Source organism: Felis catus, chromosome A1 (genome assembly GCF_018350175.1).
Source record: "Felis catus isolate Fca126 chromosome A1, F.catus_Fca126_mat1.0, whole genome shotgun sequence".
Classification (NCBI taxonomy): domain Eukaryota; kingdom Metazoa; phylum Chordata; class Mammalia; order Carnivora; family Felidae; genus Felis; species Felis catus.
The window spans coordinates 52669958-52726176 of NC_058368.1; the positions used below are offsets into that span (position 1 = coordinate 52669958).

General features: G+C 38.7%; 1 protein-coding gene and 1 long non-coding RNA gene across 5 annotated transcripts; one reads left to right on the forward strand and one right to left on the reverse strand.

Moving 5' to 3' along the window:
• Positions 1-2734: 2734 nt before the first annotated feature.
• On the reverse strand, positions 2735-44184 carry OBI1 (ORC ubiquitin ligase 1). Of its 2 annotated transcripts, none has more exons than XM_003980460.5 (6): positions 44039-44184; positions 31551-31686; positions 30368-30459; positions 27587-27835; positions 24163-24251; positions 2735-5481 (listed from the first exon to the last, which is right to left on the reverse strand). In XM_003980460.5, exons 1-6 carry the CDS (start codon positions 44108-44110, stop codon positions 3966-3968), a joined length of 2154 nt encoding a protein of 717 aa, XP_003980509.1. In that variant the 5' UTR covers positions 44111-44184; the 3' UTR covers positions 2735-3965. The 2 variants fall into 2 exon arrangements, with proteins under 2 accessions (XP_003980509.1, XP_044910679.1); XM_045054744.1 differs by lacking the exon at positions 44039-44184 and adding an exon at positions 43075-43502.
• On the forward strand, positions 43530-53435 carry LOC109498727. 3 transcript variants are annotated; one of them, XR_006595862.1, is made up of 5 exons: positions 43530-43924; positions 44780-44948; positions 50948-51048; positions 51454-51563; positions 53252-53435. It is a non-coding gene; the product is annotated as an uncharacterized LOC109498727 (long non-coding RNA). The 3 variants fall into 3 exon arrangements; XR_006595861.1 differs by lacking the exon at positions 43530-43924 and adding an exon at positions 44167-44525; XR_002155605.3 differs by lacking the exon at positions 43530-43924 and having other exon boundaries at positions 44167-44948.
• Positions 53436-56219: the final 2784 nt, after the last annotated feature.

Genomic DNA, 56219 nt, shown 5'->3' on the forward strand with positions numbered 1-56219 from the left:
AATTACAAGTGTCACACAAGGCACACACTTCTTTCTCCACAGTTGGTTGATCCAAGGACCATTTCTTAGAGGGGGGTCTGCTCCCTGATAAGACACAGCAAGCCTAAAAATCTACCGTTTCATGAAGTGGAACTTCAAGGTATTTCTAGGCTGCATCTGTCACATAAAACTGAAGATCACCCTAGCTTGAGCTCCAGAAGGGTTCTTCTTAAAAGAAATCTGCATCTTAATAGATGTTTCCTCGCTCAGAGTGGGGTTCCGAGAATTAGGCAATAAATGTTCACTATGCACTCTGAGATCATTGCTTAAAAGGTTTTCTCTCTGCCAAGTATTATTAAAAGGGTAGGGTTACATCATTACAGGCAAAGACAGTGTTGTAGGACTCGCACAAATAGGAATGAAAGACCTTATGAGGCTTTGGGAAATACTTTTAATCTAATAAGCCACATTCCATAAAAGTTAAACTGTTATCTCAGTTTGATGTTCTACAAGTGTCATTCACAGGTACAAAATCTAGTGTATGTATTACACTTTGAATAACTGAAAACCATTCAAGTATTAGAAACAAGTTTCTGAAACAGCTTAGGGTGTAAGACCAAAGTTCTTCCCTTGTTCAGTGGTACCTTTAGTTTTGAACCAAATGTAGATACGAAAGAGATTATAGAAATACAAAGTATATTTGAAATTTAAGGGACTATAAATCTTAAAGTCTCCCATTTTCAGTTTTAGTCTCAAAGGATCCATTAAAACAGGAAAAAGACATGTCATTATGGACAGAATTAAGATTTTGAAAATTAAAAGATGAACACTAAAGGTCATGTGAGAACAAAATCTAGCATCACGTCACATTTCCTTAGCCATTACATTTTAGATGAGCAATCAAAAGATGCTGTTTTTATAGACATGAACTGTTAGTGTCTGCTTCTCTTATCAAGAGTGCATCTTTTTCTAACACAGCCTCTCAGTAGGGAGAGGCTACATGTCAGAGTTAATGTGAATCTTTCTACAGTTAAAAGTGGCACACAACTCCCATCCTTGAGTTTCTACCTTAGTAGTGGAGTTAGACCCTGGAACACTGGCAGGAATTAAATGCTACTTGAAAAGAAACATGCTAATACTTCTAAAGTAGTACTTTAAAAAGAATCCTTGGAAATTTCAATTCCATTCATCCTTTGGCCTACAAATGCGAACTCTCATGCGTGGGGGAGGAAGAGTACAAGGTCTGGAGTCAGAGGCCCAGCTCTAAGACATGGTTCTGTCCCATTCCAGCCACGTAATCACTAATCTTCAATTCACTTATTTGTAAGGTGGGGATAAGAGTTCTTGACTCACAGAGTTTGAAAAGAGGATTATTAGGAAATAAAATTTAGCAAAGTACTTGGTTTCAATAGAAGTTTTTGTTTTGTGTTTACAGTGTGCATATAATAGATGTACTTGAAAATACGAAACCACTGTACTTATTATGATATATCAGATTATGGTAAAAGAGTACAAATGAGAATATGTGATTAAAATAAAATCCTGCAGGGGTGGCTGAGTGGCCCAGTTGGTTAAGTTTCTGACTTCAGCTCAGGTCATGATCTTGTGGTTTGTGAGTCTGAGCCCCACATTGGGCTCTGTGCTGACAGAGCTCAAAGCCTGCTTCAGATCCTCTGTCTCCCTCTCTCTCCACCCTCCCCTCTCCCCTCATTCTATCTCCCTCTCTCTCTCAAAAATAAACATTAAAAAAATAAAATCCTGGAGGTTATTACCTTCAACTGAAAAAGTCACAGGTTTAATTTAATACATGAAATATTGTTTTAGGAAGGATGGAGCAAGGTTTCTGAAGCAGCTGGGAAATACTCTGGTCCAATATAGACACTAACCCTGATGAGGCATTAGTAAATCAGGTTACACATTCTGGATTGCCATGGCACACTGTCAGTTTACACTGGATTAATGAATTTAAAACTGACACATTCATAGTGAAGAAGAGTTACAGACAGAATTAGAGTCAGGCTTACCCCCAAGTTTACTCTGTGATTACTGAGAAAAATTGTAGGTTTTTATATTTAGTGAAATTTCAAATATATTTACCACATTGTCAAAGACACCTAAACTATTAATATCTCTAAGAGTATCCATTAACATATCAAAAGAAAAAATACCACACAAATACTTATTGGAAAACATACATGATAAAATAAAAATGATGCTTTACATTAGCTTTTCTTTTGGGCCCTTATTATTTCCAAAAGTGGAGGGCATGATTCTTCAAATCATAAAACTGATTTGTTATACTTTTATGGTTTTATTGAATCCTTAGAATCTATTATAACAGGGGTCAGCAAATTTTTCTGTAAAAGGCCAAACAGTAAATATTTTAGGCTTTGTGGGCCATACGGTCTCAGTGGCAACTATTCAACTCTGCCACTGCAACGCAAAAGCAGTTACAGATATTACGTAAACAAATGAGTGTAGCTATGTTCTAATAAAGACTTTATTTAGAAACACTGAAATTTGAATTTTATATCATTTTTCTGTATTAGGAAGTATTTTGGATTTTCAAAGACCATCAAAAAGCGCAAAAACCATTTTTATAGTTCACAGAACTTCCTTCCACAAAAAAGAGGTATAGGCCAGATTTGGTCCATGCTCCATAGTTTGTCAACCCCTATATTATCATGACCAATTAAAAATTACAAGTTTTACTGGTCTTTATAGGCTAATTCAATATCTGAGACACCATCAAGGATTACAGTGCTTATGACATCCTTTATTCAATTCACATAGAAAAGCATGCAGTATTAATGTAAAACAGTACAGTATTAATGTAAAATGTTCAGTGCACATTAGATAAACAAGTCATTAGCATACAAACCATTTTGAAAGGCCTATGTAGGCATACCAAACATGTTTAGAATATACTTTTTCAGAGCCCAAATTAAAAATTGTGCTTAGCTCACCTATTCTCATCTCCTTAACATTCTTCATGAAAAAAATTTTTATCCTACATAAAAGATATTCTATTAGCCAACTAAAACTTTTTCTTCTTAAGTAAGGAAAACAGTGCAAGCAAGAACGCTACCATGCATACAGTTTCCACAAAGAATAGTAACATGCAAACAAGAACTTGATCACTCCAAAAAAAGCCCCACCAGGATAAAAGTGGATCAAGAACTTGGCAAAGGGCAGTTCTGCACCTGTGCATCTGGAACAATAAAGCTACCATGTTTAGGATCCTCCAAACCCAACCGTTCTGTGCCTTCTTTCCAAAGTAGGCTCAATTTCTGATTTTCGACGCACACAAAAAGATGAGCAAATGAAAGCTACCCGATATAAAACAAATATTTTCATATACAAAACGTATTCTTTCATACTAGCAAAATGTTTTCACAAAAACCGGACAAAACACAATGTTAAAAACGCAAACATACATAAAACCTAAAAAAAAAAAAAAGCGAATGAATACTGGACTAAGCTTAGAGTGCTATTTTTCCACCACGGCCTTGCCTAAAAGTTGGGCCATCACTAAACATAAATAAAAAGGGGCAGGCAAAATAACTTCCACCCAAGGAAAGCTTTAAAGAAACTCAAGTGTCTTATAAGCAGTGTGTAGACAATATGAAAAGTTTTATTGAAGAAATCCACGTTCTGAAGACAACTGAGGCTCATTTACAGGCCACTGTATCTAACAGCTAAATCAAGACTCAAGAAAACAAAATACACCCAAACCAGATACATATAATATTCATTAAAAGAAACCCTCTCCCTACCTTTTCTGATTAAAAAGATCCCCAAATGAAAATGAAAAAGGACAAATTCTTTAAAAGTATTCTGGGTACAGGCTAATTCACCATTCTGACTTGACACTTGACTACAGATTATCAATTCAAAATTGTACAGAACTTTTATGAGGGAAAAAGTAACTTTAAAAACTTATATTCCTCTCAGGACGAAAACACAAATGACACCTTTCTAATGAGTCAACTTTTCGTTGCTTTTGATGGGCTGGCATTGGAAAGACTGCTCTGGATTTTTCTTTTCGTTGACTGAGTGATATTTTTATTCCTCTTTTCAGGCACAAAAGAAGTAGACCAAGGAGACTGAAGGTGGTTATGAAGACCATGCATCTCTGAGGTCATCTTAAACAAAGATGATCCAAACCTCTGATCTTCAAATAGCCGGTGTGAACTGCTTAACAAAACACCCTGGGAAAACTCAGTCTGAAACAAACAGCTCGGTGGTTTGATTTCATTAGTTCCTGGGTTAGAACTGGTATGAAGTGAAAAATCTTCATTCATTTCTTGGTCAGATGGAGAGAGGAGAAAAAATGAAGTGGGTTTCCATTCATTTCCATTTTCTAACTGATCAGTAGTTAGAGAACCTTTGGATAGGTTTGGCTTAGTTCTTTCATCCAACTTATCTGGTTCCTCAAGAAATTCACTGCCTTGAGAGGACTTTGATAACCCATCCAAATCTACTGACTTAAAACCGTTATTACAAGGGCTCTTGCTGTTGTCTGACTCCGACATCATTGAATCCAACTCAGATATTTTGTCAAGGTAAGCTGCGTCCATTGATGCTTCACTGGATGTTCTTGTCCGATTCATTTCAAAACAGCGAATAGAATTCAACCTCTTGGATATGCATGAGCCTGATTTCTCACTTAATTTTAAAGAAATTTCTCCAACAGAATTTGCTATTGTGTTTCCCTCTGAGCTTTCAAAATCCAAGCTCTGGGCATAGCTCGTGGAACAACAATCCCAAAACCCTGTCTTTGAGGAAGTAAAACATTCTGATTTCTTTTCATTTTCACTTCTATCATCTTCTGATGAATCTTTAGTACAAACATTCGAAGAATCACAAAAATCATCAAACACCAATTTTCTGAGATGGTTTGAGTGCTTTTTGGAACCCACTGCTTTGACCACAGAGCTCTCTCTATTTTCTGGAGTACTGAGCTGAAGGCAACTAAGGGACAAAGGAGTACAAGGAGCTGGAAGATCATAAAGTTCTTCATCTTTGTAGGGTATACAATCACTTGGCTTATTACCCCATTCTCTTTCCAAGTAAGTATCCATACTTGTATCTGTCACATCTAACATTATTTCCACCCGTTTCTGATACAGGTCTTTGTTCTTAGAACAATTTGGTTCTGTTTTGCTGGTGCTTTCCTGCCTGGCAGAACTGCTGGAAGGCTTTGGCAGGTGAGAACTTGAGGTGGATGAGCCAAGCTGCTTTCTGGCACCATCACCTTGATTCTTTGATGCCATATCCTCCTCACCGCCTAGGCTCCCCTTGCCATCTGTAGAAAGTGCTCTCTGGCAAATGGAATTTATAGCTTCCTTCTCTTCGCTTGAATTTTTTAGCTGTGCAATCTGAGATTCTAGCTCCTCTATATATTTATCACTTCGTTCCAGGGCTTTCTTGAGGCGATTGGTTTCACGTTCATGCTGTTCTACTTTGGACTGAAGAGCAGCTACTGTAAACCTTCCAAACCTGCAAGGAACGGAAGGACAGTTAACTTTACAGTTCAAGCTTTTTTCTTTCTTTTTCAAAGTTAAGGGTGCAAACTATGTCAGCCCATTCTAATCTCACATACCAGTGACCTTTCAGACCAGTCGATGGAACAGTTCAAAAGCAATACCAGACAGATGTAGTATCTTCAAAAAAGAGTTTCTGCACTGTATGTAATAATATGCATATGATAATACTGGCAAAGATCTCGTAGGATACTTTTGTGGTCAAATAAGACTAGTAATGGCAGAGAGGCAGAAACTCACTGCTGACTTCCCTTCCAAGAGCTAGCTCTATCAATTCAGCTCATATATGCATGCAGGGTTATCCCCTAAAACAATGGCAAAGATTTATGATAACATTTGAACAGTGGTCCACATCTTGAAATATTTACATTCAATCATTTTCCTATCGTACAGCAGTGTTTTACAATACATTTCTTGTACAATGTCACCTTGTCAAACATAAAATGCCAATTTGAAATTCAGAAATCTTAGCAGTCCCAGCAGGGGTGGTTTTAAATACTTATTTGGACCCTTTCAATTATAGCCACCCTTGATCTGAAGCTTTTACTTGGCCTTCTGAACACTGGGCTTTAATTCATTTCATTTCTACTTATTTTTGGCATTTTACAACTGTGTGGGACATCAATCTCATTTCTTCCAACTTTGAAATACAAAGTCAGTACCTGTGGTTCCAATATATTACGCATAAAAACATTTTTACATTTCCTGGAAAGGAACATTTTGGAGAGTAAATGAAAAAGAACACATCAAAAATTCACTTCTTTTACTCAGCATTATCTTGTTTTCATTATTCCCTTAAGAATGGGTACTGGGTTCAGCTCAGAAAACGCTTCTGAGCACCTAGTATAGGCTCATGGTATTATCCAGAGTGGGGGATACAAAGATCAATAAGACTGTCCCAGCTCCAATGGATATAAAATGTCTACCTTAAATTCCATCTGAGCACCAAAGAAAATTCCATCTTTCAAGAAAACTGCTTCTTACAAGCCAATAAACGTAAGCCTTACATTCTAACCCCGTGAAAAATATTTCTTGCAGAAGTTCTTTTAAAAAGCCTCCTTTTAATCATCTTTTTGATGACTTAAATATTGATCCATCTTGAAGAATTCACGGATTGTCTGGAGGGAAGTATTTGAGAAGGTAACTACTTCTTCTTCTTCTTCTTCTTCTTCTTCTTCTTCTTCTTCTTCTTCTTTTCAGTTTACTTACTTATTTTGAGTGAGCGACAGAGAGTGCATCTGCATGCGAGCAAGTTAGGGAAGGCCAGAGAGAGAGGGAGAGAGAATCCCAAGTAGGCTCCAGGCTGTTAGCACAGAGCCCTATGTGGGGGCTTGAATCCACGAACTGTGAGATCATAACCTGAGCCAAAATCGAGTCAGACACTTAACCAACTGAGCCACCCAGGTGCCCCAACAAGGTAACTTCTAAAAATTGTTTCTACCTATGGGTTTATCTTTTTCTCCCTTTTCCCCCTAATTATAAAAGTATTACAAGTAAGAAAATGTACTAGGCATTAAAAAAAAAAAAAACATAAAGGAGAGGAAATCCACAGCAACTACCTTTTACAGTCAACCACTACATGTTGTATGCCTCTCACTCAATGCCCAACACCTTCTCCTACATACAGCCCAATTCATGCTGTAGTTCACTCTGACACAATCCCTGCTCTGGCTGGTCACTAAAAGTAAAAAGTGGGGCAAAGGTAAATATAGATTCATAAAATCTCAGAGTTAGAAAGGGCCTTAAAAGACACGGTACTGAATATTGATCTACTCATTGCAACTAACTGAACTCCCGGAAAGAGCACACTCCCTTCTAAAAAACAAAGCAAAAACCACAGGTATAACAAAAACAAAACCAAATACAATAATAAGCCTCCCTATTTTAAAGACAAAGTTTACTACTATGAATATCTGGTTAAATGAATGCTAGTTTTTCTTTCTTTGTTAGAGACAAATGTTTGGTTTGTAAATGCTATAGTTGAAACAGCTGTAGTTTCTGTGAGAGAATTTTAAAGAGTGAACAAAGATCTTAAGGACATCAGCAAAAATGTTAGTGAGTTCTTGACTGTAACCACTGTGGCATAATCAAATAACCCACATATTTTTAAATGGAAAAATTGTGTATCATGTTTTTTTAATGCGAACGGCAAAAGTGACAGCCTTAAAATTAGCTTATCAAAAATTTTTTTCTTAAGTGCAATTTTTACAATAAAGGTAAACTCAAATGAAAAAAATCAAACGACTTAAAATCGAATAATGTTACTAGATAGTAAGTCAATTATTACCAAAGGATGTCCTTGGGAACTCAGAGGCTTACATAGGGAAAGACAAGTGACAAATAAGAAATGTTTCCCAAAATATTTATAGTTTCTTATTCTAGGTTTCAGCCTGGAATTTCAAATATAATGTCACTTTAAGATGCTACATTTGCCCCTATGTTTATTTTTAAATTATGTTTTGAAAAGAAGCAAGTTAATAAATGGTTCTGAGTTGAAGTCAAAAGGACAGCCCTAACCATGTGTTACTTCAGAGAGAAAGCTGAAGTGCCATGAGAACTAACAACAAAGGCCAGCAATGGAGCACATGTGACAGGGACAAGCAAGCAGAAGTCACTGATGGAGCTGGCGGTTTTCTAAAAGGTCACTGCCCTCAATTCCCCAAAGTTCCATTTCAATACTTTACAAGTCTATAATACTCTGAGTGATCAGACCTTTTTACCATGCTAATAAGAGGCTTGTACTGGTGGGCAAACTAACAGAAATGTACAGTGAAAGCCATGGAACTGATCAATTAATTAATCAATCAATGTAATCTGTTTTTGTCTCTCTCTCTCTCCAATTAAAGTATAAGCTCCAGGAAAGCAGGGAGTTTGGCCATCTTATGTTTACTGCTAGCCCCCTAGAACAACTCCTGGTATACGGTAGTCCTCATTAAATACTTCTTGAATAAATGTTATTTTCTTTTTTTTTTTTTTTTTTAATTTTTTTTTTCAACGTTTATTTATTTTGGGGACAGAGAGAGACAGAGCATGAACGGGGGAGGGGCAGAGAGAGAGGGAGACACAGAATCGGAAACAGGCTCCAGGCTCTGAGCCATCAGCCCAGAGCCCGACACGGGGCTCGAACTCCCGGACCGCAAGATCGTGACCTGGCTGAAGTCGGACGCTTAACCGACTGCGCCACCCAGGCGCCCCTAAATGTTATTTTCTTACTTTAAGATGCATCAATGCCTGACACAGCAAGACAGAGCCAACACCGCAGGACAGGATGGGCCGAAGGTCCATGGGCCTCTATTACATGTAAGTATTATGAGTTGTTATATTACTAAATTGAATGTTTCATACTTTGGACTGTTTTTCTTTCTTTTTTTTTTTTCACTGACAGCAAAGAAAGCAACAGAGGACAACATATACACAGTACAGTTTTGTGGGTTTTTTGTTTTGTTTTTTACTACAGGTTTGCCATCTTATACTGCTCCTTCCAAAACAAAAAACAAAAAAACAAACAAAAACAAAAAACAAAAAAAACTTGCACTTCAACCTTAGCAAAAGAATGGAAACATATAAGACTTTGACATAGTTATTGGGAATTTTTAGCTTACAAAGGTATCTATATTAAATTTGGCAAAGAGAAATTAATCAAGTCATATAGAAATAACAATTAGGACTGCATATCTGATGCGATACTTCCATAAAAGAAGACAATGAAGATAATGGCTTATTTAACTTTGGGTTTTAATACTCTGATTCACACTAATTCCAGATATTTCCAGAGTACATAACATTAAATGAATCAATGCCAAGGCAAGCCGGAGGGAATTCTAACATCATTTACCATACTTCCTTTTCCTGAGCAAATTTCAAAATGGAGTATTTTTATAAACATTCCATTAGAGACCAAAAGGCTTTGATTTTCAAAGTAGCAGTGATGGCCAAAGGCTTCATTATGTCAGAGAAAACCTCGTAAAGCAGTGTGGGAGCTGCAACTGATATACCAGAAGTATGTTCTGCTAGAATCTAGGAGAAGCTTAAAGGATTTTTCAGCTTGCAATGCTAACTGATATATACATTCTGGATTAGAGCTCCTTGTCCAAAAAGCTACAGAGGTGCAAGATTGTTCCTGTCCCTATTAGCAGTAAGAGAGATGAAAGTCCTATTGGTTTGACCTCTGAGGTATTATAGAGTAGAGCGTCTTTAACAATGAAAAGTTCCTCAGTCCGCATTTTCTCATAGCCCATCACACAGGAGTAGTAAGATGTGCTCAAAGTACCAAAAGACCTAACCTCTAGTGCTATGCTGCCATTAACTATTTGTGAAAACTTGAGCAATTAACTTTGCGTCTCTAGTTCTCAATGGCATCCCCAGAAAAGGGATAAATGCATCAAGCCCAATGGGTTGCTGAGACCACTAAACTTCAGAAACATCTTCAGGACACAGGGCGACACCAGGGAGGTGAATCTACCTGCCTCCCATGTATCTTTGATTTCACATCTTTCCCTTACTTGCTCGCTGAGGTAGTAACTGTAAAAGAAAGTGAAAGCAATCTTTGGATCTGGATCAGCTTTTATAATCTGGCCTACATGACAGTTTTCCAGCATAGATATCCTTGCTGTACATGGTTCTTATATGCGTAAATTTCAGTTGCCACAGTTCAGTTAAGTAACCCCAGTCACTTAACAATGTCGTTCACACTTACCACATTATATTAGCTGTGATTAACTGCATGAAACTGCATAAAATAAAAATCTCACTACTCGCTTTTCAGTTCACAAAACACTACATAAATAACAGATGTGCATCAGTGACCAATCAGGTCACTTCTTTCAAAGTCTGAAAGTGACTGGTCAGTCTGCATCTGTTATTCAGTTCACATACAGACAGTAAAACATGTAGTGCTGCCACATACATTTTACAAGGATGAATAATCAAAAGACAGAACTGGCCAACAAAAACGGTGGACCAAAGAAATGTAAAGTGATCAATGCTAGAAGTAAAACTGGATCCATTTGTAAATGTAGTTACTGAAGATCTGACCACAGAAATGTTGAAACTGTCACTATTTGAGAGACCCTAGCAATGCCAGAGGAACTTGGGAGCAGCAAACTTATTGACATAAATAAGAAAAGTAGTTGTGATGAAAAGAATAAAGATGTCTAGAGGAAGTGACAGGCTGGTAAAAAACTTCACATTAAGGCAATATGGAGATATTTCACGACATTGAAAGCATTAAGGATAAAATGTTGGGAGCTGATGCAAACTTAGGAGTATGGCAATTCGTCAAGGCATCAGAAAAGATACTGGCTTCATATCGTAAGTTATGATACAAAGACCAGCACTATTCAGATTATTCTCCACGGGTTTTTTTTACAAAGAAATACCTTAATTTGCAATGTTTCTAATGTTTTAAATTGTACTGTGTAAATATTAACACACTAATTAGTTTTACTATTTATTTCCATATACATTTATAACTGATAATAAGAGATTTAATGTTTTGACAAAAATTATCAAAGTTTATAAAGCAACTTGGTTTACTCATTGATGATTAAGATTGCTTTTCATGGTTTTAACCTGAATAGCCTTTTTGTGGTCATACACAACTGTGCAAAGTGAGGATCACCTATACTAAAGGAACAGTTGATATGTAAGAAAACCAAGTAAACTTATGAGTCTTGAAATTTTTTTTTGATTTATTTATTTTTGATAGAGAGAGACAGAGCACAAGTGAGGGAGGGGCAGAGACAGAAGGAGACACAGAAACTGAAGCAGGCTCCAGGCTCCGAGCTGTCAGCACAGAGCCCGATGTGGGGCTCGAACTCACAAACTGTGAGATCATGACCTGAGCTGAAGTCGAACACTCAACCGACTGAGCCACCCAGGCGCCCCAGTCTCGAAATTTTTTTAAAATACCACTTACTTACCCTAAAAAAGAATAACCCATTCACAGGGGGAATTTTATTGTAGAGTTGCCTGTCTATATAACTGCCAATTGCATATCTTCTCATTCTGAGTTTTAGATATTAGAAAAATATCTTATTTTAAACAGAGGAGAGGTAGGGTTTGGAAGGGAAGAACATCCCATTATTTCTTTCCCATTCCTAAGTATTTTCTTCTAAAGCAAAATTCACCAGTGAGAGATTCCTTAAATTTGCAAACTCCTGTCTTTGATTACACATAACTTAAGTGAGTAGCTTGTAACATGAGCTCTTCAGGAACATGAGTTTTGACAGGAGTGGGAAGAACAGGGAGAGGCCCAAGTACTGTGTTCTGCCTTGTGCTTATGTGTGCAGGGTGGGTAAAGGGGCATATTTCAAGGAAAGAGGGCAGAGAGGACCAGGACTGTAAGAAGCTCAAAACTGTATATGGTGGTAGGGGCCTTTCTCTCACCTGCTTCCAAAGGGTCATCTCTGTGTTCACCCATATCTATCTAACTCTTGTGTATGTGTCAGGAGGACGGTGGGGAGCATTCTGTCTTTAAACTACTAGGGATGGTGGGGGGCGCCTGGGTGGCTCAGTTGGTTAAATGTCCGACTTCGGCTCAGGTCATGATCTTGCAGTTTGTGAGTTCAAGCCCCGTGTCAGGCTCTGTACTGACAGCAAGCTCAGAGCCTGGAGGCTGCTCTGGATTCTGTCTCCCTTTCTCTCTGCCCCTCCCATGCTCACACTCTGTCTCTGTCTCTCTCAATAATAAATAAACATTAAAAAAAAAATTTAAACTACTAGGGAAGGGGCGCCTGGGTGGCTCTGTTGGTTAAGTGTCTGACTTCAGCTCAGATCATGATTTCATGGTTTGTGGTTCGAGCCCTGTGCCGGGCTCTGTGCTAACAGCTCAGAGCCTGGAGCCTGCTTTGGATTCTGTGTCTCCCTCTCTCTCTGTCCCTCCCCCACTCGTACTCTGTCTCTGTCTCTCAAAAATAAATAAACATTAAAAAAATTTTTTTAAATACAATAAACTACTAGGGAAGCTCTAGGAAGTGGCCTATGCATTTTTATCTGCTGCTGAGCTGTGTGACTTGCCAGTATTTCTTCAAGAGTTTTCTTTTTAAAGTTAAATACTCCGTTATGAAAATGCTATATTCTTAGAGAATTTATTCATCATAAAAGTATGGTCTATGGCCAATCCTAGACACACAAGTTGGTCCCACAAAAATACATTAAAAATATGAGGCAGACTGAGAGAACAGGAAGCATTCTTCCCTCCAGAAGACTCAAGACAACATTTCTGTTTTCTGGACCATCATCAAATAAAGAAAGAAAGAAACAGCCCATCATCAAATAAATAAATAAATGAAGTGAACTTTTATGATGGAATTTACCATGAGTAAATGTAATTATAGTAATTCTTTAACAGTAGCCTGATGACTACTGACAATGATGGTGACAAAAATAACAGCAGCAGCCACTATTTATTAAATGTTTACTTGGATCAAGCACATTGCTATATGCTTGTTATAGAAGATCTTTTTTTTTTAATGTTTATTTATTTATTTTGAGAAAAAAAGAGAGGTAGAGAGAACATGAAGTAGAGGGGCAGAGAGAAAGAGAAAGGGGGGGGGGGAGAGAGAATCCCAAGCAGGTTCTCTGCTCTCAGTGCAGAGCCTGATGTGGGGCTTGATCTCATGAATTGTGAGATCATGACCTGAGTCAAAAATCAAGAGTCTGGCACTTAACCAACTGAGCCACCCAGAAGCCCCTATCTTTTGAATTGAATTGTTATGTCAACCTTGTGAAAAATGATGTTATTTTGATTTTAAAGATAAGAAATGAGAAGCTTAAAAAGACTGTCTCTTGTTCAAGGATAGGATTTGAATTCAAGTCTGAGTCCAAATACCATGTCTGAAATCACATGAAGTGCTTGAACATGAGATTCCTTCTTAAGTAATATAAGCACCTGTTTATGTTATAAAGTAATGTAAAACACAAGCTAGGTTTGCTGAGCACACAGTTTGTACGTACAGTTAAGAACACTGCTGTAATATTTATTAATACATGCATTTTCTAATAAAACATGGTGAGGAAATACAGAAAGATACAGGAAGTCATGCAGATATGTATGCACAAAATTTATAAATATTTATCAAACACCGACTATGTTCTAGATACAAGCTCAAGAATATTTTGTAACTTCCAAAGATCATTCGTTAAAGTGGCCTTTCAGGAAACTATAGCACAGACATCACCCTGGCAAATGCCAACCCAAAGACAGTGGCTATTTTTTTTTTTAAGTTTATTTATTTATTTTGAGAGACAAAAAGAGAGACAGAGACAAAGAACCCCAAACAGGCTCTGCGCTGACAGCACAGAGCCCAATGCAGGGCTCAATTTCACGAACCTTGAGATCATGATCTGAGGCGAAACCAAGAGTCAGACACTTAACCGACTGAGCTACTCAGGTTCCCAAAAGAGGGTGGCTATTTTAACCTGAGATATGAAGACTAAGTCTGAACCAGAACCACAAATTTGAAAGCTCCATCTTTAAGTGTGCTAACTACAGAAAGTATACATGATCATCTTTCTACCTCATGCATAATCAGCAGGCATCTTCAACTGTAAGGAAACAGTGCTACTTATGTGAAATGAGCAAAATTTTAAATGCAAAAATTTAGGGCCCAAACATCACATAGGTACTGGTCTCAGGGTCTAATATCAAGGCATTAAAAAAAAAAAAAAAAAGTACAAACTATATTATGCTGCATCTTAGTTATAGCACAGAATAGAAAGTGCTTCAACATTTGCAAGAATAAAGAAGTCACAATTTCCCCCTTAAAGAGGTGACATGGAAAGTGGAACCAGATAAAGAAATAAGGCCTGTGCAGCCATCCTTCTTCCCTTTACCTCCCAAAAGTACTGTTTAAAGATTAAGGCACAGTCTGCTTTGTAAGCTTTCAAACAGAGAGCAGAGTTTTGAAATAACAGCTCATATTATTAACACAATTTTAAAGGAAGTTTCGTGTGTGCATGTTTATTAAACTAACCATGCATTTGTAGTTAGAAATCGTGATGCTGAAAATTCTTGCTGAGATACCTAGAAATTCTTAACACAAATAATCCTAGTGTTGGGCTGCATATGTAAATTGAAGAGGAACAGAGTCCCTTTTGTAGTCTTTAGAAAGGGCTGACCCATATATATTTAACTGCCTGTGTTGGATAAAACTACTCTTTTTACTGTGGAGTAAATTCCATTTTATTTAGCAAATATATTTCATTTCAATTCCACACAGAAATGCCCCAATTTTCTGCCCCAAAGGAAAAGATCAGCCTTGAAGTTTACGGGACATCAGTGGGGATCCCAATCTTTTGTGGAAGGAAACAACCTACGACATGCTATTTCCTAGCTTGTTACACAGTTCCGAAAGGAATAAAGGACTTGTATCTTTTCTTAAAATATAATAACCTAAACAACAGCAAAATTTCAATAGTATAAGAGAACAACTATTGTTACATGAAAAAAGCATAATTAAAAATCTCTGGACTAGTAACTACCTATACATTTTTCACTACAGTTAAATAGTTAAATCATTCTCTCACCAGGAGGAACAATCTAAAACAAAACAAAACAACACAAAAAACTGTGATCCAGCCGCCTTGTAATTATTATTCATTCTGACGACAGTTACTGAGGACTAAAGTATGCTGAAGGGCCATGAGAAAGGAAAACAAAAGGAGCAGAAGACGTTCTCCTTGTTCTCAAGCATTTCACAATCTTCCTGACAACTGTACTGCTTAGTCATTAGCATGCATTGCAGGCTCCTAAAATATCTTATCAATACAATAAAGACAAGTTGACAGAAAACTGCAGTAACTGTCCATCCCCAATTAGCTGAGTACCCAGAGAAGGGCCCCTCAGGCGGCTGAGGGGCCTGAGCACACCTGGCTGTCACAGTCTGGCCCCAGGGTATCATCAGGCTCCCATGACAGTCTACAAGCTCCCCTTCCGGGAAAACCAAAGGGCATAGCAGAATCAGTCATCAGATCAGGCTAGGGTCAAATACCAGGAATCATGGTGTTTGTCAGAGCAGAATCATGAGAAGCAAAAAAGGCCAGAATAGGTCAAGAAGGGACAACAGCCAAGGCCAATAAGACCAGAGGTGTTGCTGAGGAAGCCGAAAGGCAGGAGAAATCTGAGTGGTACTGGCATGTCTGGAGACAGTTTAGGAAGAGCAGAACTGTGAACCAAAAAGGAGCCTCAGCTCAGACTCAGCATGGAGACAGGTTGGATATGCTCAGTTCGAGTACAGAGACTCAAACAAATCTTGTCCAGGAGCCCAGCAACATGGCCTCCTCCTTTCCCCTTTCTTACTCCCAATCTCTAGTACAACTTTGGAGAACTTCAGGAAATCCTTCTGCTCTCCTCATTTGGAGAAAATGCCAAGAATCTTGGATTTCCTATCCTTATAAACTCTTTGTACTTTAAGCTTCAAGAAAGCTCAAAATCTTAATTCCCTGGTTAGTTCCCTCCAAGATGCTGATGGAATATTACAGTATAAGGACTCCTTCCATCTGCCAGGCTCCACAGAAGGACATACACACACACATATACACACACACACAGACACATCTTCACATACATGTATTTTACACAGATACATATATGCGTGCATTTTTAAAAATATGTTTTAGCTTTAAGAAGCTAGGCGGTAGAGGGGCGCCTGGGTGACTCAGTCGGTTGAGTGTCCGACTTTGGCCCAGGTCATGATTCCGCACTTCGTGGGCTCTACCCCTACGTCGGGCTCTGTGCCTACAGCTCAGAGCCTGGAGTCTGCTTCAGATTCTGTGTCTCCCTCTTTCTCTGTCCCTCTCCCACTCTATCTATCTGTCTCCCCAAAGTAAACAAACATTAAAAAAAAAAAAAAAAAAGAAGCTAGGTGGTAGATTAACAGCATGCCAGTCATGGAACTGCTCACTATACCATGTGATCCCTAATAATATAAGAAGAATGGAAATAAGAGGAAAGTATTCCCCCTATGTTAGGAAATCATGGAGGGCTTCAGAGACAGAGTGACAACTGGGGAGGAATTAACCAGGCAGAATGAAAAAGGAGAGACTAAAGGGGAGGACCAGTGAAGGTAAAGGAAAAGGCATGAGCAAAGCTGCAAGGCTATGTCACACCATGGTGAATGTGGGCCCCGTGAGTAATTCGGCATGGACAAAGGCTAGAGAGGACAGAAAAAGGCCAAAGCTCAAGTCATATTGTAAAGAGCCTCACATACTTACTAAGAAATTTGAGGACAATGGGGAATCATCAAAGGTTATTACGCAAGGGAGTGAGGTGATCAAATTTATATTCTCGAATTCTGGCAACAAAAAGGCAGATGATTGAGAGTTGAGAGTGGAAAGAAGAGCAATCAGTTGGAATGCTGTTTAAAACAGGCTAAGCAAGAAATCAGGTGGATCTAAACTAGCAGGATGAGGAGATGGATTACATAGACATTTAAGAGGTAGGCTAGAAAGAATATACTGAACAATTAGGCGTAGGATGAGGAGACAGGGTAGAGAAACATAGAGGGCTGAAGTTTTTATCTTAGGCTACCAGATAAGTAGTAAAGCCGTTAAGGAGGATAGGAAGAAAGTAAGAGGATAAACAATCTTTTGAGTGAATGGATAATGGATACAATTATCTAGACACATACCTCTATTAGTTCTTGGTGCTACATATTGTTTCAAGGCCATAAAATTATTTCTGTTAATCCTCCCAAGAACACATCACCCACATTTTACATAAAGAAAATGATGGCTCCAAGGGATTAAGTAATTTATTGAACGTTATTTATCTATTCATTTAATTATTCAACAAATATTTATCGGGCACCTTTTAGGTGCTGGCGCTTGCAAGTGAAGGAAATAGGCAGCAGAGCTTAGAGTTTAGAATGGAGGAGACAGACAACAAACAGACCAAGCAAGTAAACAAACAAGATAAATTCAGACTGATAAGGGCTAGGAAGACAAAAATTCTATAACCTTGGTTCAGCATTAGCTGTGGGCTCTGTTACAAGGGCATTTCAAGTTTTAATTCATTTAACCCTTACTACAACCTATAAGATCAGTACTACTATTGGCCTCATTTCACAGAAGACAAAAAACGGAACTACAAAAAGGTTAACTATCTTCCCCCAAATCACAAAGCTAGTAAGTAGACAAAACCAGAGTTCAATCCTAGGGAGTCTGGTTCTGGAGCCTGTGCTCATAATCACATGCTATCCTGCTTCACCATGCCATGACTGTATTACTATGGTATCCCAATAAGACAGGGTAAGGAAGTAGGAGGTACGAAAGCAGAATGCTTCTTTAGAATGAATGATCAGGAAAGGCCTCTCTGAATCCGATGACAGAATGAGTCAGCCATATAAAGATCTGAAAACAGAACATTCTAAGCAGAGAGAAAAAGTCCAGCATGTTTCAGAAACACAAAAAGGCCAAAATGGCTGGAGCAGGATGAGCTGGGGGAATGGGAATGAGAATGAGAAGCGGAACAGGCAAACATTGACTAGTTTGTGAAGAAACGGATTGTATTTCAGGAAAAAACTGGACAGTTTTAGGTAGGAGACTTATATAATTTGATTTATGTTTTATAAAAAGACAATTTCAAGTATGGTGAAAATGAATTGGGTAGGGAAAGGACGGGCAGAGTGGAAACAGGGAAATCTGAAGCCACGTAATCTGTCTCCAGAACTAAGCATTTATTTAAACACTATGCTTTCTGGTGAATTTAAGGTATAGGATCTTGGGTGAAGGTACAAAATAGACAGATGGGAATACGAATGTACAGCTAAGGAAAAAAGTTGAGGCCAAACAAAGATTAGATTTTATTTTATAATCTCTGACATACAGGTAGATGATTATTAAAGCCACGGGTGTAAATGAGATGACTCAAGGAACACAAATACAGCAAAATGGGAAGAAAGCCGAGGTCATCATCTGTGAAATCTATTCTTTCCTCTTCAGAGCATTTTTTTTCTTATACTAATAACAGGAAATACTGCTCACTATCCAGAGAGTGTCTGGAGCCTTTATCTTCCCTCAGGAGGAGCAGGGGCATGGGGGAAGATTGGTCCATAATGACAAGCCTTGGGGTTGCTATGCAGTAAAAGAGCTGCATGCAGGGAAACTTTATCAAATCCATAGATCTCACTAAAGACACAATGACAAGAACACATAACATTCCTGAATACATATTTATAGAAAGGAAAGCCATTAATCCAATTATAACCAAGTTTTATATTAATGACCTATGGAGTTTTAAAGTAAGTTAGGAGCTGAGGGCAAGAACTGGTGCTCCACTAAAGCCTCATACTAGTGGGCACAACCTCTGCCTAGTGTACCTAGAGGGGGGGAAAAAAAGGCACAACAGAACAGAGAGATCTCAGAGAGAGGGCATGAAACTTTCAAATGCTTTACAAGTCAATTTTTCATATCTCTTCAAGCTAAAAAACAAAAACAAAAAACACTAAGGAACTCCTAACTCTATCAAGGACAACTCTCCATTTCTGGGCACGGTTTAGGGACAGTAACTGAAGCCAAGGAATTTAGGAACATGAGAAATGTAATACTAAGGTTTTCCCTTCAGCTTCTTCTCATTCTTGTTATTTCTTACCACATAGAGGTGTGACACTCTTGGTGTTCCCCACTAATTAGGAGACTAAGAACAGGCCTTTCTGTTTAAAGCACAGAGGTGATGGATATTGTGGAGTCATGCTAACCAGCTATTTAAGTGGGGGTGATGACAGTCACAATGACAAGATGTGCAAATTACATACCTCTACACCTTCTGCTCTGGTAAGTTTGAGAACGAAGCCACCATGCTTCTTGAGCGTAATTGCAGCCACTACTGGAGACAAGGGACTGGAGCTAAAGGGACTACTTAATATTCCTAACAGCTCAAGCTGTTTCCTCTAGCTCAGAATGCCTTCCTCCTCACGGAACTCTCCATCCTTCAAAGCTAGGCTCAAGTCCTGTCTCTCTGATAAAGACTCACCCACTGCTGTCTCATATTTTTTGAACTCATATTGCTGTCTTTGCTATTTGGTTTAGTATGTTCAGTCTTTATTCATTTCACGTATTTTTGTTTCTTGCCTTTATTAGATTATGAGCTTCCTAGAGGCAGGGACCAGGTTTCATTGGTTTTATTTACTTATTTTTTTTATTGTAACGATGTTCAGGCATTCACAGAAGTAGACAGAATAATATAACCAATCCCCACATACTCATCACTTACATTCAACAGTTATCAAGATTTTGCCTCACTCCCCTTATTTGTACATCCCTTTTTTCTGCTATTAAAATATTCTATGGTCCGTATTTTAGTGTGCTTTTCTTCCTTTTTTTTTTTTTAATTTAAGAAAGCTCCATGCCCAGCATGGAGCCCAACACGGGGCTTGAAGTCACGACCCCTAAGTTCAAGACCTGAGCTGAGATCAAGTGTAGGCTGCTTAACCGACTGAGCCACCAAGGCACTCCTAGTATGCTTTTCTAAAAGAAAATACGGACATTTTCTTAAGTAACCACAATACCTAAACAAAATTAACAGCAACCCCTTGGTATTACTGAATATCTAGTTCATACTCAAATTTACCCAACTGCCTCAAAAATGTCTTGTTATTAATCAATATCCAAACAAGATCCATATACTGCATCTAATTATTATTATTATTTTTTTTAAAATTTTTTTTTTCAACGTTTATTTACTTTTTTGGGACAGAGAGAGACAGAGCATGAACGGGGGAGAGGCAGAGAGAGAGGGAGACACAGAATTGGAAACAGGCTCCAGGCTCGGAGCCATCAGCCCAGAGCCTGACGCGGGGCTCGAACTCACGGACCGCGAGATCGTGACCTGGCTGAAGTCGGATGCTTAACCGACTGCGCCACCCAGGCGCCCCTACTGCATCTAATTATTATGTGAGGCAGACCTCCCCTTCTTATTTTGCCAATGATTTTTTTTTAAGTTTATTTGTTTTTGAGAGAGAAAGAGAGAACGTGTGAGTGGGAGAGGGGCACTGAGACAGGGGGACAGAAGATCTGAAGCAGACTCCGTGCTGAGAGCAGAGAGACCGACACAGGGCTAGAACTCATAAACTATGACACCATGACCTAAGCCGAAGTAGGACGCTTAACCAACTGAGTCCCCCAAGCACCACCCCCATATTGCCAATGATTTAATGAAGAAACCTAACCGTTTTTCCTCCTGAATGTACCACATTCTGGATTCATCGTTTCCTTATAGTCTTAAGAGTTATGTTTTTCATCTACTGACTCAACAAATATGTATTAGGAGCAGAATATGAGTAAGAACTCTATAAAATGTAGTGGCTACAATAGCGAACACATCTACAGTCCTGCCTCAAACAAAAGAAAGCCATGAAACAAATAGTTATACAAAATATTAATTATTAGCAGTTATGATATGTGCTACAAAGGGAAAGTATGAAGTCTTAAGAGAAATTACGACAAGGGAGCCTAACCTAATTTAGGGTCAGGAAAAGTATTTATTTTGTGTAGTTAAAGCACCTTGTACAGTGTTAAGTACATAAACACTCAGTACTTGTGGGTTGGCTGGGAGAGCAAGTTTTCTTCAGATTATCAGCCTTGTAAACTAAAGGGACACATCACCACCTCTGGAGTTCTGAACATCAAATCTGATTCTCTTAGAAGTCCATGTTAAAGAAAGCTGAAAGGGAAAATAAAAGGTTTTCCCCAGGTGAATTCTCCAAACTATTTCGGAAGATAAGAAAAAATTTAGGAAGTGGCCGTATAAAGTCAAAGAAAAAGATCACATTTTTCTGGACCATCAGTTTAGATATTAAGGCAATGAATTTTTGACAAGTAACAGCATGGGTATTATTGAAACCTGGAAGATCACGCTTAGTAGAATATCTACCATACTGCTCAAAAAGGCTTGGAGGTTAAAGAAAATAAAAATATCCAGGTACACTTTAAGAGTGGATACACTGGATGGTAACAGACAGAACAGAAAAACAGTAACACAGGAGATAAACTATAATCCAGATTTTCATTTTAGAAGGCTATATAGCACTTTAAAGTATTATAAAATGCATCACTTTTATATGGTACTATCTACTTGAGACCAATGTAAATGTTTAAGTCCCCCTTGTTCACACCAGATGTCAGTCTAATTTGGGGGCAATAACATGATTTGAGTGTCTTAAAAAGAAATACTTTCTGCCATGGATTGAACTGTATTCTCTACCCACAGTCAAATAAATTCATATACTGAAGCCCTAACCCTCAATGTGGTGATATATAGGGATAGAGTCTTTAGGAGGAAATTAAGGTTAAATGAGATCATAAGGATGAGGCCTTAGTCTGACAAGGTATCAGACTAAGGATACCTTATTAGATTTGGTGTCCTTACAAGAAGAGGAAGAGAGACCAAAACTCTCTTTCTTTCAGATATGTGAAGACATAGAAAGTGGTTGTCTGCAAGTTAAGAAGAGAGCTCTTGCCAGAAATTAAAACTGGGGTTGATTAAAACCCCTTGATCTGGGGTTTCTAGCCTCCAAAACTGTGAGAAAATATTCAATGTTTAAGCCACCCAATCTATAGTATTTTGATATGACCACCCAAGCTGACAAATTCACTTTCCTAAATTCTTTCCTCTCTAGGGTCTAAATTTTAAAGCTCTCTCTTCTGCATGATTTGTAGAATATGTCTGTGCAACTTGAAGGATACACCAGAAACTAAAGCTATGTGTTTAAAAAGCATACCTTGACACCTAACCAAGTAGACCAAAGAAAAATAATTGGTCAAAGCACTTCTAGTCAAGGGAACAAAATGGAACAGATGGTTTTATTTGTTTGCACTTACTTTTAAACTCTTGAAATTTCATATTTTTTCAATACAAATAGGAGCTCTCCTCAGGTGAACCAGATCTGGGTATTTTCAGCTGTGGTCAGCTTCTCTCTGAATCCCACTAGGGTTTGGTGATGCAGAGTAAACAAGGCTATAAATCAAGTGCAATGCATTTAATACCTCAATGCATTGCAAATTGATCTAGAATAGGGGTCAGTTCAAATTGTTTTTTAAGTGAAACTGTTCCCTTCCCCTGAAGGGAAAGAGTGGAAGTTAGAGCAAATCCTGAAGTTATATGGGGTTTAGAAGTGTGGTTGCTTGTTAGCACAGACAGAGGCCAGGTTTCGTCAGGCGAGATTCTTCCGTGGTTTATCAGGCTGGAGCCATGGATATTTAAAAACACATCCTGGTGGCTGGCATTAAATCTGAAATCTGGTGGGCAACCTTTCAAGAAATAAAAGCTACAAACAAAACAGCTTTAGTTCCATTCAGCATGCTGTGGGAAATACAGCTAATGGACAAGCATTACTATGACTGGCAAGGCGAGGTGCCAACAAATGAGAGGAGCAGAGTTTCAAACCACCACATAACAGCAACATTTCCTAAGCTTATTTCACTAATTTGTCAAAGCAGAACATTATCTGAAGTGAAAGAAAAATGAGGTTGGAATGCACAGGGGAAGGAACTATTTAAAAGTAAAAGCTATGCTTCTTTCTCTATCAGTTAGTTATCTCTGCTTTGAGTAATCATCGTTTAGTTCTACCATTTTCTGATACCACACTTGGTTTGACTAAAGGCAATGTTTTCTCCTTTTCATATGATAAGCAGACAGCAACTTCTAGTAGGATAAATTTCCACTGCCGGCTTATGTCTGCCTTGCCTTTTCCACTGGGAAGAAATGAAGTCTAGTGGTTAAAACAGAAAAGTGTGGAGTTCTGATATGCCACTCCTCAGGGAAGGATGGAGGGCCATATTCCCTGCTTACTGTGTTTTTTTTTTCCCCTGAAGAAGAAAAACTTCAAGTGCTACCTTCCATCCTTTCTCCATCTTTAATTCTCAACTCTCAATTGTATCTTATAATTTTAAACAAACTGTTAAGCAGGTCACTATTTGTACTCTCTTACTCGGAATAGAATGAATACTATCCCATCATAAAGAAAGAATAAATTTACTTAACTTTATAATTAAAATTAGTCTAAAATTCAACAAATGATGCCTTAAATTCTATTTCAGGTAGGCTTTTCACTATAATGGTTAATATAATAGTGTAATGGTTCTCAGTGTAATGTAATAGAGGATGTACTCCAGGGCTGGACTACCTGGGTTCAAATCCTATTTCCACCACTTACTAGCTATAGCTGTACAGATTTAGATAAATTAATTTCATCTCTCTAAGCCTCTGTTTCCTCATCTGTAAATGGAGAACACTAATAGGATATCGCAGGTTGTTGTACCTGGCAAACCGAAAGCATTATACACATGTTAACTACTATTAAGATTGCTTTAGAGAACATCTAAAGGGCATTATGTTAATCCCCCTATTCTCTGTTAGTACCATTAAAGTTATATGTAAAACCAAGTGAAAGTTCTCCAGTCTTAGGTCACATAAAACAATCTTCTTGCTGATCAGGTAAGAATGAAATCCCTTCTCCAAAATTCGCCCTGATACAAAGATTTCACCAATAACATAAGCATACACTTGACTTTTAGAGGCAAGACATTCTATTCAAACCTACAGGTTTCATTGAAAAGAGTCAAATGAAAAGCACATACAATCATAGCACCTAAAATACTGACACAATCTGAAACACTGCTCTATAAGCAAAATACTTACTTCTGGGGTGATCTGTTATCAACTTCAGCCTTCAGTCGTAAATTCTCCCTCACCAGGCCACCATTTTCCAATTTCAATTTTTTATTTGCCTTTAAAAAAAGAGTTGAAAATAATTAAGCATGAGCTAAGACAACTGCTTTGTAAAAATTATGTCATGAGCCATCTGTATTTTTTAGAGTGATATCAGAAAACTGAATACTAGAACATGGCCTTCAGAAACTTAAAATCACCACTGGGAATGACTTGTGAATCTGTGAACACAACCAAGCATTTTTAATCCATATTCCCCAAGCACTCTCCAATTCTCCTACCCAGGGAAATAAACAGAGCTATGTTAGTTAGCTTAGAGTCATTAAGGGACTATACTAATGGCAAATATGGGTTGTTGTTTTTTTCCCTTTTTCACATAACTGAATACTCTAAGCATGGTAACACTATACCACATGCAATTATTTGCAAAACTAATGCTAAGAGTTAATTCTCATGAATTATGAGCTATGAGATTGATTTTTGGTTGCTCTTTAAAAATAGCTTTTTAGTGATAACAAATCTAATATAATTAAACCACTTGCTTTCTTTCTTCTAAAGGCTTTCCCGAATGCCCTGACTCACAACTCTGGGACCTCAAAATTGGGTCAATATTTTCTAATAAATTCTATGGCTTCTCTTGATTAAAAAAATCCCACTATTATTTTCTTTTTTTGAATTGTCTACTACCTAAAAATTGTCTGACAAAACATCAATTGCTAGAAAATTTAGAAGTTGAATATTGATTTTGGACAGGCGAAAAACTAGTGTGCCTCAATTTTAGAGTCTTTTTCAAAGCTATTTAAATTCCTCAGTTATAGCATTTTTTAATTCCAAAGAAGAATAACACTCCCTAGCCTAGAAACTAATCTCACTAACTTGGCAAGAGAAAAATCTTTGACCAGAACATTAACATTTAAAACATTTTAAGGTAAATGGATCATAAAAACTACTGTCAACAAAAAGGTTTAAACCAGATTTCAAAAATTTGACCCATGCTTTTGGATAATTTCTAGAACTTCTGACTATATTTACTTGTCCATCCACATACAAATGCCCCAAGAGGATGACGAGGTAAGAAGGGCAAAAAACATTCTTCTAGGTACAAAGCCTAGCTCTTTCACTTAGGTTCACTGAGGTTCTCTCTGGACTCTGAGCAGCTCCTTCCCTTCACTGTCACAAACCAACCAGAACCGTGGAGGGTTAATTCTTTAAGTGACTGACAAACACTACTGCCCCCTCTGAAGATATAAGGAAAGTCATTTACTTCCTCAAACACAGAGAATGAAGCTCTCAAGGATAGCACCATAAGAGGAGGCACCTAGTGAATGCTTTTTGATGATGATGACAAGCTTAAAACTGAAGCTCATTTGATTTCTTTCCCCCATTCCTTCATCTGTATCGCTACATTTCAAGGTCTTTCCCCAGTCTTGTGGCTAACATTCTCATTATGGGCTGGCTGGTTCTTCAACTATCAGAGGTATTTTCAAGTTCAGGAGGTTCAGGTGAGTGAAGATTACAAAGGGCAAAGTTCTGCCTATTTGTTGCACCAGAAGAGTAATGAGGACTTTGGCTATTTTACATTTGCAACACTGACTGGGTAATGATACTGGCCTCATAATGGTTTCAAAACTCGCTTAGTCCTGGAAACATCAGAAAACAAGTCCATGTCACTCATTCTAAGTAGACTGAATCTTCTGTACTCCTATATTTGATTTATAGTATGTTATTATTTTGTGTTTCACATCCAAAATTTACTCCTATATTTGATTTATAGTATGTTTTTATTTTGTACTTCACATCCAAATTTTGCTTCCATGTGTTTTAATTCATTTGTGTCCCAGTTTATTGCCTCATACTCTCTAATACCACCACTAGGCATCCAAAATTAGCTTATTAAATATCCCAAATAATTCTGAAGTTTCAATGTAGCTTTGGGTATTGAATTTAACATGTGACCTTTAAAAGAACAAAGAAAAACTGTGTTTTATGGAACTCTTTTTTTCATATAGACTCCCTACACCACTCTTATGAGTAATGTTTTCATATAGATCTTCATCTTCAAAGAAGCATTTATTGAAATGAAAATTTAAATGAAACTTAATAACTATAAAGGAGACCATGTAGAACCTAATTATGGCTCAAGAAGATAAAGGGAAGTTAAAAGGGACATGGTAGATTGGTAAATACTATAACTTTCCAGCTGTCTTTCCTTTTCATATCCTCTTCTTACATAAACCAACAGGCTAATGTTGCCCTTCAATATCTAAAGAAACTACACACTTTCCCTAAATTTGTAACAAACTCAGTACCATTGTATCTGTAGTTTATTTTTTCTCTAAAAGCACTAAGTTCCCTTCTTTCTCTCATTTTGGCCTTTGTTGAGCCCAAACAACATTAATTTTATACGTGGGTATGTGAAGATGGTTTAGTATTTACACTAAGTTGCAGACTTCAATGCTACTTAACTTCGCTGAGGATCTGACGGTAGTAGGTGATGGTACTTTTTAAAAATATCATATGGAGCTCATTAATGATTTCAAGGAGGCAGGATTCAGTAATTCGGCACAGTAACAATATTTTAAGGGAATGCAGATAGGTTAAATGGGTGGTTGTAGACATGGATACCACAAAACCATCTCCATTCAGCCCAACAAAACTCCACTGTGGATATACTTGAAATCAAAGTCAAAGGCTGGTCCCTTTGGCCAACAAAACTCTACAGCACTCAATTATAACCTCTTGTACTAATGGCATGGATCTCATCTCCTTTCCTAGAGGTTTGCCTTTTTCACCTGTACTTTATCTCGTTGGATGAACGGAAGAATAATTGAAGAAAAATGAACCCACATCATAAGCTTTAATACTCCTCTGCATGGAGTATTCTAAAGCAGCTACTCACAGCTTCCTTGGAATTAGTCATTAAGCCTAACTACTAACAATCTTGAAAATCAGAGGATGGTAGTACTAGAAAATATATAGTCCAAACTTTTCTTTTTATAGGTAGGGAAATGGATACATGTTTGTTTTTATGCATACAGGCCAGTCACTGACATAAGCTTAAGAAAAATTAAGCCAAACCACGAAGAGGGGAAATAGAAACACATCCTTTAAACTGATGTCACTTGTCTACAAGAAGATGCAAACTCATATAGAAGCACTACAGAGTCTCCAATTATAGTCACAAATGGAACCGCCTGATATTTCTTGGCAGCTAATGACATTTAAGGAGGAAAGAGTTTTCCTATTGCTTATAAATGCTCATCCAGAGATTTTTGTCCTTCTCCCACAATCTTCTAATGAGTCAAGATAATATGGCTATTTATACTTTTGAAGGTACTTATAATACAGAATTTTAAAAACAACTGTAATAGAATTTTTAAAAACCACAACTTACTTCCTTTAACTTATCCACGTCATCTTTCACTTTTTCATAGATTTCATTCGCTGTTCTAAGTTTTTTCTTCCACTCTGCTACAGTTTCTGGGTCAATTTTACTTGGATTGTCTGCAATTGGATGTTTGTCTTCAGTTTGGCTGCTTTGCATCAAGGTTAAAGGATCCAGAATAGTCTTGATTTGTGACTCCAAGCTGAGATTTTTACTCTTAAGGTCTTCTACCTCTTTCTGCAGACAATCTATTTCATCCTGATAAAGAAGTGCACATCCATTAGATAGACACAGATACTGAACACATATGTATGCTAAACGGAGATCGATGTGTTTTTAAATTTTATACTCAAAATTCTGTAGATACACAGATTAGTTACGCATCAGAATAGTTCTGTAGGCAGAAAGTCACGTACAGTTGAAATTCTCAAAATAAAACTGGCATTTCCACTGCTTTCATTTTAATTCAGTGATAGTTTCTGGTTAAAAAAATAAAAATGTCAAATCTTTGATTTTATTGAAGATATCCAGAAAACAAGACAAGTCACATGAATTCAACAAGGAACCCATTTCCTTCCACTTTCCATTTCAGAATAATTTGTGTCATTTTTAGTTTCACTTTTAACTTTTCTACATTCTGGTTCTTCCATTACCACTATGACTATTTCAAGTATTAGTTTTCCCCATCTGGAACTGCTTATTATCTTAAACCCAGTTACTAAACATTTGATCTAGAACTCTTTTTTGTGATACCATTTATTAATCTATAATAGATATTTCATCTTAAACTAAGACTGTTAGAAATTCTGTTGTTAGAAAATAAACTGGCAAGTAGCTCAATAAGCCAGAACTCTTAAAGGATTAATCTGATTAGGACCTAAGTATGATAAATATTAAGTATTTAAGAATACATTTTAGAATTAATATAGATAGTACTATTGCATTATAAGAAAATCACTTTATTTGTTGGAATTAATATATTAATGAATAAACAAATAAGAATAGGAAAACATATATGAATCAACATTTATACAGTCATTTATTTATGCCTCACTTTATTTCAAAAGTTTTTGAGGCAACTGAAGCAGTTTCCATGCATATACTTCAAAATATTTTGTGTCAAGGGGCGCCTGGGTGGCTCAGTAGGTTAAGCATCCGACTTCGGCTCAGGTCATGATCTCATGGTTCACGGGTTTGAGCCCTGCATCGGGCTCTGTGCTGACAGCGCAGAGCCTAGAGCCTGCTTTGGATTCTGTGTCTCCCTCTCTCTCTCTGCCCCTCTCCTGCTCGTGCTCTCTCAAAAATAAATAGATGTTAAAAATTTTTTTTAAATAAACATTAAAAAAAATAACAATAATTTAAAAAAATATTCTGTGTCAAAATAAGAGATTAGTAATATCCCCTCCTTAGTCAACATAAAATAACAACTGGGCTTAATGGTTACTATTCAAAAACATACATATACCATAAGCATGAAACTAATTTGGAAAATTTCCATTCCCATGTCAAATCACCTTCACAAGGAAGAAAACTACCGCATGATCCTACTTATATGTGGTATCTAAAAATGCTGAATACATACAAGCAGACAGTTAAACAGTGGTTATCTAGGGTAGGGAGGTAGGGCAGATGGGGAGGTGGAAGAAACAAGATGGGTCAATATATACAAAGTTGTAGGATGAGTAAGTCTAGAGATCTAATGTACAGCATGAGAACTACAGTTAATACTGTAGGCTGAATATCAGAATATTGTAGTACTGAATACTAGAAATTTGCCAGCAGGGCATATTTCAGTTGTTCACAGAACAAAAATAAAAAAGCATATGATGAGATGGCTATGTTTATTAACTTGACTAATGCAATCATTCACAATGGATATGTATACCAAAACATCATGTTGTGCCCCTTAAATACATGCAATTTTTATTTTAAAAAAATCACGGTTAACATGCAAAAAAAAAAAATAGAAAATAGCATATTTCACACCAAAATCTCTTTGCTGGTAGCTGACATAAGTATATTTACTTTACCAAAACTAATGAGCATAAATTATCAGTGAGTTAATAGACAAACCAAATGGAATGAAGGTTATAGTCACTGTTTACCAGAGCATTCATAATGCCTTGTGGGGGCTGGAAGACTGACTTTAACAAGTGAGTTTCCTTTGTTTCCCAACTTCTTGAGGGAGCAAATACTTATAAAATGATGTCTGTTGACAAATTTGAAATTAAAGAAAGGAAAAAAGAAATGCTTGTATTTGTTGATGTCTTCTATTTGAAATAGAAAAGGAAAAAAGAAAAAAAGTTCATCAAGTAAGGTATTTTTTTTTGGTAGGCTCCCTACCCAACATGGGGCTTGAACTTACAACCCTGAGATCAAGAGTCGCATGCCTTACTGACTGAGGCAGTCAGGCGCCCCTCAAATAAGATATATTTAAATTGGCATCTAAAATAAGATTTCGGGCACCTGGGTGGCTCAGTTAGTTAAGTGTCTGACTTCAGCTCAGGTCATAATCTCACAGTTTGTGGGTTCTAGCTCCACGTTGGGCTCTGTGCTGACAGCTCGGAGCCTAGAGCCTGCTTCAGATTCTGTGTCTTCCTCTCTCTCTGCCCCTCCCCTGCTCGTGCTCTGTCTCTCTCTCTCTCTCTCTCTCAGAAATAAACATTAAAAAATAATAAGATAAAATAAGATTTCATTGGATGTTTACTCTAAGAAGTCCAGAGACTGAGATAGCTCAGTTTTACTTTGAATTCAATGCTGTCCTCATTTTAAATTGTAAGTATTATTTACCTCATATTCTTTGTGGAGTAACTCAAGTCTAGTTTTCCGAAGGTGCTTCCTGACTGTATGGCTTAGCATAGGTTCACTTTCACTTGTCCCTCCTACAGGACAAAAAAAAAAAAAAAAAAAAAAAATGTAACTTTCTTTGTGATTTAAACAGTATGAAAACAAAGATAAACTTTTTTCTTATTGTTTTATATGGTTCTCCAGCTTAATTTCTTCATACTTGGGGCTGCCACTTAGGCCTTTTCTCTATCTTGATCTTCAGAAAAGATAAATATCAAATAATGCCACAAGAAATACCTTCAATAAAATATCATGTGTGTTTACTTACCTGTGTATCTTATTAAATTCAATGAAAGCAAAGGCTATATTTTGTTGTCACATTTGTACTACTGCAAAATTTGAATACAAGACAAATGTTAAATAATATAAAGCCAATGGTTATATTTATATTTAACCAATAATTATGTAATATATTATCCATATTACCAATTTAAATTTCATACAATTATCAAATGTTTACCTATATACATCACATATAATCATATAGGATATAAATATTATTATAACCAATGTATTCAAACATACCTAGTTACTGGTAACACAAATAAAAAGATTAATGTGTCTTTTTACTGAATCTAATAACCCAGTTACAATGGATTATGAATAACAACATTAACTGTATGCGCATAACTCAATACAAGTACACTCAAAATGAATTCTTCCTGAGAGCTCTTTACTTATGTTATGGTTATTTTCTTTGTACTTCTTAGTATCATGATAGCAAAGGCATTTTACAGATGTTGTTTTTCAGGACATTCTATCCAAAAACAAGGATGCCTGAACTATTTTACTTGAGAGAATTTATGAAGTATCACTTATATAAGAATGAATAAAGGCAGGAGAGGGACGTGAAGAGAAGCTGGGGAAATACATTCAAATTATTTTCATCAAGAAAGTTCACAGCAGAAAAATACTCCTCTACCAGATTTTACCCAGGTACCCAAGAAAGTAACCTTGGAACAATCTCTGATTCTTCTTCAGATTTCTTAGTTCCAAGTCCTACTAGTACTTCGATAATGGCAAAATGACATCAGTGAAAACTGTCTATTTTCGTCTTCCTCCAAATATACACTATTTAGAGACTGTTTCAAATCTGTTTCTATATGTTTATAAAATAGGCCCTTACCGATAATCTCTTTGCAAGGATTTTCAGGAGTGATGGGGACTCTGCAAGCTGGACACTGGCTATTATTCTTCAACCACAAATCGATACAAATTGAACAAAATACATGGTTGTTGATGCATATGACAGGCTGGCGTACCTTTGAAAACAGAAACATTACTTTTAGTACAGGGCAACAGTCATAACTAGAATCCCAACAGATTTAGTTTAGAGCAAAAAAATTGCTTCTCTAGAATACAGTAGTGTAGGTGTTTTAAAGGGAAATTATCTAGGATTTATAAAAAACATTGGTTTATAATTTAAACAGCAAACAGTGCTGATGGAAATACGGACATACACTAAACACACAAATCTCTGACTCCATTTAAACAAGCACAAATACTAATACTTTACATTTATGTCGTCTTATATTTTACAAAGGGCTTTCACATGCACTTTCTCTGTTTTTGTTTTGTTTTAAATAATCCTGTGAAGTAAACACAGGAAACATACATCACAAATGAGGTAACCGAAGTGTGAAGCAATTAAGTGGCACAGTCAGGATTAACTATGTGTTTTAACTGTGTGTAGTTGTTTTATAAGACAGAAAATAGAAGAGAGAAATTACTTCAGTTTTCTGCCTGATACTAGTTTGTTTACATATTTATTGTCTATCTCTTCCATTAGAAAGGGAGCTGCATGAGAGCAAGAACTTCCGTCGTCTCATTCATGCCTAAATCCCTGATGCCTAGAAGGCAGCCTAATACACAGTAGGTACTCAAAAAAATGTGTTAGATTAAGTAACTGCTATTAAGACAGTATTTAACATTAATTAGGTAGGGAACTTGCCAGAGGGAATAATGACTTGATATTCTTCAACCAGCAAAAATTTTAAAATAGAAACCAAAATAACACCGAAATGCTCAGGCTTTCACTTGATTTACAAAGAAATGTTACTGTGGGACTCAAAACACTGTACAGCATTTTCAATATTTTCCTGTTCTAATCATAAAAATACCATTTGAGAGTCCTGCACTAGAGACCAGAAGATCAAGAGAAAGCAGAGGAAGTAGAGAGATAAGGAAGAGACAGAACCACCACAAAACACTTTCTGCAGAGGAAACGCTTGTGCTGTCCTGTATCTGCCTCAGAAAGACACTATGAGTATTCGTTCATTTGAAAGGGGTCTCCGCCCTCAGAGAAATCACAGCTGTACGGCAGTTCAAGATAGGCAGGTGATCATTTTCAGTCTCACTGTGAAGAACTCTCTGGTTGGGGTGCCTGGGTGGCTCAGCTGGTTAAGTGTCAGACTCTTGGTTTTGGCTCAGGCCATGATCTCACGATTCTTGAGTTCAAGCCCCACATCGGGCTTTGCGCTGACAGCATGAAGCCTACTTGGGATTCTCTCTTTCCTTTTCTCTCTGCCCCTCCCCAGCTCACACACACTCTCTCTCTCAAAATAAAAAAATAAACCTAAAAAAAGGAAGGAAGGAAGGAAGGAAGGAAGGAAGGAAGGAAGGAAGGAAGGAAGGAAGGAAGGAAGGACGGACGACTCATTCACTCTTTGGTCTTTGTCTGGCTTTCCAAACGTTTAGATGCTCCCTGGATTATGAACACTAACATACGAAAACTAAATAAAAGAAGATAATTCAGCATGCATTTAGACTTCCTTTTAGAGAAACCAATTCTAATTCATTCAGTTCAAATGACTGGACAGGACTGATCTGAATGAATGAATGAGACCATGAAGGACAGCTTCTCGAACTCTTCTTCTAAAGTGAGCCTACCTACAGAGCAAGGAGTGAATGTTTATCTAGGACGTATTCTTGGTCAGAGTCTCAAGAGGCAGACAAGTTGGAACTTCCTTTGCAGGTTCTGTTTTTTCCTAAAAAGTCAAGTGATGCGTCCGAGTCCAGACCATTATATATTTTTGGGTGTTTTAATTTCATCTTTAAGTCATGAAATGTTTTAAGAAGAAAAAATTTCTCAAACTACATACCAAAAAGATATTGCTTTATCTAGCCTGTAGCTTCCTGCAACACACACACACATACACACACACCACATCCCTGCAATACTCCTAGAAGTACATATACCCCTAAATTAAGAAACTCAGCTAATGAAAGAAAACTTATCTTCTTGGGCTTTTAAAGCAGCGATTTAATGTCTTTTTTTTTTTTGTTTTTAAGTCATGAACTCATCTAAAATGGATGAAAGCCAATGGTCAAAACATAAAACTGTGCACATTTAAGGAGATTCAAGATGGTCTCCTACTCACTACAGGCTTCCCTCATTAGAAGCTCATTTAAAGGCCATCAGTATTTTTTTTTTTTATTGTAGAGATAGAACATGAGCAGGGGAGAGGGGTACAGGGAGGGAGGGGGACAGAGAGAGAGAGAGAGAAGGGGGGGTGGGGAGAGAGGGAAAGAGAATTTTAAGCAGACGCCACACTCAGTGCGCAGCCTGATGCGGGGCTCCATCCCACAATCCTGGGATCATAACCAAAGCCCAAATCAAGAGTCAAATGCTCAACCGACTGCGCCACCCAGGCACCCCATAAAAGCAATCAGTATTTTCTCTGTAACTGCTCCCACAACTAAGGTTAAATACCTCCCCAATCTAAAAAAAGGTTTTGGACATCACAATGGTTGGTGCTATCATTAACTAAGGTGAGAAAAGTGGAGGAAGAGGAGTCTTATAGGTGGTGGAAATCAAGAACTCTGTTTTGGCTATATTAAATGTGATGCCAGGGTGACTTTTAAATGGACAAGGCAGAGTCTGAGAATCACTGGCATAAAAAATTAAAGCTACAGGACTGGAGGAGATCCCTTCCATGGGCAGAGTAGCTGGAGACAAGGCATTCCAGGAAGCAGAGGAAGGAAAAAAAAAGGAGCAACAGCAAAGAGAACTAGTCTTAAAGAAGCCAAGAAAAGTTTTTCAAGAGGAAGACAGTAGCCAAGCATGTCAAATAAGAAGAAAATGAGCTTGATATGGACAGAGAAATGACTATGGGATTTAATTACATGGAAGTCATTGTGATGTGTTACTGACAAGCACTGTTTCAGTGAATGATAGGGGTGGAAACTTGATTGAAGTCTGAGAGACAGAGAAGGTAAAGTGCTGACAGAATATAGACAATTCTTTCCTGTTTTGCTGTAAAGGAGTGAGCATAAAAATAAGACCATGATAAGAAATGCCAATGGGAATGTTATGGTAAGGAGGGAATATTAATGATGAAGGAAGAAAAGCAGGGATCAGAGCCATAGGCAGCAAAGTCCCTAAGAAGTCAAGAGGTAATGAAATTCAAAGCACAAAGGAGAGGTTTGGCTTTTATGGGATTGAGGATCTGTCTTTCATTGTAACAAAAGGGAAGGCTGAGGGTGTGAGAACAAATGCAAAGGTTGGAAGATCTGCTGATGGAAATGAGAGAACTCATATCTAACTGTTCCAAATGCCTATATTTCATCATTAAATACGAGGTGAAGTTACCAATTGAGAGGGAGAAGTTGGGTAGGGATATCAACTTGAGAAAATAGGATAAAAGCAGTTATTTTGAAAAGTGAAAAAGTAAACTTACTAGTAATTTTGGCAGGATTGCCAAACATTGTTGAGTTCCTATTTGAGATCTGTGGTTTTGACTATAAACTAAGACCAACTGAACATAGATGCGTATTTTTCTTACCAATTTTTACCTGTTCAGTTTCAGGCAGGAAGCAAATGAGTAGTACAGTTTACTCAGAGTTGGATTTTTGCCAAGGAGAAAGAGAGAGACAAGGGAATGATGACCATAAATGTCCACGGCTAACAAGGGACATGAGTGTATGAATGGTAATGATGACGGTGAAAAAGCGATGTTCATAGAGCCAATGAACTGGTCTTGATAAGGCTGAAGTAATGCTGGAGAGGAGTCACAATGAAAAGAGGATCAGAGGGTAAGTTGCTTCTAATCAAAATACCGGAGGTGGTAGAGCTGCTTTCTCTAATGTTTTTTCCTGGGCCATCTTATCTGGCATAGTTCTATTTCCTCTCTTAATCTCATGTATCACATGATGTTAAACATCTTTCCTATGACAACTCCTGAGAACCCTCTGTAACTGGACCTCAGTAAGTGGCAGAGCTTAGGCTTTGAGAGATAAACCTGGGGCCAACTCCAGCTCTGCCATTTGAGCTGTTTGATCTTGGGCAAGCCCTTTAGTGACAATGAGCTTCTGCCTCTCAAAACAGTGGTTTAACTCAGTATACTTTTCATTCAGGCATCAAGATTTAGAAATGTAAAGATGTAAATACAGAGAATACCACAAAACAATCCTAAAAAAAAAAGAGACAGAAAGAAAAAAGAAAAGAAAAGATAATAACATTACTATCTCCGTATGCTTAGGAGCTAACACCATGGAAGGATCTTGTAGCTGCCTCAACCACTACATGTTCAAAACCGAACTTGGCCTCCTCCACACATTTGCTCCTCCTGCTGCATTCCTCATCTAAGTTCATGGCAGTACTGCCTCATTACTTGGGCTAAAGCACTCAGAGCTATCTCTGACTCACTTATCCTCACCATCCAATCTTTCACCAAATTCTGGTATCCTGTATCAAGTCTAAGAAGCCAGAGACTTTAAGATGCACCAATATTTTATGTGCCACTAAGGAAACAGAATGGAAAATGCTGCCAAATACAACTGTAATATGCCATCACTTGTAAGATACAGCCAGGTTTCAAAAAGTTATGATGTGAAGGGGCGCCTGGGTGGCTCAGTTGGTTAAGTGTCCGACTTCAGCTCAGGTCACAATCTCATGGTTTGTGGGTTCGAGCCCCGCGTCAAGTTGTGTGCTGACAGCTCAGAGCCTGGAGCCTGCTTTGGATTCTGTGTCTCCCTCTCTCTCTCTGCCCTCCCCGCTCGCACTCTGTCTCTCTCTCCCTCAAAATAAACATTAAAAAATTTTTTTTTCAGTTATAATGTGAAAAAAGTCCATCCCAGAATGTCAAAATATGGCAAATCTACCTCCAAATGTTTTTTGTTTTGTTTTATTTTTACCTATCATGTATCCCTTCTTTTCCATCTTCACCTCAATGAGTTCAGGTTCTCATTCCTTTACCCTTGGATCTACTGCAATGACCTACCTCCTCACAAGCTTCCTGGCTTCCAAATATTCAGTTCTGTCCACCTTTCATACTGATGCCAGAGCTACCTTTATAAAATAAGGATCAGTAGCTTTCACTGCTCTCCTGCAAAACAGCAATGATTTTTCCCTGTTCACAGTTTTAAGTATAGCATTCAAAGAACAACATAATCTGGTTCTTAAGTAGCCATTTCGTCTGCTATTTCGATACTGATCTTCTATTTCAATACTTGATATAACCTGCACTTCAAGCACACAGATCTACTTGATGTTCACCAAATTAATCGGCACATTGGAGGCTCCCTGTTTATTGTGCTCTCATTTCTTAGCTTGATATATCCTGCTGGCCTCCAGCTTCCCCAATGAAAATAGACTCCCTTCCAGCTTTTAAGATGAAGATCAACTGCTACCTCTTCTGCAAGGCCTTCATTAATCCTTTTTAGAATTAACCGGGTCTTTGTCTGATTTTCCTAAGGGTACTCCTTATGCATTGATTTAATGTTCACTTCTATCTGCATTGTGCTTTACTTAGAAAATTGTTTACATTCTGTTCTCCCTGTTAGATTTCAGGCTCCTTGGGGGCAGGAGAGGGGCATGCTCATCTTTGTATCCACCTATAGCACTGGCTATAATGCCTGGCACACTCTAAGATTAATACAAGTGGATTTTGATGTATTAAAATGAAAGGCTGAGATAACGTTCCTTTAAGTGTCTCAAGAAGCAAAAGGTCAATGGCCACTGCCAAACTGTGAAACAGCAAAAGTTTAACCTTTCCATTTAATACACCAAATTATATAGAAGAACAACCACAGGCAGACGACTTGACTCTGTCTGCTAAGAGCCACTAGCAATGCCACCCACAGGAGAATTATTTTCACTGTTTGATACCTGGTATTGTCACTCTCATTGGGTTGGAGTTTTGAAACGTTGACTAATTCACTTCTTTGGACCAAGTACTTATCAGATGATTATTTCTAAACAATGGTTTAAATTTACTTTAGGAGAATAGAAACCTATAAATAAGAAAGAACTACTAAAACAAATTACTTGTTATTTATTTGACTGTAACCTATAAGAGCAAAATACAAAGCATCTAGCCCTCCCACAATTCCTGTCCACCCATCTTCCTCTATCAAGATCCTGGTATATACAGTATCAAAATATGCATATAATTTTCTTCAATAAAATCTTTCTGAGATAAAGAAATAGTCATAATTTGCCTATATTATTAAGCTTTCCATCCAGTTTACTCTCAAATGAGATCTGTGGCAGTAAAACAGTATTCTTATGAAATAAAAATGCAAGACAACAATGGCAAGTGACATGTACAATTCCAAACTCATCTAGAGTAAGGATGTTGAAATGATAGTCTAGGATAATGCACCCTGAGGGTGGTGAGGAGGAGGAGGAATGGAAGAGAAAGCAAGGTATGAAAAGTGGGCTCTTCGGGGCACCTGGGTGGCTCAGTCGGTTGAGCATCTGACTTCAGCTCAGGTCATGATCTTACTGCTTGTGAGCTCAAGCCCCACGTCAGGCTCTGTGCCAACAGTTCAGAGCATGGAGCCTGCTTCAGATTTTGTGTCTCTGTCTCTCTGCTTCTCCCCTACTTGCACTCTGTCTCTCTCTCTAAAATAAATAAACATTAAAAAAATTAAAAAAAAAAAAAAAGAAAAGTGGGCTCTTATCACTGAAAGGGGCCTGAGAGGGCAATCCTAGATGCAGAAAAGATTAACCCTAAATCTGTAATTCTACTACACAGTTTTCATTTCTTTTATTTGAAGATGTTTCAATTTTAAGAGACCACTCTACCACCAAAGCTCCTTTCTTAAAAAATAGATGTACCTGAGAGAAGTCATGTCAAAATGGGTTATTCATTAATATCCATATCATCCTGGACTCACTTACTAGGAATTATTATACACTGGTTTAGGACAAGGTTTCCCAAATTCAGCACTACTGACATTCTGGACTGAAGAACTTTTTTTTTTTTTTAAGTTTATTTATTTTGAGAGTGTGCATGCAAGTGAGGGAGGGGCAGAGAGAGAGGGAGAGAGGGCCAAGTAGGCACCACACTGTCAGCCGGACCAGGGGCTCAAACCCACAAACCAAACCATGAGATCATGACCCAAGCCAAAACCAAGAGTCTGACGCTCAACCAACTGAGCTACCCAGGGGCCCCTGGACTGAAGAACTTTTTGATATAGGGATCTGTCCTGTATATTGTAGGATGTTTAGCTAGTAACATCCCTGGGCTCTACCCAGTAGACGCAAGTAGCACACCCCTGGAGACAATCAGAGGCATTTCTAGGCACTGCCAAATGTCCCTGCAGGATGAAATCCACTCCCAACCCTTTCAGAACCACTGGTGTAAACTATTCACATATCTCCCTAACAACCTAATGGGGTTGGTAGTATCAAATTCATTATCAGCTGTGGAAACTGAGACTCAAGGAAAAAATAACACAGGTTATAAGTGGCAGAAACAGTATTTAACCATCATTCAATGTGATCCAACTACAAAGTGAGTGCTCTTTCAACTAAGAAATAGTTTTTTCTTCCTTAGTACAGAGTTAGTGAACAATAATCTGGGAGTAAGAAATAAAGAGCACATGCCTGAAAGAAGCAAGAAATTTGGAACAAGACTTTGGGGTCAATAGGGGCTGTAGAAAAAGGCCACTGAGAGAAGTGATGGGAAGGAAAAGCAACTTAACTGGCCTGGCAATTACACTTAAAGTCAGTTCCTGTGCCTTTTATCATCTTTGCTAGAGACTCGAGTTCATTTTTCTTCAAATAATATTCTTTCTTGCACCTATGTCAAAATTTTATGGGTTTCACTAGGGAAGACCTAGAAAGACTGAAAAAGAAGGCTGAGGTATAAAAATGATGGGTAATAATAACTCCTCTGCCTCAATTTGGGGATTTTGGAAACTTTTCAAAATGAAATTTCTGGATTGTTCTTGCTATGTTTCAAGAAATCTTTGGCTCTGGGCCAAAACTTAGGTCCTAGAACTTTAAAACTATGTGATCCTGAGAACTAAGTTGCTTAATACCTATTGGTTTAGGTCTCCATTTCTTTCTAGGTAAAAGAAAAAATAATATATCTTGCCTCCCCCACCTTCATCACTACCTAGAATGCTTTCAAGACTCAGAGCCTGGAGCCTGCTTCCGACTCTGTGTCTCCCTCTCTCTCTGCCCCTCCCCCGTTCATGCTCTGTCTCTCTCTGTCCCAAAAATAAATAAACGTTGAAAAAAAAAATTAAAAAAAAAAAGAAAAAAAGAAAAGGCATAGGCTCATTATTAAAAAAAAAAAAAAGAATCATATTTCTTTAGTAAATATGTCAGCTCTTACATACCGATCTTAAAATTATTAGGATACATCAATACTTTTTTTTTAGTAATTTTTAAATTATGCCCTAAGTACATAAAAACATAATACTGTATTTTTTGAAAGTGTCTGCATTCTTCAAACTTAATTTGGAAAGGAAAAAAATGTAGTCCATATGGCTTTTGTCAAAGTAAATTACTTGTGACAATTATGTACAATCCACTCTTGGGAACTGAAGAGTCAATCAGGAATCAAACGTGGGCTCAATGTACTGAGGTCAATAACATGCTGGCCAATCAACAGCCCCTGATGAACACTGATTAATTAATTTAGTTGCATAAGGCTTCTTACCTAGCCTTACCTTGTCAACATTTTTAATCAACAATATGGGTGGAAAGCAAGGCCTCCCTCAAAGAAGGGATTCTTCCTGTAGTATTCCTAGTTTGAAACAGTCCACCCTACTTTGGACACTGCAAGAGACAGATACCCCATATCCTAAGGAAGGTGATTTCATTTTGGATTATTTCAGCCACAGGACTTGTCCTTACATAAGTACAAATCTTAATACTGTAGAGCTACACAAAGCTTGATTCCCTTCCAAACGAAAAATAGTCTGTATTTAAAGATTTGCTATTATGTCCATTCATTCCAACACAATTCCATTCCACATATTCGAACCTCAATTTCAACTCCTTTCTAAATTTCAAAATACTCTAGTTTTTTTATATTGAAGTCTCAAACTGGACTTATACTCAAGTGACGAATAACTGAATATGATATACTAACGTTGAAGAGCACCAGAAGTCTAGTTGTCACTTCACTTCAAAACCTCCTTCACCTTTCATTAAACTAACTATAGTCTACATTGGGAGACATGTTACTCACGGAAAAATGCAGACTTAGTGAAAAACATGCAACAATAATTTGATTTTGCAGTTGGAATCCTAATTGATGAGAAAAATGACTGGAATTATCTAGAGATAAACTGGTCTGTAGCAATCTGGTACCAGGACCTAAATGTCACTTAACTGATATCCTGAACCTGTATTTCTGCTTGTTGGCCCACTAGTTCTAGGCAAAAGGAAAAAATTAAGGAGGAATAGGCAAGAAAATATATTACATATAACTCATCCCACAGGATGTGTATCTAACTTCTTCAAACACATAGAGCTCTTGAGATATTGGCAAGGTTGCTAAACATTATTAAGCAGAAAGAATCCACCTTTAAGGCTGAGGCAGAGAAAGGCAGAAAATGCAAAATGTCTAAACTGTCCAATTTTAAGTACATTTGTATCCAAAAGACAAAGTATTGACAGTGTGCATACTTAGGCTATCTCCACTACTCTTACGTCTCTATTCTTCCCCATCCCTGTCAGCATCTATATTATCTATTCAGATTTAAGGTCTCTCCCACCCCCAACTCTTCCTTTAAGGTAATATGCACTTTTTTTTCTTTCCTTTTCTTTTTTTTTTTAACAGTGACCTCTCAGGGATAATGGCTCCTAATTCTGTTGAACAATCAAAAGAAAAGAATCTTGCTAATGGTGAGATTTTTGGACAAATAATGAGGGCAGCAAAAGAATGGTTATCTGAGAGAGGGCTAGTCAAAAAGGACCTTAAGGCAGATGTCAGAGGTGGCCAGAGGTGTGTGTCAGGGAGGTGGACGCGGCACTGGAAACATGGCACTACCCCAGGTCATGCTATCTCCAGTACTCCACAATTACCATTATGTGGGGAGGGTTAAGTGGCCCAAACAGATCAGATTTCCTTTAACTGTACAAAAGGCAGCAGTTATACGGAACCAGTTAAAACCTGGATGTACCGTGGCAATTTCTAGAACAAACAGGTCCCACTCCATTGGGAAAGCAAATCTTCATAGAATGAGTGCACTTCCTCAGGAAGCAACTGGGAAGAACAGTTACTACAAAGGCTGGTTTCCTCATTTGAGGGCCTGTGTCAGTGCCCACACTAAAGTTTAATATTTATTGAATATTATTATGCCCCAGACCTTATGCTAAACACTACAATTGAATTAGTCATTTAATTGTGCCCAGAATGCAAGAAAGAGTGTTGCTTCTATTACCATTCCCATCTCACAGATAAGGAAACTGTTCTGAGACAGGTTAAGTAACTTGTGTAAGGTCACAGAACTAGTAAATGGAAGAAGCTAAACCTCATAGTCTGAACACAGAACTCAGGCCTTCAATACATTTATGCTTCCACAGTACACAGAAGAAGATGCCTGTTTACAAACCATTAATCTTTGATTAGATTTCATTTTAGAACACAGCTAAGCAATACAGGAAAAAAAAAGAGAAAGGGATGGAGGGGAGGAGGCACACTACAAGATCATCTGCTATCACAGATGAGCTCACGTGAGTTTTTAGGAAGTAATTTACTGAAGAGACAAATGATAACAGAGGTTCAAGCCAGAGACTCTAAGCCTTAGCTTTCTTATGTCAAAAAAATGGGGCCACCAGCCCTATCTATTTCACAGCACTGGTGAAATGAGTAAATGAAGTAATTAAATGCATACAAGAGCATTCTGTAAACTGCAAATCACTGTATTCTACTAGGTATCCTTTTTTGTTAAACACAAAAAGCACAGGTATGGAAAATCAACCAGGCAGAACACACTGTCAACACAACTGCAAAAGAGCCTATTAACTAACGGAAACTAGACGTAATGTGTACAACTAAGACCAAAGGAAAATTAGTTCCCAAGATATTTTTATCAGCTTTTAATGCTACTGTTGAGAGTAAATGCACTCAGAACTTAACCCGTACTTGTGGCAACTTCATGTCAGAAACCAAATGTAGACTAGCAAATATAAACATCATCTCCCCCTCCTCCCAGCTCTGTATGTAGGCAGTGGCAGCAAATACCAGCTCAAATACCACCCTCTACGCCACCATCCTTGATCTCTCCAGTCAGAATTGATCAAGCCATCCCCTGTATGCTCTCACAGCACATTTGCTATTTCCTTGGCATTTCACTCTGACTGATACCAAGAGTTATCAGTTGCTTCCAAGCCTGACTTCCTACTACTGCTTGAACTCTTAAATTCACACAGAACCCCAAACACCTAAGGCAGATGATCATACTGGCTGGCACTCCAATGTTTGCTCTTTGAAGTTTCTAGGTCTCAGTTCCATGCAGGAGGCTGTAGTTTCAGTCTGCACTCGAGGGTAAACAGACACATCACAAATGTAAAAACAATTCGGGGTGGGAAAAAAGTCTGACTGCTCATCCATAGGATCTTCTTTCTTGATCTATGCGTTAAAGAAACGCTCTTTTAAAAACCAAATGGGAGGCACAAACGGAAATGAAAGAAGAGACGAATGCATCAGACTCTTCAAAATTCCGTTTCTAATTCAGAACTACTTTATCTAGCTTCACAAACACGTTAGACACCTCTTGCAACACAAAGAGCGGGGATTCCATCTCATCGCTGAATGGTTCCAAAAGACCATGCCTCTCATTCTAAATACCACTCAGGGGTGGGTACTATTTACCTTTCAAATTTTGAACCCAGAGCAAAGGACATTCTAAAGGCAGGGTTAAGCAAAGGAAAGGATGTTGGAAATGGAAAAGACTCTCCAATTAGCACAGCGGGCAGGCCCAAGGACAAGAACATTCCACTTGTGCAGGGGACGAAGGAATCTTGGGCAAGACTCCCAGGAAACGTGCTTTAACGGGCTTCATACACGCCACACAGGTGGCAAAGGGGCGTAAAATACTGTTGCGAGTCCTTACTGACGAGGCCTCCTTCGACGTCGGAGTCGGCCGGCCGGGTGAGGCCGGCGGAGCTAACAGAGCCGCCTGGCCGCCCTTCCTTCAGACCCTAGGCCGCTGTCATCCCCCTCCAAAAGGCGCAGAGGATGAACCCAGCAACCACGACGCGTTCCCTTAGTCCCCCAGGACGCGGCCTCCCAGCGCCTGAGGAGAACGCGGGTAAGCGTCTGCACCCATCTCCCCGTCCCCGCCACACACGGAGACCGCCCTCGGCTCCGGAGGGCGACTTCATACCCGACCCTGTTTCGAGAAGTGCCCAGAATCACCCATTACCTTCCCCAAGCAAATGTGGCACGTGATGGGCAGAGTGAGCGACAATGTAACGTTCTGCACGGTCTGAGCCATGGCAGCGTTCAGAATCCCGCCAACACGGAAGTCCCGCCGACGGCGGCTCCTAGCCGCGACTGGGGCCGCGCGAGGCCGGCTACGGCAGCCTGGCAGGGCCACAGCCCGCCGGGAGAGGAAACGAAAACGCGCTTTTGAAACGTGCGGCCGCCACGGCTTTTCCTTTCCTTCTTTCTCCCTCCCTCCCTCCGGAGCTTCCTTCCTTTCCTCCCTTTCTTACTTTCATTCAAAAAAAAAAAAAAAAAAAAAAAAAGGCCCCGGGTTCGGAAGCTGCAAGATTCTTGAGAATGAGGAGGAAGGCGGTTTACTATGGGCATCGATGGAGTATCTTGAAAGTTTAAATGAAAGAGTAACAGTGCAGAGCAGAGAGGAAGATGGGGAAAGCGATTTTAAATGCCTTACTCTTCCCCGGAGGGTGGGTGGAAGTTTTCTGCCTAAAAATTAAACCCCACACAGTCTGCAAAAGCACGGCGCAGTCAAAACAGGAAGAGATAAAATGTTATGTATACATTTTAATTTTCAAAAAAAAAAAAACCAAAAAACAAAAAAACCTTTCTGCCGCTCTCAGATCTTTTTCCATTCTGAAATGATGCGATGTTCCTTAAAAACAACAAACAGTGATTGTCTCTTGATCTCTTTCTGAGACGATTTGGATACATTTAATCGCAGGTTTCCCTGAAGGCTTGCTTTTCGTTGGTCCTTCTGTGGTTTCTAACGGAGACTAAAGGGTCAGAGCCACGAACTCTGATTTACACGTCCAAGTGAGAAAGCTGCAAACAGTGCCAGCCGTCCATCCTCTGGAAAGCACTTGAACAAGCCTGTGAAGCCTTCATTTCAGGTGCGTGGTTTGGATAAGCTGTAGAACTCGGAAGGAGAATGTGTGAGGTTCTAAGTTAGCATTTCCTACTAGTGAAAAAGAAAAACTCTAAAAGTTCCTTCATGAATCTCGAATGTAACAGATTTGGAATTTAATTGTAACTTACTTTAAGTGAGGGCCAATGTGATTAATTTATGCAAACAAATACAATTTGTGAGTAGAGAGATTAAAAACAAAACCAATGGAACTACTTCTACCGATCTTTGGGAAAATGACACAGACGGTATAATTAGAAGCAGCATGTGGTCAAAGGAAAGGGTTTCTGGATCTGTACGGGACGGTAGAAATCACTGTCCCAACAACTTTCTGGCTCTACTGGCTTCAGATAATGTATTTGACCTTTCTGCTTCTTAGCTTCCTTCTTGGTAAAGTGTGTGTGTGTGTGTGTGTGTGTGTGTGTGTGTGTGTGTGCGCGCGCGCGCGCGCGCGCGCGCGCACATTAAAAGAGGTCAATGTATGTTTACTATAATGTCTCAAAGAAACAGACAATAATGAGACTGGACCAGCCTGAAGAAGCCTAAGTCCAGTTCAAAATCTGCTCACAGGTGACAGTGAAAATTCTTTGAAACATCTCAATAACTTCATTTCCTGGGAATTGGAGGCCATCATGCGTTTGGAATTGGAGAACTAGGGAAAACTGCCTGGTTATTGGCCACTTTTTCAAAATGCCTGGCATAAAGTCACTTGGTTTGGCTATTTTTTGGCTTTTTGAAGTCATATTTTTATGGAGTCTGGAATTCACATGTTTTCCTAATGCATCATTCCTGGCCAAGAGTGTAGATGTTAGGCTTCAGAATGAGACAGCTCCAGGTGGATACCCACTGTCATTCAAGTTTCATCTTGTCCCCAGCCTGCTGTGTTCTTCCTATTCTCACCTCACTGATAGCTAAGATGGTATGTTAGGACCTGTCATTCCCACCCTTTGAGTGGGATGTAGGACTGAGAATGTTTTGCCTTTCACATCCATCCCTAGAAACTGCAGCAGGGAGATATGTTGAAGACATTTTTTTTGTGGTTGTTTTGTTAGTTATTGGAGCAAATTCATTTCTTGTTAATCACCTCAATGATTGGTGTTAATACGCAGTCACAAAGCTGAGTTTAAAAAATCATACCCTACCTTTTAGGTAAAATGTCAAAACCTAGACTCTTCCCAACATCTCTTTCCACATTCACTGTCATTGTCACGGCTTCTTGGTGCTTAGTGCTTTGTCCACATAGTTATTTCTGTGTTGATCACGTTGTATTATATTTGGTTATGTGTTTGCCCCCACAATAGACTGTTTCTTGAGGTCAGAGATTGTGTATGATATCTAGTATCTGGTACTCGGTGACTGTTCCACAAAAGGTAGTATTTTCTTTAGCTACAGACACAGGCTGCTGTAAAAATTGCCTTTACTTGTTTTTCACTTCAAAATGGAAGACTTTTTAAAAATTTGGTTTTTGCTAATTATAAATTTAATTTAAAATTAAAAATTAAATTATAATTTAAAAAATTACCTTTTTGCTAATTATAAAAATAATAAGGCTCATCTTAAGAAAAGTAAGCCATTTTTAAATATATAAAATAATAAGCAGGGGTGCCTGGGTGGCTCAGTCAGTTAAGCATCTGACTTCAGCTCAGGTCATGATTTCATGGTTTCTGAGTGCAAGCCCCACATTGGGATCTGTACTGACAGCGCAGAGCCCGCTTCAGATCCTCTGTCTCTCTCTCTCTCTCTCTCTCTCTCTCTCTCTCTTTCTCTCTCTGCCCCTCCCCTGCTCACTCTCTCTCTCTCAAAAATAAGTAAACATAGAAATAATAATAAAATAAACTAATAAGCCAAATTTCTTCGGTACTAACGCCTCACTTTTCTATCCTGTGTGGTAATCACTGTTAAATTCTAGAACATACCCAAACATTTTAAGTCATGTACATGTGTATAACCACAAATAGGATCATACCATAACGTACCTGCTTTTTGTTTTTTTAACTAATGTTTGGTGGATAGGTACACACGCGTACATATCTAAATAATACTGTTAGCAATGCAGGTTGATTACGACTCCCTCTAGGCCCAAACTGATTGCATGCCAATTCCCAGGCTTTGCTTTTGATAATGCAAATGGTTTAAGGCTAGGAACTATCCTTTCCTTCTGCTCTATGAACAGCATTTCCTTTTGTTGACAAATCATGTTCTAAATAGATGTTATTTGGCCAATTTTGTTAAATTAACGCTATTACTCTAATAGAAAAACAAAGATTACTTGGCTCATTGACTTCCTGCTTAATCTCTTTCTGGACTTCCTAGTAGCCTTATGGAGAGTCCTGTGACCCAAGGAATTCTGTCAGATATAACATCTGAGATGGGCTAAAGCCCCCTAAATTCTTAGAATTATAAACTTCTACAACTAGAAAGAATCTAGGGGTTTTTTTTTTTAACAGGTTTCTCCTTTCAGAGATGAAGATATTGAGACCTAGAGAGATAAACCACCAGGAAATGGTAGATTTGGAACTAAATCCTAGATCTCACTTGGATTCTCTGAGATTGTTGGCCCCATGCCTTAGTGTAAGTGCAAGATGTATTATTATTAATAAAGTAGTTCAGTAATAAAAAGTCAGTTATAATTGAATTTCTTTGCTAAGAAAACCATCAAATAGCTATGGAACACCTTTTACCCCTTGTTTAAATCAGATTCATTTTTATGATAAATTATTTAAAAGCAAGTTTAAAAAAATATAAAATCTTAAGTGCTATTAAAAATTGATTAGGCATGCATTATTCTTTCATTGACCCAGTTCAGATTGTTTTTTAATTTTTTTTGGTCAAAGCTAATAAATTTGAGTAGATGTTTCTGACAGACATTTTGTAATCATTTGGTCATCAGTCAATTAATCACAACTTCATAAATATTGATTTCAGATTATATTTATTTTTCATTCCTGAAAGACAATCTTTTTTGTTGTTGTTTGTTTTAAATTTATACTCCCCCACTTGGATTGTGGTTAACACTGAGGAAACTCATAAAAGTTAGATTAATTTAAGCATAGGTGCTGGCCCAGCCGCATGGACGTCAAGAATGGTACTGCCTTCTCACAGGCTGCAAATTCTGAACTAAAATGTCTTAAGATAGTGGCATGAAAGATGCTTGTTACTACTATAGCAAAAGAACTTGGGTTTTTCTTGCAAGATTTTTGTTTTTGTTTTTGTTTTTTTAAAGAAAAGACTACTAAAAGTTAGCCTGCATTCATTTAATGTACTTCTATTAAAAACATTAAGGAACAACTAATTCAGACAATGTTCTGCCTCATGGAGCTTTCATTCTAGTGGGAAGGTTCTACTGCATTGGCTTGGAGCCAAATCTTTGCCTCTTGAGTAGCAGTTGAGGTTTTAATGCTGAATTTGCATATCAAGTTTGTATGTAAATCACAATATAAGTGATTGCGAAATGAATTAATAAATGAATGAATGAATGAATGAATGAATAAATAAATAAATAAATAAATAAAATTAGTTATCTGTTGTTCCATCAATATTTAAAAAATTTAAATGGCTTTTTAAAAATGTTTATTTAATTTTGAGAGAGAGAGAGTGTGTGTGTGTGTGTGTGTGTGTGTGTGTGTGTGTGTGTGTGAGCGGGGGAGGGTCAGAGAGAGAGGGAGACAACAGAATCAGAAGCAGGCTCCAGGCTCCGAGCCGTCAGCACAGACCCCGATGTGGGGCCCAAATCCACAAGCTGTGAGATCATGACCTGAGCCGAAGTCGGACGCTTAACTGACTGAGCCACCCAGGCACCCCTAATTTTTTTTTTATATGCCAGGCACTGGTCTAAAAGCTGGGTGTACAGCTGTGAATGCCTGCCTACTTTTATTCATTCAACAACCACTTCACTGACTACCATTGACATGCCAGCCACTGTGCTATTAATGAGCCACTTTATAAATGGAACCACTGAGCCCGGCTCTTCTATTCTACCATAAAAATGCCTATTCCTACAGTAATTTCTCTTCCGGATGTGCTTATTGTCAGTTAGCCTCTGGCATTGTGACACAGCAAGTTATTGTTTTAAATATTTTAAAATGTTGCAAATTGGGTGATTGTTTTAAATTAGGTAATTTTTAAAAGAATATTTTAGTTCCACCTAAGGCTAAGTGGTACTTCACAAATGTTTGTTGAATGCTAGAGAATAAATAAAGGAAATGTTATCTCTGGGAATATTGTATCAGATTTTAACAGGAACCAGGAGACAGAAAAGCAGTGGGATTTGCCACAGTAGCAGAATCGGGAACCCAGTTCTGAGATCCTGACTGCTTTTGTCTTTAAATTGCCTGCAGAGCACTTCTTTTTCTTTTTGCCCTTTGTTTAGGAGTTAGCAGAACTTCCAAGGTAAGATCCTCCCATAAGAACTTAAAGCCAGGCCCTTGTTTTCAAGTTATTTACTTAAGCCCTATAAATAATGGCACTCCATCTGAGGACACCTGTCTTACAAAGGCATCCTGCACTTGGCCATGGAGTCATCAGCGGCTGGCTGCAGCCTTGCCAAGTTGCTTTAGGTAAAGCATCAACACCTCCTTTACACACTCAACACTCCCCGTCATTGTTTCAGCAGCTGAGTCATTTATTACAAGTGTTATTTAAGATATGGCTCTATTTCCCCATATCACCATCTTCACCTCTCTGATCTGTGATTTTTACTTCTTTTTCTCCCCACACCACTCACTACGACAAGTCTCAACTTTTGTCTCTTTCATGAGGCTTTTCTTGCATGCCCGAGCCTCCTCATAACCCTCTTGCCTTTCAAATTCTGTATCACTTCTAATCTATATCAACCAATTTTGTACCTCATGAATGTATTCTCCAAGCCCCTATTGAACACCTCCTATGGCTCAAGCACAATGACAAATGCTAAAGCTAAAAAGCTGAAAGACTGGCTGGAAGTCTGAGATCAAGGTGTCACAGGCTTGCTGCCTTCCGAGGGCGATGAAGACGAATCTGTTCCATGCCTGGCTCCCAGCTTCTGGCGGTTTTCTGGCATTCTTTGGTGTTCCTTGCTTGTAGAAGCATCACTAAGATGCCTACCTTCATCTTTATGTGGCTTTCTCCCTGTGTGCATGTCTGTGTTCTAATTTCCCCTTTTTATAAGGTTGGCAGCATGGATTAAGGGCCCGCCCTACTTCATTACCACCTCATCTTGCTTAATTAGTTATATCTGTGATGACCTTCTTTCCAAAGAGGGTCACATTCTGACATAATGGGCTTAAGACTTCAAAATATGAATGGGGGGGGGGGCTGCACAACTCAACTTGTAACAGTATCTGTGAACACTATTTAAAATGATGTCCAACTCCCTACCTTCAGGGCACATGGTTGGTCTGCTAGGCCTTGCCCTCCTGTCTGTGGTGGGAGCCTGGGTCTAGTTTAGCAAATAAGATACAAGTAGAGGTAATGTGGTTACTTCTTGGCTGGAGCATTTCGTTGTCTGTTTGAGGTTGCTGAGAGCTCTCTTTCCCTCTGCCGTGGTGACCAATAGCATGTAAGATGGAACATATACCGAAAGCAACATGGAACGAGCTTTGACTCTTGATCGGCAAAGAGCCTGAAAGAAAACTGAACCTTTATTATTATAAGTGACCAGGTTGTGTTACTATATCATAACCTAGTCTTTCCTGTTACAATAACTTTGAGGGATATGATTTATTTGTATTTTGCTAAGGGCTGAATTGTGTCTCCCCAGAATTTATATGATGAAGCCTACACTCTCAATGTGACTGTATCTGGAAATAGGGTCTTCAGTAGGTAATTAAGGCTAACAGAGATCATGAAGGTGGGACCATAATCCCATTGGACTGTGGCCTTGTAAGAAGAGAAAGATCTCTCCTTCTCTTTCTCTCTCTCTCTCTCTCTCTCTTTCCCATCTCCCTATTTTTATTTCTTTCTGAATTTTCATTTCTCTCTTTCTCTCCACTCCCCTCCCCCACTTAGGGACACATGAAGATCAAGGCCATCTGCAAGCCAGGAGGAGAACTCTCCTCAGAACCCGACCACCTGTGGCATTCTGATCTGGGACTTTCAGTCTCTGAACTGTGAGAAAATAAATGTCCGTCACTTCAGCCACCCCATCTGTGGTATTTTGTTAGGGCAACCTGAGCTGACGAAGTCACTTTTTTCCTTACTTATATTGATTTATATGTTTTCCTACTTATACTTATTTAGACTCTCATAATTTTTTCTTGTGCTTTTTCTAATCTATGAAAAATATTAGTTTTATAATTATAAAAGATTTAACACTTAAAGAAAATTCCTTCAAAGCATGCATCGTTATGCCACGTATTTTAGTAGATGTGCCACCCAGGTTATCTTCACAATGAACTAAATTCAAAGGAAAACCAAAATTCAATTCAATTTCATAGAAATGTGTTGAAAGCCACGGCTCTCGTGGCCGCTCTCCTGAAGAGCCTCACACCAATCTCCTACCTCTCTTTCTGCAGATACAGACTTTTAATGATAACACAAACCATTTCTGTACTTCACGAACTGAAACGGCGATTTGTGGTGTGGCATCGTTCTCAGTCTTCCTCGACTGTTCCCTGAGATGGAGGTAACTGTGATAAATCGAATGACTGTTCACCAAAATTGGCTTCCGCTCCACTTCCTGGATGAGGATTAGATTGTAGAGTTCCACCAGAGTGGGGCCAATGAAATGTGAGCAGAAGCGACATAGATCTCTTTCAACCCGAAGCTCTAAGAGCCCGTGCTTTCTTCCTCACTCCTCTCCCCCTCGCTCTGGGTACTGGCAATCGCTCCCTATGCCTGGGTCACAGGGAAGACAACAGAGGGCAGAGCCTCAGGCCAAGTCCAGTAGACTTGGAACATGAGCTGGGAAGTCTGTTGTTATAAGCCACCGCGATTTTGGAGCATTTCTTTTTTAACAGCTACACATCCTAGCCCATCCTCACCTATACAACGTTGGGCACGCTGTGTGAGACTCGGTGTGTGTCGTCTGTGTCTGTACACATGGCACAGGCTAGCTTTTCCTTGGGACGACATGTGTGACAGACACAGACATAAAGCACTCTGTTCTCCCTTTAGGGGAATCTTGGTGCTGCAGCAGTTGAGGGTATTGTCAGCAAACGTCCTTCAGTTCTCAGTCCTTCAGGGTCTGCCTCAGCTGCAGAGAACCATCTCTACCAACGTCATATCCTTCCTAGGCTGGCCCACATCTGGCAGCCGAGGGAGGGAGGATGTAAAGGTCCAGCCAATGAAGGACAGCTCTGTTGGGTCATTCAGCTCTAGAGCCCCCTGTGAAATCTGTCAGGTGTGGGTGGGCCCGCACCCCAGCCTGGATCCTTCCTTTGCCCAATCCTACTTCCTTCGCTTCTTGTCCACGGGTGTCGACCGCAAGGGCACTTCCTAACAAACCTTTTGCACATTCAGCTGTTTCAGAGTCTTCTTCCCAGAGAACCCAGTCTGCCCCCAACATGCCTACCTTTAAAGAAAATGAGAGAAGTGAGTGTGTGTGTGTGTGTGTGTGTGTGTGCGCGCGTGTGTGTGTGTGTGTGTGTGTATACACACATATGCTGCCAGTGGGTCTCTGTGCCTCGTTGTCTCCCCCACTTTCCTCCTTTGGTGACCCATTTGTTCATAAATATGCCATTATTACTAATTAGCTGCAGCCAACCTCTGCTCCTGCGGGCCTTGGAGACTGTCTACCTTCCTCTAGCAGGTATGACAAATGTGCGAGTATAACTGGCAGAGTGTGACCTCGTTACTTTGTTTAAAGTCATTGGGAATAAGAAGGACCATTCAGAGGTCAAGAGGCTGGGCCACTTTAATTTTTGTGTTTTATTTATTTTTAGATTCTTCGGTATATTAAAAACTGAAAAAATGCCGAGTGTCACAGATTGTGTGGTGTATGCTGAATATTTACATTTAACAGATTCATTCCTTTAGCCTAAAATACAAGGCAGTGTAATTACTTTCACATTGACCAAAATAATTATAGGATTTATCATAGACTATGAACTCCTGGCACTACAGGTAGTACTGTCTTGTACACGTTTGGGTTTGTTTTTGTTTGTTTTCAATCCATGGGTCACATCCCCCTCAGCGGGCCATGAAATCAATTAGTGGGTGAAGAACAGGGCAACCAAAGTGGACAAAACTCCTTCACCCCCTGTCCCTCCAGCCAAGGTGAAGTAACTGAAAATTTTTATGTGGGATTTGTGACTGTCCCCTTCTAGCTGATGTAGTCTCCTTATTTATCCCGACTTTCTCCACTCTTCCCAGGCCTTCTCCTTCACCTCCATCTGTCCTGATTGCAACCAACACTTTAAGAACCTTCCAGTTGCACGCAATGGAACATAAATACACGCTACATTGCATGTGGTAATGGTTAAAGTATTATTTGTTCTGGGTGGTGATGTAAAGTAGATTTCTTACCGAGGCATGTATTAAAATGTTTGAGAACTAGTATCTTAATGTATATATTTGGGCTGAGTGTTGGATGTCTCCTTTTAATATCATCAGTGTGCTTCTATGATGGAGTATTTATATTCTTTTTTTTAAATTTTTTAAAATGTTTTATTTATTTTTGAGAGAGAGACAGAGAGAGAGTGCGAGTGGGGGAAGGGCACGGAGAGGAAGAGACACAGAATCCGAAGCAGGCTCCAGGCTCTGAGCTGACAGCACAGAGCCCGACACGGGGCTCAAAGTCACAAACTGTGAGATCATGACCTGAGCCGAAGTCAATGTTTAACCGACTGCGCCACCCAGGCGCCCCTATATTCTTTTTGAGATGATGTTAAAAGTCAAATTTTGAGTCAGCTGATAAAGGTAAGACTTGGGGCAAAAGAATCTTCTAGTCCTCTTCCAAAAGAGGCTTCTTTGCCCCTGTTGCCCATTCTTCTTACTCCTTCACCGAAGCATAAAGTTACACATTATATGGTTTCAAGGAATAGTCTAAACCTTGTTGCTGTGACTTTACAAAAACTGCGGAGAAGCAAAAGGAAAGGGTCTTTTATTGCAATTTCTTTCTCAGACACATAACCCTAGCAGAGCAACTAAAGGTAACTCAGTGAGAATGGTGGTTCAGTCCCGCAGATCTTCCTGGTGGACATACTGGTAAATAGCTTGCCATTCTTCCTGTTGTATAGTTAGAAAATTGAGGTTCAGAGAGGTAACAAAACCACATAGGTATTAAATGCCATAAATAGATTTTCTGACTTGTATTCCAATGGCTGTTTATTCAACAATAATTTGTCAAGGATGCGCTATGTTCTGGAAAATATGTGTTAGGCCTGAAGGATATTGAATTGAGAGAGACATGGTGTCTGCCTTCAAGGAGCTTAATCACTCTGGTACTAAAAGTACCTTTAAAACTCAATCAAAATATAGTAAGATAATATAGCCGTAACAGCTACCACTTATAGAGCACTTATTCTGGGGGCAGGTGTGGCATCTACACAATGCTGTGGAGACCGTGAGAAGAAAGTCTCTTTCAGGGTAGGGATCAGGTAAGCTTTTGCATTCCTGGGAAAGGATAGCTGGAATGTCCGGTAGCCAGAGGAGACAGCACGGGCCCTCAGAACAGTGGGAACTGTGTGTACAGAGGAAATGGCTGGGTGACAGAGAGCCTTCTGTTACCAGGATGCATGCACGACTTTGGCTATGCAGTAGGGGAAGGAAATCAGGAATATTCCGGAATTTCTACTTGGACAGCAAGGTGGGAAGGTGGGATGGAGGCAATTACTGAACTTGAAAAGTTTGTTTAAGATTCCGTGTTGGGATCTTAAAATGGATATTCACTGTCCAGAAGAATTAGCACGTTCTAAACTGTGAGGTTTGTATTGGTCGTAAATGACTAGGTTGCAGGAAAAGCTGGTGAAAGTCAGGGTTTTTTGTTGTGACTGGCTTTGCAGAATTTGTTTGGAAAAGAAGAATACATCTGGGGATACTTCAATATGCAAACTTTTCCATGGAGGGCTCTTGTCTCTTGATTTAAATTCTATAGCTAAAAGATTGAGGAAATAAGAGAACTCAGTTTTAAAATGTTTATATAAATATAAGAAACCAATGCAATAGGTGGACAATGGAGAGGTAATTACCAGAAGATGCAGTCTTGTTGAATGAAAACAGGATACAGTTGAAAATAAAATTTGTACTGAATGATGCTTGAATAGCTCTGTCATTACTTTGTTTTGTTAGTCATTATTTGGGTGGATCTACAAGGGATATAACATCATTATGTAAAGATAAATTTTTATTTACTTCAAAGATATCCTTTTTAAGTAATCTCTACATCCAAAGTGGGGCTCGAACTCACAACCCTGAGATTAAGACTCACATGCTCCACCGACTGAGCTAGCCAAGCTCACCGAAAAATAAGTTTTTATGAGTATGAAAGTATAAATCTGGAGGACGCCTGGGTGGCTCAGTCGGGTAGGTGTCCGACCAGCTCAGGTCATGATCTCATGGTTCCTGAGTTCAAGCTCTGCATTGGGCTCTCTGCTGTCAGTGCAGGGCCCGCTTGTCTCTGCCCCTCCCCCGCATTCTCTCTCTCTCTCTCTCTCTCTCTCTCTCTCTCAAAAACAAATAAACGTTAAATAAAAGTATAAGTCTGTAGGAGTCAAAACGTGCTAAATGGGAAAAAAAATTCAATTACTGACTAAAGCCCTTTTCATTATTTTTTTATTATATTTTTAATGTTTATTTATTTTGAGAGAGAGAAAGAGAGAGAGAGAGCATACTGGGCAGAGAGAGAGGGGGAGAGAGAGAGAATCCCAAGCAGGCTTCACGCTCAGCGCAGAGCACAACATGCGGCTCAATCTCATGACTGTGAGATCATGAGCTGAGCTGAAATCAGGAGTTGGGCATTTAACCAACTGAGCCACCCAGGTGCCCCAAGGCCTTTTGTAAACTGGTGAAAATAGAGTATGCTGTGCTTTTTAGAGAACAAATGGAGGTAATATTTTAGAAAAGGAAAGCAAGGCAGGAAGGAAATGTATACACACTGTGTTCCTGCTGTATGTGTATCGACATACTTCCTCTCCACATACTGCCTTCATATGCAACTATAAAGCAGATATCTGTTATGCAGAATTCAAACGACCAGAGATCTCAGATAACCAGTATCGATACTACACAAATATAATTGGAATTCTTAATGATGATTCTGTGACTCTGAAGGATCTTGCCATGCCTCTGGGATCCTCAAGGCTGTATTGTTAAATTATGTCAAGGTCCATATTAGTGTTAA

Bases quoted from the DNA above. Each gene is read 5' to 3' on its own strand.
- OBI1 (XM_045054744.1), bottom strand. From the start codon at position 43,224: ATGGATGAGCAGTCAGACTTTTTTCCCACCCCGAATTGTTTTTACATT. The intron at 31,687-43,074 runs GTATGATCATCT...CTGTTTTCAAAG, and splicing joins AAACATTGGAGTGCCAGCCA to GTACGCCAGCCTGTCATATG. The intron at 30,460-31,550 runs GTAAGGGCCTAT...TTTGTCCTGTAG, and splicing joins TCCTTGCAAAGAGATTATCG to GAGGGACAAGTGAAAGTGAA.